The sequence below is a fragment of the Cyprinodon tularosa genome, unplaced genomic scaffold, assembly GCF_016077235.1.
Source record: "Cyprinodon tularosa strain WSP-4 unplaced genomic scaffold, ASM1607723v1 ctg1080, whole genome shotgun sequence".
In the NCBI taxonomy this organism is placed as follows: Eukaryota; Metazoa; Chordata; class Actinopteri; order Cyprinodontiformes; family Cyprinodontidae; genus Cyprinodon; species Cyprinodon tularosa.
In genome coordinates, this window is record NW_024037872.1 from 22,436 (window position 1) to 94,524 (window position 72,089).

The 72,089-nt window shown below is 41.2% G+C and overlaps 2 protein-coding genes across 2 annotated transcripts in view; one reads left to right on the top strand and one right to left on the bottom strand.

Moving 5' to 3' along the window:
* Positions 1 to 2,783: 2,783 nt before the first annotated feature.
* On the top strand, positions 2,784 to 30,691 carry tm9sf4 (transmembrane 9 superfamily protein member 4). Its single transcript, XM_038291578.1, has 18 exons — positions 2,784 to 2,835; positions 8,043 to 8,153; positions 8,699 to 8,798; positions 11,308 to 11,464; positions 11,753 to 11,897; positions 14,729 to 14,852; positions 14,948 to 15,069; positions 15,728 to 15,839; positions 17,436 to 17,506; positions 17,588 to 17,720; positions 20,772 to 20,853; positions 20,933 to 21,008; positions 22,411 to 22,494; positions 24,484 to 24,659; positions 24,733 to 24,796; positions 24,890 to 25,009; positions 25,107 to 25,196; positions 28,572 to 30,691. The coding sequence occupies exons 1-18, from the start codon at positions 2,818 to 2,820 to the stop codon at positions 28,719 to 28,721; spliced, it is 1,935 nt and encodes a 644-aa protein (XP_038147506.1). The 5' UTR covers positions 2,784 to 2,817; the 3' UTR covers positions 28,722 to 30,691.
* A 13,872-nt stretch (positions 30,692 to 44,563) lies between these two features.
* The window catches only part of plagl2 (pleiomorphic adenoma gene-like 2), a 69,780-nt gene continuing 42,254 nt past the window's right edge, over positions 44,564 to 72,089 (bottom strand). The window contains exons 2-4 of the mRNA XM_038291588.1: positions 50,165 to 50,301; positions 49,656 to 50,080; positions 44,564 to 46,038 (exon numbers count right to left, since the gene is read on the bottom strand). Coding sequence (XP_038147516.1) covers positions 44,580 to 46,038; positions 49,656 to 49,966 — 1,770 coding nt within the window. The 5' untranslated portion in view covers positions 49,967 to 50,080; positions 50,165 to 50,301 and the 3' untranslated portion in view covers positions 44,564 to 44,579. The remainder of the gene's footprint in view (positions 46,039 to 49,655; positions 50,081 to 50,164; positions 50,302 to 72,089) is intronic.

Genomic DNA, 72,089 nt, shown 5'->3' on the forward strand with positions numbered 1-72,089 from the left:
AATTTTTATCAACATGTGGACTGTGTGGAATGTGGGTGAAAACATTTTAGACCTGGTTTACTCTAACATCAAAGATGCATTCAGAGCAGCCCCCCGCCCCCACCTCGGGTCATCAGATCACCTCTCAGTCATGCTTAACACTGCATATAAGCCCCAGCTGATCATGGCTAAACCAACAGTTAAAGAGGTCAGAGTGTGGTCTGAGGGCGCCATGGAGAAACTCCAAGCCTGTTTTGAATGCTCTGACTGGAACATCTTCAAGGCTGCAGCAACATATGACACAACTTATAAAATATTGATGAGTATGCCATGACTGTGTCAGCCTACATTAACAAATGCATTGAGGACGTCAGCATAAAAAAAAAAAAAACATCACCACCCGGGCCAACCAACCACCCTGGATAAATGGAGAGGTTTGGAAATCGCTAAAACCACAGAACTCAGCTTTCTGAGTTCCATCTGTTGATAAAGAGGCACTGAGAACAGCGCGTGGCAACTTGAACCGTGCCATTCAATCAAGTCTGCCTCCATTATTAAATTAAATTCAATCAGTTTATTTCTATAGCGCCAATTCACAACACAAGTCATCTCAAGGCACTTTACAGTTCAACCAGATCATACAGTCAAATTGATTCAAAGTTTTTATTCCAGTCCCAAAGAAGCCTCAGGTCACCTCACTCAATGATTAGCGGCCTGTCGCACCGACTCCCATCATGATGAAGTGCTTCCAAAGGCTGGTTAAAGAACACATTGTCTCCAGTCTGCCGCAAACATTCGACTCGTTCCAGTTTGCCTACCGACGGAACCGCTCCACTGAGGACGCCATCTCTGCTGCCTCACAGTATATACATCATATACACTATATTGCCAAAAGTATTTGCTCACCTGCCTTGACTCACATATGAGCTTAAGTGACATCCCGTTCCTAATCCATAGGGTTCAATATGACGTCGGTCCACCCTTTGCAGCTAGAACAGCTTCAACTCTTCTGGGAAGGCTGTCCACAAGGTTTAGGAGTGTGTTTATGGGAATTTTTGACCATTCTTCCAGAAGCGCATTTGTGAGGTCGCACACTGATGTTGGACGAGAAGGCCTGGCTCTCAGTCTCCGCTCTAATTCATCCCAAAGGTGTTCTATCGGGTTGAGGTCAGGACTCTGTGCAGGCCAGTCAAGTTCATCCACACCAGACTCTGTCATCCATGTCTTTATGGACCTTGCTTTGTGCACTGGTGCACAGTCATGTTGGAAGAGGAAGGGGCCAGCTCCAAACTGTTCCCACAAAGTTGGGAGCATGGAATTGTCCAAAATGTCTTGGTATGCTGAAGCATTCAGAGTTCCTTTCACTGAAACTAAGGGGCCAAGCCCAGCTCCTGAAAAACAACCTCACACCATAATCCCCCCTCCACCAAACTTTACACTTGGCACAATGCAGTCAGACAAGTACCGTTCTCCTGGCAACCGCCAAACCCAGACCCGTCCATCAGATTGCCAGATGGAGAAGCGCGATTCGTCACTCCAGAGAACGCGTCTCCACTGCTCTAGAGTCCAGTGGCGGCGTGCTTTACACCACCGCATCCGACGCTTTGCATTGCACTTGGTGATGTATGGCTTGGATGCAGCTGCTCGACCATGGAAACCCATTCCATGAAGCTCTCTGCGCACTGTTCTTGAGCTAATCTGAAGGCCACATGAAGTTTGGAGGTCTGTAGTGATTGACTCTGCAGAAAGTTGGCGACCTCTTCGCACTATGCGCGTCAGCATCCGCTGACCCCGCTCCGTCAGTTTACGTGGCCTACCACTTCGTGGCTGAGTTGCTGTCGTTCCCAAACACTTCCATTTTCTTATAATACAGCTGACAGTTGACTGTGGAATATTTAGGAGCGAGGAAATTTCACGACTGGATTTGTTGCACAGGTGGCATCCTATCACAGTTCCACGCTGGAATTCACTGAGCTCCTGAGAGCGACCCATTCTTTCACAAATGTTTGTAAAAACAGTCTGCATGCCTAGGTGCTTGAATTTATACACCTGTGGCCATGGAAGTGATTGGAACACCTGATTCCAATAATTTGGATGGGTGAGCAAATACTTTTGGCAATATAGTGTATATATATATATATATATATATATATATATATATATATATATATATATATATATATATATATATATATATATATATATATATATATATATATATATATATATATAGTATATATGGTAGATACAGCACTGGGACTTGATCAACAGCCGATACAGCACCGTGACATCACAAACCAGTAGGTGGCAGTGGTGTTCTTTAAAAAACATGGATGACTAAAGCACATTAGAATCAAAATTAATCTGAATAAAAAACGCTGATCATTTATTGGACAGTATGTAATAATTTAATATTTAAAGTGAATGAATTTTAAATATGACCGGATTTTTCCTTGAAATTGGTGAGACAACTTGTCACAAAGTCCTTTTCTATCTACTGCTCTGCATTTGGAGGTTAGGTAAATTAAGAGTAAAGAGTAGATCATTGTACTCTACTCTATTTTAGCATATACTATATTCTTCAAGTATTGATATTTCTATGTTAATGCTGAAAAATATAGATTTACAAATATTTTTCACCTAAGTTGTGTTTTTGTAATTTATTTACTTTGACTATGTCGTCTTTTTAAATGTATGTCTCACATATGATGCCTTGTTAAAAAGAAAGACAGAACTAGAAATGCAAAGAACATTTACATAAACCATTCAAATTTGGAAAGAAAATAATGCAGTGGATAACTTCCGGAACCGGAACGTCACTAATGACACGTATTCAAAATGGCGGCCGGGGCTATGGTAAGTGGCAAAATGAACTCTTTCCTCTATCAGCACGTTGTCCTCTTTCTGTTTTTCAAACAATAAAGACACTTTAACATAATGGTGGCAGAGGAGAACATTAATCGAGCCGTCATATAGCATTTAAATCTAAAAATTCACCTGATATCATTGGTTGAATCTTTGCACTGTTGCTAACTGGGTTAGCCTGCTAACGCTAGCTAACTGCTGTGTCGCTGGGCTGTAGCTGCTGCGGGGTTTTTTCTGTGTTGCTTTTAAAGGTTAAACTGTGAGCGTTCATATATTAATGGTGTTGTTTTTCAGCAGTTAGCGGGCGGGCGGTCAGAGAAACAGCGGAGGGCTTCCTGTTAGCTTCCACCTGGAAGCGGCTGCTTTAGCCGCTGGGATTATTGTGACTGTTATCATGACGCAAAGTGTCATTTTCAACATTATATATATATATATATATATATATATATATATATATATATACACATAAACTAAAAGAAGACAACTAGCGTGATCTCAGTGATGATCATCAGGATGATTTAGCTGCTAATGAGAGTTTTAGACGTTAAACTAAAGCAAGGATCAGATAAATATAGAGAAAATGAGCTGCTGTCTTGGTTTTAATACAGTTTGATTGTTTTTAGTGATTGATTATAGCTAATGTAAATGATTTCAATCATATCCTGTCAGTGCTAAAAGATTATGCTTAAATAATGAGTCAAATAAGAAGACTGACAGTTGTATACACTGCAAAAACGATACAGAAATAAGTAAATATTTCTTAAATTAAGTGTATTTACCCTTAATTTGAGTAGGTGAACAAGATGATTTGACAATGGAATTAGTTTTTTTACTCTTAAAATAAGATAATTAGATAATATGCACTAGAAAAAGACAAAGTAATAGTTTTTTTCTTATTTTAAATGTAGATTGTCGTGTTCTGTTGGCAAAGTGGCTCACTTCCCTTATCAGTTTAATAGAAAATTCACTTATTTTAAGGGTAAATTCCGTATTTACATTTAGATTTTTTGCACTGTAGGTATTGGTGTTAATGAGTCATGTGACACTGGGTCCAGACAACTTTAAATGGTGGCCTCGAGTATCTTCTGATGCTTTTTCCTTATCAGGAAAGCTTTACTTGAACAAACATTTACTCCTGATGCCTTTTCTTAAATGTGCCGTGTCACATCACTATCTGTGTCTGGAGCAAGATTGACCTTTTTTTACTGGTCAAAAATGTCAGACTCCAATACTTTGATTCAGTGCTTTTCAGAGATAAGCTAATCTGCTGCCGCTGGTGAAGATTCTCAGTTTCTCCGTTTCTATTAGCATGTTTTCTAAACATAAACAAGGCTTTGTTGGGCTACTGGATAAAACCTGGAACTAAACACTGTTTCTGACATTTTGAATTGAAAAAGCTTCCTGGATGGGAAGAGAAACGTCTTCAAACTTGGAAACAAAGTCCAGTGGATTGTTTTTAACTTATTTGGAAATTACTAATCTACTGTCACATTTCAGGTGGAAACATTAAAGTCAGAGCTCATTCATCTACAGTCCAACTATTTTCAGTTCAGTTCAAGTTGGGTGAGTTCAGGGAAATATGGTATGATTAAATTCAGATATGTAGTTTGTTGATATCTGCTAGTGGATCTCTGGGACTTTTTTCTCCACTGGAGTTGTTAACATTTTAAATTAAACAATGGGGTTTTGATTTAGTTTGAGTTTTAAACTGACTTTACCTCTTTTTTTCCTTTTCATCAGTGGGGCATTACTGTTAGCTAGCGGAGAAATGGGGGTATTTCACTGGAACAACAACTGAAACTAGCACGTCACTGCCTCAAACATTTATTGCAGCTACAGAAGCCTCCGTGTGTCAAAAAACGTACCAACTTAGTGTCAGTGAAGTCTCTGCAAGCTGACACTTAATGTGACAAAAAGCCGGCATTCATCATGGCTTTAAAGCTTCTAAACCCGCATAAATCTGCAATTCACTACCATTAAAATCTGGATATTTTTACAGGATTTGCTGTTGTGCTACTAGTTGCTTCTGCTGCAAAAAGCAACTCTATATCAACCAAATGGGAAAAAGTTAGCTCTACTCTAAGGCCGTACAGTTCATTTGCTTGTCAAGGAGAAACATGGTCATTTCAGGCTCACTTTTGAAATCTTTCTCCTTCATTAGCTCCTCCCGTCTGCGGACAGCTAGCATGATGTTTCTCCTTGTTTTCTGATGTCTCTGATTTCATTGTCTCATAAGTTTTCTTTTTCTCTCTCTTGGGGATGTTGAACAGGCTTGTTTTGCTGCTGCTGTTTATGAATAGTCCTGTATGACCCTGCATTGTCCTGCAGTAGTGCAGACTTTCAGACGTTGGGTTAGCATCTCCAAATGATCTTCACTGCTCCCTCTCATTCACACTGAACTGCCAGCAGGGCGAAGGCGTTGTTCGTCCATGCGTTAGTACTATTCTAACCCTCACAGGCATCTGTACTTTCAAGATGGCAGACTGATGATGGTGCTTTGAAAACTGACGAGCTTTATGTATAAACTAACATTCTTTGCTTATCAAGGTGTATTTGATTGTTAGCGGAGGTAATAATACACCAACAATGACTAGGGCTTGGTAATAAATTGCTTTTGCAATATAATGACAATTTAGCAAAACACAATTTTGCAATTGTATAAGCTGTCAAATGTAAGCACATTACAAGAGTGAGATACTACATTTCTCCAGCCCTTTAGGTGGCAGTAATACACCTAAAGTGGGTTTTCTGTCACACAGGAGGGAAGGGAGAGTTGCAACTAACTCATGGATCCATGCATAATAATCAAAGTAAGAACCTTTGAAAGCGACGGTTACAGAAAAGTTCCTCAACAATGGAGTCTGGACCAGAAAGCTTTTAAAGTCATGAAGAAAATCCAACCCAGAGTGAAACATCTAAATATTTTTGTGGTTAGCGCAGAGGAAAACTGCCAGAGTGTGAATCTGTGAACACCTGGAACTAAACCCCCATGGTATGGATGCATGGTAAAGGATTTCCAAGGCTTCTTCAGAAGGAAATATGCTTAATAGCTGTAGTGGGGGGCCCCAGACTCACCCTTCAGGGTCCGTGATAGAAAAAGAGGCGATGCGAGGCTCCCCAGATCACTGGGACACAAGGGGGGCAGACAAAGGGAGGGCAGCACCCACCAAAGAAGGCCAGATGAGAGGACCCGGGTTATGAACCCCAAGGGGCCAGTCCCTGAGGGGCCCGAACCCAGAGGCCATAGTGCCGAAGTCCCCCAGGTTAAAACGTGTTCTTTGTGCTAAATGTTCTGTTTTCATTTAAGGGCAACGGTTTAGCTTTCATAAGAATGAGTGAAAGCCGTTAGCTTTAGCAGACGAAGGAGTAAGTTCCATCCATATTTTTTTCCTGTGGGTGTTAGCATGTTTTTCCTCTCTTACTTTGTTCTGAGTCATTATGAAATATGACTGGTTTAACATCAAATGGGAAAAAAAAACACTTTTTTTCTCCTCACTTTGGACTGTAAAAGTTGTTGGGAAGTTTAGTAAATAAAAAAAGGGATAAAACTGATCTGAATCACAGTAATTTCCCTTTTGGATTATTAAAGTATGTCTGAAACTGATCTGAATCACGTCAGGAAGATTAAATATTTCTCCCAGATCTAAACCAGTAAGACGATTAAACTGGTTACAGAGCGGAGCTCCAGCATGGCAACGAATTTGATCAAAAGACAATAGAATCTCCTTTTAATTTTAATAAACCAGGTTGTTTTCTTTACTTATAACTTATAAGGGTTGCAGCTGTCAGTTATTTCAGCAATTGATTAATCCAGCAACATTTTAATTAATGTAAAAAGAGATTCTCTCAGTGAATCAACATACTTAACGTTTGAACAGTAGAAAACATTTATTGCACATTTTAGATTAATTGCTGGTTACTAAAATATGTAAAAAAAAAAATAAGTATTTGTTTTGTTTTTTTTGGTTGTAATTGTTTGTATTCTGAGGTTAGCATTATTTCACTCCTGACTTAGTTGATTGTTTCAGTAATTAATTGATTAAAACTAAATAAGTTATGATACATTGCAACGATCCACACAGCCTGCCTTTCTTTCTACATCCTGGATCTTTTTCTGTTGCTCTGTCATGTCTAATGTGATTATAATGTGCTTTATTCAATATTGTAGATCTGAATCTGTTAGTTCAGTCTCTAACGTTCTGTATTACTATATTATTGCTAAGCTAAAGTTAAGTACTGAAGACAGAATAATCTAAACTCGTAATCTCTTAGGGTTCACTTAGGCTACGTTCACGCTGCAGGCCTTGATGCTCCATTCTGATTTGTACATGATCTCCGGTGTGAACTGCATTCTTACAGCTTAAGTGTCCCGCATGCGCAGTAGAGAACGCAATGGCGTCACAAGCCAGCGTGCTTCGTGGTTACGGAAGTGAACGTGGATGTAGTGCTGGAGCGCATTTAGCGATCTTTCAAAACCTTAAAACCTCAATCTTTTCAAGATGGTTAAAAAAAAAACTGCTCGCCGCATCATCTTCCGCCATGGTGTTTGTTTTTCTTGCTGCTTCTGTGTAGCAAGAAGCAGAATAGTGATCACTGTCGGTTATTAATGGCGTTCAGGTCGGATAAATACGACCTGGCTGTTTAGATGCAGGTCGTATTTGAAAAGATCAGATTCGTATCGGATTCAGGACCACAGAGCCAAGTGCTCTGGGTCGCATTGGAAAAAATCGGATCTCTGTCGTTCAGACTGACATGAAAAGATCCGATCCAGGTCGCATATGGGCCAAAAAATCGGATTTGGGTCACTTCAGGCTGCGGTGTGAACGTAGCCTTAGAGAGTCCCAAAAATCATGTTTTAAGGCTTTCAGGAATAAGAGGATATATTTCCAGTCTAGATATTTTTAAACATTTCAACTGAACATGACTGTTTTCTCTAATCATCATTAATTTAAACATTGATATAAAAATATAATTCTTTTTTTAGTTGTTGTTTTTACAATTTTCTGTATTTTTACATTTCTGGATAACTTATTATCATACTGTTGAAGAATGTGGAGAGGTCTGAATTTTAAAATATTTCTTTAAATCATTTCTTAGGATTAAAAACATAATTATAATCAGGCCTGTGAGCCTTCATAAACGCGGCAGTTTAAAGTATAACTCTTACAGTAAGTATGTGTGGCGTACGTGTTTTGCAGGAGACGTGGCGGGCCTTGCTGCTACTAGCCCTACTTCCTGTGGGCGGGGCCTTCTACGTTCCTGGAGTTGCTCCTCAGAACTTCCATGAAGGTGCTCAAGTAGAAATCAAGGTGAGCTTCAAACTCTGGTCAGAAATCTTTGAGGTTTTGACAGTAAGATAGTTTATATGGAGCTAAAAGAGTTTGAGAGAAAATAAATGTGAAGCAAGGATTCTTAAAGGGGAACGCCATTTTTTTTTTCCATTGGTCCCTTGATTTTCCGTTATTCCATCATGTTCTACTCACCCATATGAGTTTAGTGTCATTTGGAGCCGTTCTGAAGATATTCCGTTAGGTTATATCCAGTAACGTCTTCCTATGGGCAACGACTTGAAGGCACAAACTAAACTGTTTTATTCTTTATGGTACGCCAGCATTCAGAACATGACTCTCTTTATTCACGTTTTCTAAATATATTTTTAAAAGTCACCATATTAGGATGTTTTTTTGTCAAGTAATATTTATCGCAATATTTGACCTCGCTTTAGTCACAGCCAATCACATGAAGCCATTCACAGTAGGATTGATTTGATGTTTTCCTGCAAAAACCTTAGAGTTAAATGTAGCTTGGGGGGCGGGGCTATTTGCATGAGGCTTTATTCTGATTTGTTCTCCAGGCAGTGAAGCTGACCAGCTCCCGCACTCAGCTTCCATATGAATACTACTCTCTGCCTTTCTGCAAGCCTGAGTCTGTTTTATACAAGGCTGAAAACTTGGGTAAGTGGCTCCACACTGTGGCTCTGTTTCTATTTATTTATTTTTTTTAATGTCTTTAATTTTTAAAATAAATGTAGTTTGTTTATCATGGCTTAGATGAATCTAAAGCACTGAACTGTTCAACATTTGAATCAGAGATGTTTACCTTTTAGATCTACTGTTATCTACTGTTTTATGCCCAAATTCAAACTGAATTTATTGCAGTTGTTGTCAGAGAAGCTTTGCCTTTTTTCACAATTATAAATCAACCCTGAAAGGGTGAATGATCCAACATTGAGCCCAATTGGGGAAGCTTAAAGGCCGTAAAGAGGATTCTATGGTGGAAGATACGTCCAACGGCTGTTTGTGTATTTTTAAATTGTGCGCATGCATCAGTGCATCAGTTCTCTACGCTGAAAACTTCTCCGCTGGTCATTTTGATATAGAATGGTGTTGACAGCCAAAGTGGGAAAAGCTATCAAATGAGCAGACAATATATATCACTGGAAGGTTTTAACTTTGCTTTTCTATTTGGGTATGCAAAAAGGGGAGGATCACTTAAATTTAGGTGGATATTAGCTACTGAAATACTGCGATGTGTGAGGGATGTTTTCTTTATTCTAGCATCATTTAGAAAAATAAAGTTTGTGCTAGCTGTGCTAATCAGCTGCACGACTCCTAACGGCTTGAGATAACGCCCAGTCTTTGTTTCATAGAGCCTGTGATTGGTTTTCCAGCTAACAGCTGATCGGTTGCTCTCGCATTGTTAGCTTACTGTCATCTTTGTTTTGCGTCTAGAAGAGGGACAGACCTGCTGGTCCATCAGGCAGCGATCCGTCCAACTGCAACAGTTACAGAGAAAATAAAAATAGCTTAAAGTTTCTGCTAACATCCAGGCGGATCAGTGGAGGCTTTGCTCTGACTCTCTGCCTCCTCTCTGCCACGACTGCTGCCAGCGTTTGCTGCTGAGTCTGATCACCTGTCAGTGCTTTAGAAGTGGGCGGGGCTAACAGCAGCACTCACTGTTTGCTGAGAACCATAAACTCAGAGTGAAACAACTACTCAGCTTAATCGCGATTAATCAATTACAGAAATAATCTTCAACTAATGTAGTAATGGTTTAATCATTAACTGGAGTGTAGAGAATCTAAAACGTGCCTTTAGCTGACAGAACGACCAACTTAGAGCAGGAATTATATCAAAATGGTAAAGAAAATATTTAAACATTTCGCATTTAAGATTACAAATCGTTTTCTTCTGTCTATCTGCTCTATCCAGAACTCCTCAAGTGCAAAAGTTGTTGCAAATGATGTGTTAACATTTCAAAACCTGCTGTATTGTAAAACAGTCCTGATTAAATCTAACTGCAGCCTCACTGCTGTTTTTCTAGCATTAGCTGCATCCGCTGTCAACCAATCTTCCTCATTCAGGTCAAGTTGTTCCTTATTAAGTTATTTAGGTGACGCTAAATTCAGGCTAATCGTTGAGTGTAATATACTAGCAAAAACAACATGTTGAACTGCGATTTGGTTAGAAGAGTTTTACAAAATAATGAGTTTCTCAGTTTATTTAAATCCCTTTAACATTGTGATTCAGGGTGCTTGATGAAGCATTATTCAAAGTTTGGCTTCAGCAGGTAATTGAGGAGGATGGAGAGGCTGTTTGCAAAGTTCAATTTAGTTTATTTATATAACAGCAATTCATGACAAACGTCGTCTCAGGTCTCTTTACGGAGACGATTCAACCAGATCATCCAGTCAGATTGATTCAAAGTTTTCTATCTAAGGAAAACCAGCTGATTGCATCGACTCATTGACTCTTCAGCAATCCCTCACACTAAGCATGCTTGTAGCGACAGTGGAGAGGAAAAACTCCCTTTGAACAGGAAGAAACCTCCAGCAGAACCAGGCTCAGTGTGAGCGGCCATCTGCTGAGGCCCACTGGGGTTCAAGGAGACAGAAGCAGACATAGAAAAAGAAGCATAGATACAAAAGGCAACTGTCAACCAGCTCCACAGGCGGCCCCGTCCAGGAAACACACAGCCAGGCAGACGAGCTCCGAGCCAGCTCCCATGTCAGAGGATGAAGAGAGCACATTCAGTTAGTCACAGTCAGAGAAACAGGACTACACTGGAAAACAAGCCAAGCTCCAACATCTAGAAACAAAGGTGTTGATGGCAGCAGCACAGCTGATATTTCTCTCCAGGATGGAGTCACAGCCAAACAGGAACAGACCAGATGAAGCTACTATGAGAAAAAGCAGAGAGAGCAGAACGTTAGAGATTGAACTAACAGATTCTGCAGAGTGGGAGAATAGAGATAGAATGAAGCAGAATGATGAAAAAGGGGTCCCTATGTCCTCCAGCAGTCTAAGCCTATAGCAGCAGAACTATAGAGATAGCTCAGGATAACCTGAGCCACTCTAACTAGAAGCTTTATCAAACGTTTTAAGCCTAGCCTTAAAATAATTTTAATTTACTACTGATTTTAGTTTGATTTTTTCTTTCTATCTGCTCCTGTTCTTCATCTAGGCGAGGTCTTACGTGGAGACCGGATCGTGAATACACTGTATAATGTAAAGATGAACGAGGAAAAAAAATGTGAGCTGATGTGTGGCAAGAAGACGCTGAAAGTGGAGGAGAGCAAACTGGTGGCTGAACGCATCCAGGAGGAGTATTACGTTCATCTGTGAGCAGTTTAACATCTCTGATGAAGCAGAAATGGAAACCATTTTAAATTGTTCCTTACAGATTCCAGTTAGGGTCACAAGGTTTTAGTTTCTCACATCAGTCTACTCTGTTAATCTCTGCTGTGTTCAGAGTGGATATTTCACAACACATCGTCTGAAGGCACTTTACAATTCAACCAGATAATCCAATCAAACTGATTCAGCGTTTTATATTTAAGGAAAACTAACTGATTTAAAGGTTTAACTTTCAATCCGGAATGAACCGAGGCCTTGATGTGTCCTTTCAGGATTGCAGACAACCTTCCAGTGGCCTCCAGGTTGGAGTCTTACCCCAGCAGAGAAGCTGGAGGGGATGAGGGGCAGAAGAAGGTCGCAGACAGAGATGTTCTGTTTGAGCATGGCTACAGACTGGGCTTCGTCGACAACAACAAGGTTGATTTCACAGTCACTCTTTCCTCACAGAACTTCTCTGTTCTCTACTTTTCAGTCTTCCTCTGCTGAATCCACAAACAGTGAGCGATCCGGTTCATTCCAGACGGTTTAACCACTAAACCAACCATGACTGGGGCTTTGGCTACTGTCATCCTAAAATCCCTCATCCTGTGATGCTCAGTCTGATTACGACCAACTTTAGCTTCAGCACCGGAGCTGATGAGTAGAGTAGGCAGGACCAGGATCCCATCATACGACACAGGAAGATGATCAGATCTCCAGAGGATCACAGGCAGATCTGATCTGGTCCTGCTGACATTACGCTATATGATTGGCTGAACATTTCCACATGATGTAAAACATTTTGATATTAACCTCTTACACCCTCAGGGGGTATAAATAAATTTCTGCCTGACAAAAACACACAAAAGTAGATCACTTATAGCCTCACAGCTATTAGATTTAAGGAGAAACTTTTGGTACCTCTGTAAAGGTAAGATGTCATAGAATGGTTTTCTGGTGTCAGCACCATTGTAGCTTTGACCCTGCCTGAAATATTAGGGACAAAATAAACATTGCAAAACACTACCAAAATATTATTTATAGCACAAAAAAGTAGTACAGACTTTTAAATCTAAATGTTGTGTAAAAATATACCAAATTTGGACTCAATCAGATGAATCATATTTATTTTAGAGAGTATTAGTGAGAAACTTCTTAGGCGGAGAGGCCATTTTGGCACATTTATCCAAAAATGTCACCAAACTGTGCCAAATGTGTTTTTTACATCAATACTTGGGGTTTGTTAAAATTACGAGGTCACGTAGCAGCTGGACCCACCGGTGGGTCCGTAGGGTTCTAGGGGTTAACATCACGCAGCGTCCGGGATCTGTAGTTGTTCTCAGAGATGCTTTACCGTTTTTCAAAATAATAAATCAAACCCTGAAAGGGTGAAAGATCCAACATTGAGCCAAACTGGGGAAGCTTAAAGGGCATAGAGAGCGATCTGTAGCGTTAGCGTGGCTAATGATCGATTAAGTTTTACCTGATCTATTACAAAAGTAATAACCTATATTTGCTATTATTTTATATTATTTTTCATCTGCAATCTTAAGTAGCTGAAATTGGAAAATAATCATTCTCAGTTTTGAAGTAATACACTCCCTGTCTAACTGACTGAGCTAAAACAGGCTAACCTGTCATTGGTCACGCTAACACTACAGATGGTCCAGACTCTGCACACTGACACTGCGTGATGTTATTATCGCTGTCTGGGCAACACAATGTTTTACGTCATGTGGCAACATTCAACCAATCATATAGCGCAATGTCACTGGCATGCACAGGGCCTGGCCAGATCTGGTACGCCTACAATGAAAGCAGAGGTATCGCAGACTTTGAGAAGGGAATAAAACAAAGATCTTAAAATCAGTTCCATACTTGTTAAAATTAATTGTGTGTTTTTAGCTTTCTGCTTATATGTAAAGTTTTTCAAAAATGAAACATTTCTACTTGGCCAGAAAGGAATGGTTTATGTTTAAATAAACATCCGGGTAAATTTCAGGCAAGTTTTTCTTGTTTTTATTGTGAAGTTGGTCTTAACTTTTTATTTCAAGTGGCATTAAAAAGTCTTAAAAAACCTTGAATGAAACTTTCCTTATGCTGTAAGAAGCCTGTGAAAGTCATATTTCAAGATGTCCCATTTATCCTCCTCTGCCGTCAGATCTTAGGTCATATTTAAATGTCAAATCATTCTGGCTTAAACATGTATATAAATGTTCTCTTTATCAGAAAATTTCTATTTTCAAAAAATCCTGTATTTTTCCCGTTATCTTCTGCAGGCCAGTTAGTTCTACGTCAGCCTGAACACCTAAATTCGGCCAATCATATATCAACGGTCATCTGTCAATCAAATGTTTTCGGTCATAGCATCTTGATTCATCTGTCGCAGCTAATATACGCAACGGTTGAAACCAGAATCCTTTCCTTTCCCATTGAGTTGCGTCCCAGTGTTCACGGGGATGGACGTCTGTGTCTTCGGCAGGCGTAGAGCTAACAGAACTGGCAGCGTTGCGAGGCAAGGGCTCAAACATGTACGGCTGGAAGCCTTCTACACCAAACCAAGCTTCTGCCGCCCTGGCGTCCTCTTCCACAACATCTTCGTCCCCGCTTTCCTCCTCTAAATAAAAAATGGATGACGGAGGAGACTCATCCACGACCTCCGACACTAAACTCTCCTCCTCTTGCATGTTTCCGCTGTCCATAGCGTTCCTTGACAGCGTCGTTTCTAAGTCACCAATTTAGTGCTACTTGGTCCCAATGGAATTTCCCATTGGGAACCTGCTAGCACTAAGTTGCTAACTGGTTAGCAAGATATACAACCAATCACATTCACTTTATTCACTGGTGTAAAGTTATTATTCAGAAATGGAACGGCCGCTTCCCTACGACTTTAATAAAAAGAATAAAAATAAACTACGACTTTTTGTGTCACCTTGTTAAATGGCAGAGCTCAGTCTTAGAACGCAGTTCTTTCCTTCCAGACTGACAATGATTGTTTTCTACTTTTGGCTACTTTAGTTCACCAATGAAATGGTGAACTAAAGTTCACCATTTAGTTCACTACTTTAGTTCACCAATGAAATGGTGAACTAAAGTAGTAAAATAATAGCAAATATAGGTAATAATATTTTGAGACTCCAAAAGAAAGTTCAGTTTCCTGTTTGAAGACGGAATAGAAATCATCTTATTTGAGCCTCAGTGGGGCTGAAATGCATCAGAGACGTCGGTGATAGAAACTAACTGAACCTTTTCTTTTTTTTTTTTTACAGTTTTATCTGCACAACCACCTGTCCTTCATCCTGTACTTCCACAGTGAGAAAATGGAGGAGGGAGAGACCCACAACTACAGAGTGGTTCGCTTTGAGGTGATACCTCAGAGTGTCAAAGTGGAAGGTCGGTGTTCACTGGTTCTCCAGACGCTCTGGCTAACCTGAGCCTAATGCTAACAGCTCTGTGGAATTAGAACATTTATTTTTTTTCTTATTTAGATCTGAAGGCTGCTGAAACGAGTAAAACTTGCACTTTGCCCGAAGCCAGTGTCTCCGCCCCTCAGGAGATCGACCCAAGCAGAGATAATGAGGTTCTCTTCACCTATTCCGTCACCTGGAAGGTCAGCAGCAGGAAACGCTTCCCGATCACACATCAGTTTCACCCTTCAGTTCCCCGATTTACCTGATTTATCATGAACTATCAGAGATTTTTAAATGCCGGTGTTCTGTCAGATGAGCAAATCCGGTCAGATCAGCCAGTCAATATCCGTTTATTCCTTTAGTTTATGTACGAAGAATAAACAAATTGTTGTGCTTGCGTATTGACTATAGGTATGCCGGCCTGATGGGGTATGCTCATCTGACAGAACAGCTGCCAATAAAATGTAAAATTAGTTTAGTGGTTGATATCAAACCGATATCCAATACTGTTATCAGATCGGGACGTCCGTCCTGTAAAAACAGCTTAATGGATTTAACTTAACAAATCAGGGTAAAACGGTTTTTAAGTGTATTTAAATAAATTAAAAGGTAAAACTGATCTTTTTCTGCTGAATGCAGTGATGATAGAAACAGATTTATCTGAAAGTTCTTCAGTGGTCAGAGACTTTGCCTTAGATTAGTTCTTCATTAAGTCCAGACGTCACCTGACAGAGTCTTTAAGATCCCCCAGAACTTTACTTTATTTACTGGTCCTTTTTTTTATTGTTTTTGGTTGATTATTGTTTTTGTTTCTTCATCATTTTTAGTCTCTTTAGCATCTTTTCTCTTCTTGGGCAGGAGAGTGAGGTGAAGTGGGCGTCTCGCTGGGATACGTACCTGACCATGAGCGACGTCCAAATTCACTGGTTCTCCATCGTTAACTCTGTGGTGGTCGTCTTTTTCCTGTCTGGTACGATACGCAGAAACAAACATTCTCCTGCAGAACGTCTTCAGTGAACAGAACATCTAGTTATCCTTCAATGTGCTAATTTATTCCGATTTGAGACGCCTGCTGATCTTAGGCCCTTTTTTAATTTCCTTAAATCTGATAAAAATCTACTGGGAGCCGATGACAGGGTTGGAGGATGGAGTTCAGAGGCTTCTTAGCAGCCCTGACAGGGCGGGGCCATTACTGATAGTTGTTTCACAAGACATATGAGATCAAATCAATTATTCTTCAGCTCATTTCTCATGTTTCTCATGTTTATCTACAGCTGTCTGTTAAAGTGTGCCTGCAGGACTTTTGGGATGCAGCTTTGATTCTTTTATGACCTTATTAGAAATAAAACATTGAGATAAATATAAGTTTCCATTCAGCTTAAAACTGATCAACATGATGGCCGTTTCTCAATGTGAGTGTGAGACGTTATCAACCCCAGCAGTGTTCCAGTTCACTAAAGCTCAGAGTATTAAGATAAAAGTTCTCTTTTCTGTCGCTGTTGTTGAATAAAAGTACGTTTTAAGATCATTTGAGGCGAGAATATTATACTTAAACAGGTCATAGATGCAAAACAGAGCTTCCATTGTCATAAATGAATAACGATAGTTCAGTGGGTGAAATGCACGTACAGACAAGTTTATATATATATATATATATATATATATATATATATATATATAAAAAATAGGGATGCACGATATAATCGGCCCCCTATCGGTATCGGCCTTAAAACTGAATATCGGACATCGGCCCCCCCACAGATATTTAACCCGATATTTGATCAGCTTCTGAGTTTCTAAAGTCAAAAAAAAAAAAAAAATACTACTTCTTCTTCTTCCTCAAAAACTTCTTTTTTACAGACTTAAAAACTTCTAAAGACGAGGGAAAAAATATTGATACATTAAAATATCCCAATATCTTCATATGCTGATATATTGCCATTTAAAAACACCATATCAATCTCTTTTACTAATGAAATATTGCTATATGTCATCGTTATGCTACGAAATCCCCTGAAAATTCACCAAATGTTGCCATATTTTTATATGTTGATATATTGACGCGGTATCGATCTATTTTACTAACAAAATCTCACAAGAATTTGCAAAATATCACGAGAGTTTGTAACAGAACGATGAAATTTCACAAGATTTTGAAAGTAAAATAGATCGATACCGCGTTTTTAAAAATCTATTTGATATCAGCATATGAAAATATATTTGAGTATATTATTTTTCAAAGCGTCAGAAATGGATAACAAAACTGCTATTTTCAATGACTACTTATTTTTGTCCAGCTTTAACATCGGTATCGATATCGGTTATCGGCTACATGAGTTTTAAAATATCGGCATATCGGATATCGGCCAAAATCCCAATATCGTGCATCCCTAGTTTATTTATATATATATATATATATATATATATATATATATATATATATATATATATATATATATATAGTTACTCTAATATTAAATATGTTTATCACAAATATATTAAAAACTTCTGCCAGTATTCTTAATGGTCTATTTTGCCCCCCCCCCCTCTGCGTCTCGTCCTCCAGGCATTCTGAGCATGATCATCATCAGGACGCTGCGGAAGGACATCGCTAACTACAACAGAGAGGACGACATTGTAAGAAAACTCACGCCGCCAGAGAGGAGATGCTTTTTTTCCCCACATTCGGAACAATGATATTTTATTGGGCTCTAACAGGAGGACACCATGGAGGAGTCGGGGTGGAAGAACGTCCACGGCGATGTCTTCAGACCGCCTCAGTATCCCATGATCCTCAGCTCCCTGCTGGGCTCAGGCATCCAGCTCTTCTGCATGATCCTCATCGTCATCTGTGAGTCTGGCCTCCATTGCTGCAGGAAAACCGTCCCTAAGCACAGAAACCATCGAACTCGCCGGTTATTAATGTCACTGGTCCGTCCTCACAGAGGAACAGACAGGATAGGACCCTCATGTTGGTTCCCAGTATGACAGGAGAGCAGCCGCCAGCCTGGAAATAAGGCTGAACTTGACTGTTGCTGTTTTAGATCAACTCTGTTCCACCTTTAGAATCGCTTTTATTATAGGAAATTAAATAGAACGTCCTATAACTAAATAAGTATTAAATGGATCACATGTAGATCATAGTAATACATTTTATGCATAAAAATATGCAGAGATGATCGGCTCCCTGAGAGGTGCTGTTCGATTCACACACCAAGTCTATGGGGGGCGCGTCGGAGGGTTCGACGCTGTAGTTTAGAAGCTGATCCATGAGTTTTTTGGGGGAGACGGACATTACCTGAAAGCTGTCATCATTTCTGCAGATAAAAAATAAATAAATATCAAGGAGTTAAACTCCAAACGTTCAAATAAAAGCCGGTAGAATGGATTGTTATGTAGAAGGAACCGAGAGCAGCTCTGATCATTATTGCTGCACTAAAACATCTTTTATGAACTATGGAGAAACGATAAAAAAACCCCGAAATTAACTAGATTTTAAAACCTGCCGATGAACAATATTTGGTTGTATATTGATACAGTTTTTACCACAAGCCTTAAAAACTCTTTCTATTCACTTCCTGCTGCTACGAACGTTAGCAGAGAATCTATGGAGAGATATTTGTGCCATTGGTTTGAGCGCGAAGGAACGAAACCGGTCTGGCGCGCGCTCAACTCTGGAAAACCTTCTCAACACACTGTTCTCACGCTCAGTTTCAACTCTGCTCGCGCTCGACCTGCTCTTTCCTAGCTCAACACCAGCTGTGCGCTCGGCTGTTTCTCCGCTCGCTCGACTCTCTGCGCTCGCGACTTCAGCAATGTATGTAAATGAACCATACCATCAGCCAATCACGCTCAGCTTCTTTTACTATTGGAATATTTTGAAGCATCCATAAAAAATGTAACATATGCAAAATATTTTTTTATCTATATATTGTTTAATCATACTTGAACCTGAAATATCCTCCTTATTTTTCTTTTAAAACAGCAAATTTAAATCCATGTCAATAGCAGGTAAAAGAGATGGACGAGGCAATGATCTAATAACTGTTTTACTGAAGTTTATTTTAGACAATTCAAGATATTTTATAGTACTATCTTCTGTCCATCAAATGGTTAGGAGCGTTGACCAAATAACTGCAAGAGTTGTTTGATTTTCCTGATTGTATTTTTATTTTTTTTCCATTTAAAGGGACACTATGCAACATTTTTCAGTTAATTAATGTGTTCCATAACGTTTTGGATGATTAAATGAGTCATTTCAGGTTGAACAAAGGTATTCTCGGCCGCCCTGGTGGTCTGTGGGGGAAATACTGCACTTGCAACTGCAGGAGCACCGACCCGCACCCACAGGCTCAGAAGTCTCGTGAGAGTCAGTCTTGCTTTACGGCGAGAACTGCTACACCCCCCAGTTAAAAGCATTCTCGTTGCTAGCACAGTGGCGATATTTGTGCAGTTATGCTACGTTCACGCAGCAAAAGCAGCAAAATCACGTCTGCTGCTTCATTTTTGCTGCTTGTACCAGTTAGTTCTGACGCGCGGCTGAAGCAGCTTTGCTGCTCCGGCTGTGTCTGAGGCGCGTTGGGCGGAGCTTCACTATCCTTTCTCTGCCTTGCAGCTATATATGCTGTGATCAGTGGGAATAAAGTAGTTTTAATATGTGTTTAAGTGAGAAAATACACCTGAAAACGTAATCAGTGCAGTCAGTTCATTCAGATTATTATCCTGCCTTTAATATTTTTTCTGTCGGAGCCGCTCAGACCCCCACATACCAGCGGGGCGCCGACAGTATGGATCCCTTCATCAGCAGCGGTTCACCGCGGCAGCTGGTAGGTGTTTTTCATCTAAATAATCCAAACTGCATATTCTGCCGGCAGATTTCTGCATTTTAAGTTAATTTAGGCGTCAATAAACTGTTTAAGAGGAGAGATCATCAGCGCTGTGTCTCTCTCCCTGCGTTTAAACGCACCCGACGCGCTGCTTCAGCTGCTCAGACGTGCTGCGCCTGCTGCTCAAAACGCGCCGCTGGACCTTTTGCTGCGCCTTGACGCACGTCAACCATTGACTTTGCATGTAAACTCGCTGCTTCTGTCGCGCCAGCTACGTCCAGTGTGAACGCAGCGTTAGTCATTCGCTGCTAAGCTCAAAACAACCGCGCCTGGCTTGACGGAGAAACCAGGAGAACAGCTGTGCATATTTACGACAGTGCACTTTTACTTTCGCCCTCTGGAGGGAGCCTCACTGGAAAATCAACACCGGTTGCATAGTGTACCTTTAACCGGATGTAGTATTTGGAACGAATGCTTTCCAGCAGAGACGGATCCGAGCACGCGCAGAGATGAAACTGAGCGCGAGAACAGTGTGTTGAGAAGAGTCTTCCCAGAGTTGAGTGCGCAGCAGACCGGTTTTACGCGCGTGTGTTGTCTCACTGAGCGCTCGGATTGGTTACTGCTCGCTCAAACCGATGGCACAAATATCTCTCCATAGAAATCCCCCACAGGCTGGCTGCAGCAGAGAGATTTCAGCTGGGATTTCCAGCGCCGCCTCCCGGCGGTATGCTGGAGGTCTGGAGCTCCCAACAAGAAAAGCAGATTTTAGTGGGATTATAATCCTGATGAACAGAAGATGTTTGGAGGTGAACTTTCTCCCTTAAAAACATGTTAAAAGTATTTTTCAACTCATAAATTAAATAAACCTGCGCCGCTCTCTAGCTTGAAGCAGAACAGAGCAGATAAACGTCCAGAGCGTCGAATCCTCAAAGCAACTGGATCAGTTTGATCCAGAATTTATGCATTTTTGACACTTAAAGCGTTTTTATTGTGAACGCAGCTTTAATCCTGTTTTATCTCCATGTATTACAGCGAGTTGGACCTTCGCTCAGTGATCTCTTGTTTTCCTCTTGCAGTTGTTGCCATGTTGGGCATGTTGTCTCCATCCAGCAGAGGAGCCCTGATGACCACTTCCTGTTTCCTCTTCATGTTTATGGGGTAGGAGCCTCAGCAGAAGCTTTAAACCCTCACAGAATCCCAGGAAGAGTCGCTCTGACTGTTGATGCTTTTCCTTTAGTGTATTTGGGGGTTATTTTGCTGGCAGACTCTACCGCACCCTGAAGGGCCATCGCTGGAGGAAAGGAGCTTTTTGTGTGAGTCCTTCCCTGGTTCATTCACTGTGTTATTATGAAGCATAAGCTAACGGAGCGTAGCATCAGGTGATGACAGTAACATCTAAGAAACCTTTTAGTCCAGAAATATTGACTACTTGTAAAACACAAACCTCATCTGAAACCGTATTTTATTATATTCCTCCGTCTAATGCTGGCCTGCAACTAACTATTATTTTGCAAATCAACTAATCAGTCCATTTTTTTCTATTAACCCTCTCAGGCTCAAATTAAGTTGTAGTTGCAGGAAAAATCTGATATTTGGAGAAAATTATCATATGGGCTAGTAATATACAATTCAGACTTTTTTTTGAGAGAGACCTTCACATGCAATGAATTCTGGGATGTTGCAGATTTACAACAGTGGCCCTTAGTGGTAAATTAACACTGAAGACAGATCTGAACGGTAACTTTATTTGAGTGTCACAAACAAAAAATTAACAAAACAAGATTCGGAAAAAAAAATGTTCTCTCTCAAAATTAGAGACAACTTTTTCTCAAACATTTTAAGGCTGTTTCTGTTAAACAAAATATAAGCAAACTAGTAGATAAAGCATGTAGCATCCATTGGTACCTGTTTGGGCACACGTTGCAAATCCGCAACATTGAAATCGAGATGCCTCTGGTGAAAAACCCAGAGGAGATAAAATCTACTAATTGGCATGTGTCATATCTATACACATGCATGATTCATCTTATGTAGTATGGATTTCAAAATAATGGAAATTGGTAGTGATACTTACGTGAAATTGATGCTTAGAAAATCAGTTTTCAGTGATACTAAGGACTCAGCCATGTTGAAAGTGAGTCAGCAGCGCCATCTGGTGAGCTGTAGAGAAACTGTTTGTTGCAAATGCACAACTAAGTCCTTCTGTTGTACTTCTGAGTAACAAAAGCTCTTAAAATACGGATGTGGAGTAATTAGCTAAGTGGCATTTAGATGTTGCAAATCTGCAACATCTGCTTGGAGAGGGTTAATCCATTAATAATCAGAAAGCCAAAGGTTCCTTGAAGAAGATTTTTTTATTCAATTAAATCAGGTGAAACTAAAACTTTTCCCCTTGAGAAGTTTTGGATACGTCAGATTGACAGAAGAAAAACATGTTTATCTTAAATGCAAAATGATAAATATTATTTTACAATCCTGGTATAATTCCTGCTCTAAGTGCAGGTTTTACAGTATCTATTCTCCAGCTAATGACCGATTACTAAATTAGTTAATGATTATATCAGTAATGGATTAATCCGATAGTTTCAGCTGTAATCTTATCCATATCTAATAGTGACTGAAACACAGATTAGTGATCTTGTCACCAAGCTGTTTTTCTGAAGATAGAAGGGAGGAAAGTGGGAATGAAGTCTGTTTTATGTGTTTTTCCTCCAGACGGCGACTTTATATCCTGGGGTGGTGTTTGCAATATGCTTCGTCCTGAACTGCTTCATCTGGGGGGAGCACTCCTCTGGAGCGGTGAGTTCAGATCTTAACATACGACCAGGAAGGATACCTGTCTGAAGGTTCATGAATGAAAAACTGCCATCGGTGCAGAACAGGTCAGCTCAGGTTTGAATCAAGTCCAGCTTATATGTCGGGGTTCTGATCCAAGTCTTGTGACATGTAGTTACAGACCAAACATTCACTTTTATTAGTCAACGTCCTGGTGAACATCCTCAGTCTTACAGGTGATATTAATCCCAAAAAGGTTAAAAAAAACAATCCACTGAACTTTATTTCCAAGTTTGAAGACGTTTCTCTTCCATCCAGGAAGCTTTTAAATTCAGAATGTCAGAAATAGCGTTGAGGTTTATAGAGCGGACCAAACAAAAGCCTTATTATGGCTAAAAAAAACATGCAGATTGAAAAACATGGAGGAGGCGGAGATTCATGTTGGAGACCTTACCCCATTTATTCTACCCTTGAAAAACCGACCCATACCGAGACCGGGCCGAGCTCAGATCAGTTAACCGGGCCGAGCTTGGATCAGTTAACCGGGCCGATCTCGGATCAGTTAACCGGGCAGATCTCGGATCAGTTAACCGGGCCGATCTCGGATCAGTTAACCGGGCCGATCTCGGATCAGTAAACCGGGCCGAGCTCGGATCAGTTAACCGGGCCGATCTCGGATCAGTTAACCGGGCCGATCTCGGATCAGTTAACCGGGCCGATCTCGGATCAGTTAACCGGGCCGATCTCGGATCAGTTAACCGGGCCGATCTCGGATCAGTTAACCGGGCCGATCTCGGATCAGTTAACCGGGCAGATCTCGGATCAGTAAACCGGGCCGAGCTCGGATCAGTTAACCGGGCCGATCTCGGATCAGTAAACCGGGCCGAGCTCGGATCAGTTAACCGGGCCGTTCCCCGACTCCTCGCCTCCTAGTGACGATCTGTGGTATTACTGCCAGTATTGAAGGAGGAAATCAAGCAGGTGGTGGCGGTAATGCACCAAAAGTTGTTTGTCAACCGCCATAAAACACAAGAAGAAGAAGACGAAGAAGGAGGGAATCAAGCAAATCAAAATGGCGGCGCCCGTCACATTCAGAAAGTTATGCTTGATTATTATTGCTGTACTTCGGTGTTATTATTTAAAATGCTGCGTGGAGAAGATTTCGATTGTTGTTTATAGTTGTTCTTTTTCTTCTGTTTTGTGTTGGTTGGCAAGCAACTTCCAGAGAGGCATTACCGCCAACTACTGGAATGGAGCGTGAATCGCGATGTGCAGCCAGACGGAGATGACGCGTTCTGCTCATGCGCTCTTGTTATCAGAGAACCAAGCCAGGGAAAAACCGAGCCGAGCCCACCTCTGGAACTGGTCTGCAGTTAGCTCGGTTCGGTTGTGTCTAGCTCGGTTCAGTTCAGTTTGCTTTCCATTTACACACGATAAGTTATCTCAGTTACTGAGCTCGGACCGGTCTCAGCACGGTTTTTCAAGGGTAGTGTAAATGGGGCTTCTGTGGAACAAACTGGGAACATCTTCAGGAGCTGTCCACTGATTAAAGCTTTCTGATGTGTTCCCATCATCTAAACAACATCTTTACTGAAAGAATCCCATGTAAATATAAATCCTTATATTTAAGAAGAAACATTTCATTTCATAACTGGACTCTGGGGAACAAAATACTGCTGTTAATGCTTCTGGCAGAAAGCGAAACGACAATAAGTAGAAAAAGGTTAAAGCCTGAAGCTGCTGCAGTTAAGGACCGGCTCAATAAACAGGACATTAACTTTCTGGAGAAGATCTTTGTTCAAGGTCGACGGGAATCATCTTCAGGATCTGGTCTAAATGGACAAACTCTGTAAAATCACTAAATATGTCTCTCACATGTAAATACTAGCATGCTGTGTGTTTTACCTCGGCTCAGGAAGATGGTAAAATGTTGATCCTGATCGAGCTTTTCCCCTAAAATAAGAACAATCAGACCCGTACTAGTGACCCTTTCTCTGTCCTCGTGTGTTTCAGGTCCCCTTCACCACTATGCTGGCCCTGCTGTGCATGTGGTTCGGCATCTCCATGCCGCTGGTCTACCTGGGCTACTACTTCGGCTTCCGGAAGCAGCCTTACGATAACCCCGTACGCACCAATCAGATTCCCCGACAGGTCCCAGAGCAGCGCTGGTACATGAACAAGTTTGTAGGGTAGGTCCTGCTCTTCTCCTTCATGTTCTCTCATGGGTTCGAACTCTGGGAACTAAACGAATCCCCTCCCCAGGATCCTGATGGCGGGGATTTTACCGTTTGGCGCCATGTTCATCGAGCTCTTCTTCATCTTCAGTGTAAGTCGCAGCGGTTCTCAGCTGGATCCTTTCATCTGCTCTAAGGTATCACCGCCAACATCCTGGTCTGTGTTTGTGTGTCGCCACCTACAGGCCATCTGGGAGAATCAGTTTTATTACCTCTTTGGCTTCCTGTTCCTGGTGTTCATCATCCTGGTGGTGTCCTGCTCTCAGATCAGCATCGTGATGGTTTATTTCCAGCTGTGCGCAGAGGTGAGCTCGCCGTTTCCTGCTCCGTCACACGGAGCTCTGTGATTGGTCGGCTGTCTCTTGACAGGCAGGACGTGATGCGTGTCTCTGTCTTCCTCAGGACTATCGGTGGTGGTGGAGAACCTTCCTGGTGTCGGGAGGCTCCGCTTTCTACGTCCTCATTTACGCCATTTTCTACTTCGTCAACAAGGTAGAAACCAGAAGAAACTTTGAAGCTTTTTCTCCTGCAGCAGAGCTGCCTTTAAACCAGGGGGGGGGGGCGATATGAAGAAAATCTGATATCACCATATATGTGGGCTATTTCACCATAAAGGATGTATATCACTCTATGTTTAAATTACCTTCCAAAGCAAGAGAGTCCATAAAATTACACTGATACTCATTCAGACTTTTGGTTTCTAATTTTTTTAATTTTATTTTAACCATCTCAAAGCTTTTCTGCCCCACGATGTCTTTGGGTTTCAGTTTTAGATCTTTAACAAGATCCCAGCAACAAAACAGGAAATAAAGCAAAAACACACAATAAAAAATAAATAAAATGCAAAATAAAAAAAAGGGCTCTTTTGTGCATAATAACAAAAAAGCGGAATAAAAAAAGAAATTGACCTAAACTTACAAGAACACATGGAAATACCGTCCAAAAAACCCACCATTATCCCTCCATCTCTTCCTGTTTCTTTTATATGGGGTAAATTTTTTCGAACGCCATCGGCTTCACAGCTGATTGAACATTTAAACTGGCGTGCGAGGAGACGCTGACATGCAGCGTTTACAACATCCTTCATTTAGCTTTTTAGGTGCTGGAATAAATTAGCTCTCCTGCCTTTTGCCTTTAGTTTGACGTCCTCGGCGTGAAATCCAAACCGCTGTCGTAGATCGCTCAGCTGAAACACCTGCTGCCGCCATATTTAGTTTGCCGGTTGCTGTAGTGTGCTTTAAAAATGAACCTGTTTGGAGGAGGGGGTTTTGATGCGTTCAAAGTGTGTGGGTAAATTAAAACTCTCAGTGAAATAGATGCAGATGGCGGCATGTCATCATGCTAATTTGTATTCCATGGCTGTGATATTCATTTTAACTATCGTGTGTCAGGAAAACTCGAGATACATGGAGTATATTCGATTTATCGCCACGCCCTGGTTTAAAGCAGACGATGATCAGCTGTGATGCAGCGCCACGAGTCTTTAATGGTTGACGAGCGGCGTGCAAACGCGACTCTTCTACGTATAAGTGGGGCTGCTTGAGTTTAGTTAAACAAACGATCGTAATTCTATACCCAATATCAGCAACATTCATACATCTAGCCTCCATTTTTCGGACGGAACGTCTTCAGGATGTGAGGATTCTCCGTCATCCGAAAATGTCTGAACCAGTTTAAGGAACCAGGAACAACATGACTCTGTTATGTCAGATAGAAAAGCTTCTTCTTCAGAGCAGAGCAGTGAGGGAGGAGTTCATCCTGCAAACCGATTCACCTGCTGCAGCCTCGTCTGAACAGAGGACATTCTTCACATTGAGTCGGTTCAGAGTGAAGTCTAGTTTTAAACTCACAGGATGACGCAAAGAAGCACAACTTTCCCCTCAGGCTCCAACAAACCTTCAGCCAAAACAGTTTCTTCATCCAGTCAGTGAAGTCTGAAGGCGACGGGATCAAATCTATGACCAGAGTTTCTACCTACAGGAAGAACCATAAGGTCACAGTCAGTCTGGCTCAGCGGAGATGATCGCTGAGCAGCTGCGTCCGCTTTAGGCCTGATTCGCTGGCCGATTCCTTCGTAGCGCAGCGCCGAGGTCTGTTCGGATTCCATGACTCCTCGTTATGCAGCCAGAAATGCATCCTTCTTTTTGCTGGAAGGACGGGTCCGCTGTGTCCTCTGTAGCCTCGGGTATCCCATGATTCATTGCAGGTCCAAGCAAGCCGGCTCCTCCGTGATCAGAGGAAAAGGGGAAATGGCGCCCTCGTTAATTTCTCTCCTACAATATTAACTGGCCTCATGTTGCAACCAGCAAAATGTTTTCACACTTTGAGTCGATGGTGGTAGAAGCTCAGATTCTTTCTCTGCAGGGAGGAGACATAATTCTCCCCACCCTGCAAAGATACTCCACAACCTTCCTCCAACCTAATTGGAGGAAGGTTGTGGCGTATATGGGAGATAAAATCTGTGTGTGAATGACTGTAGTGTATAGCGCTTTGGTCAAGTCAGGAGACTTGACCAAAGCGCTATAGAAGTACATGCTATTTACCATTTACCAAAATGCTCCCATACATGCGACCTAAAGGGTGCAGCTGGTTTTTCAAGCTTCTCTCCTCTTGGATGGAACCGGTACTCTCAACGTGAAAATGCAGCTTTATTTATTTATTTTGTTGGGAACATGGAGAGTAATCGTAAGGATCACGGACTAGTAATGATCCGTCGCACCACTAACATAAACCGTTCATCAAACAAGATCTGAGCCAATTTCACCTTAAAAGGGATAAAAGTATCACTGTGAAAGTTGAGCCTTTTGACACGTTTCCCAGCGTGAACTATTGGGGGGTCACCATTTCCCATTGTCTCCACCTGCATTAAGCTCGGTTAGCAGGAACCAGCGTCTCCGAGTTTTCCCTGCAGCAACAGCTTAATACAGAACTAGAAGAACCAGATGCACCTCCTTGGTCTGGCCTCCTGTCTACCACCATCCACTCAAAGTGAAAATGTTTTGCTGGTTGCGACATGAGGCCATTTTGTCACATTATTCTCCCAAGTTAAGCTTGTAAGAGATAAATTACTGAACTGCCTTCTTTTATGGGAATATACCCGTTTTAGAGCCATGACTATCATCTGGAAATAAACGTTGACCTTATTCAACCGGATATAAGAACAATAATAATAAGCTTGGTGGTGGAAGTAAACTCGAAATGCCTGGGAAACCTGTATGAAGCTATGTGCAGAAGAGAAACCAGACTAAGCCCTGAAAAACAGGCCCAACACCATTATATATGAGGGAAGTTGTTGTTTGCAGTAGAACTAGGCCAGACGACGCAGGGAGAGCATAAAGTTTGGGGTTAAAAATAACAAACAATACAGAATTGGAGAATGATAAAAAGGGGTCCCTATGTCCTCCAGCAGTCTAAGCCTATAGCAGCAGAACTATAGAGATAGATCAGGATAACCTGAGTCACTCTAACTAGAAGCTTTATCAAAAATGAAAGTTTTAAGCCTAGCCTTAAAAGTAGACAGGGTGTCTGCCTCACGGACTAAAACTGGTAGTTGGTTCCACAGGAGAGGAGCCTGAGAACTAAAAGATCTGCCTCCCATTCTACTTTTAGAAATTCTAGGAACCACTAGTAAACCTGCAGATTGAGAGCGAAGTGCTCTGTTAGGAACATAAGGAACAATCAGATCTCTGATATCAGATGGAGCTTGGCCATTTAAGGCTTTATATGTGAGAAGGAGGATTTTAAATTCTATTCTGGATTTAACAGGAAGTTAATCTTCAGATAGTGATATAGATTATAGATTTACTGTAGAAATAAACCGATCTGAAGAGTGAAGAACCTGATTTGTTGTGTTTGGTGTCTCTGCAGCTGGATATCGTGGAGTTCATCCCCTCCCTGTTGTACTTCGGTTACACCACCCTGATGGTGCTGTCCTTCTGGCTCCTAACGGGAACCATCGGTTTTTATGCAGCCTACATGTTCATCAGGAAGATCTACGCTGCCGTGAAGATCGACTGAATCCTGCGCTGACGCTCTCCTCCCACTTCTGTTTTTTTTGTCACACTTTTTTTTTTAATGTTTTTAATATTTTTGTTGTTTTTGGTCCAACAAGCACTGACTGACAGAGCAGGGGTTGATCTTCATGATGCAACAGCCCCATCTGCTGGCCACATGGTGGAACAACAAAGAGACAGCAGAGTCAGGCCTGTTGTTTGCATCCCTCCCCCCTCCCCTCCCTGTGTGTGAGGACAGAGGACGTCCTCCTCTGCTGGGACAGCCGCCTCCTCCTGCACATAAACACATCGGGCCAAAGCTTGTTAGAAGATTTTCTTTCCTGTCTTGAAGTTTTCATTTTTTTCCACCTTCAGATCGACGCGGGACTCCGTTTTTCTGCTAATTATCTCCTGAGATGCGTTTTTTGCTGTGATTTCGTCACAGTGACGGTGTCTTGCTCTTTTCACTGATTGTGTTGTGGGGGGGGGTTGGTTTCCACCCAGAGACTTTGTGGGTCATGGTTGTGGTTTTTGTGTAACTGGTGGGGGCTGTTTAACATTGTACTACAGGAGAAGGTTCCATTAAATATATCTATTACTTTTTTACTTTGGTTCTGTGTCCAGTTGGAACCAGTATAACCCACAGCGATGGCGCTCATCTCCGCAGACCGCTCCGCTTCTTCTAAATGTGGGACACGAGCTCCCGGTTCGCCTGAAATGAAGCAAACTGTTTGGACGGAATGGGGAGCAATCATTGGCCGAGCAGCCGGGACGAGCGACTGCATTCAAACAGAACCTCCAGCAGTGTAGCCTTAGCAGCGCAGCGCCTGCAGAACTATGCAGTAATGGAAAACATTCAAAGCTAATATTAAAGGACTCAAAAGAAATCGCAGTAAATCTTAAAAGTTTTTGCACCTTTTTTTATTTTTATCTGTGCTGTATTTCTGGACGTTCCTCCAGTTGTTCTTTTAGCCATTTTCACACATCGATGCTGAGCCTTTTAAGCACATCAAACGATGTCGAAATCTGACCATGTTTCCCAGATCAGGCTTCAATCCTCTGACAGCAGATTTACACGCCGTCAAGATGGTGGTAGGTATGAGAAAAACCGGCTCCCAGCATCGTTTAAGCTGACCTGCAGTAACCCCAGGCTCCTAAAACACATCGGCAGTCCGAGTCGCTTCGTCATCTCGGATCTGTTGGCTTTTCCCCTCTGATGAAAAGACTTTAGGAGTTAAGGACCCCTAAGATGACCTGAAGGATTTTATAGACGTTTGCATCTTTGCTCAGAGGAGAAAGTCGACTGAAGTCGTGGTTTCACCCAGAAGTTATAAAAACGTAATTGTTGTTCCCTTCCTGAGGCTTTCTATGGGACAAACTCTGCCTTTCTGCACCTCACTATTTCCTGAATTTGGCGTAAAAGGAAAAGTTCAAGCCTTTAAACCAGAGTGGTTCCTAGAGGGCCCCTGCAAGGTTTTCCTGCTTCAGCTCAGAAGATTAACAACAATCCTCAGAATCAGCTGTGCTGAAGCTGAGAAACACCGATAACCAGTTAGGACATGCCCGTCCTAAAGAAATCAAAATGTTTGTCAAATTCTTCTTGTGATGTCAAATTAGTTCTATTTAAACCAAGGAAAATGAGCCTAAATCAGTCTGATAATGGAACCAGAATCTCTGTGCTCCGGCTGATCGAAGGCCGACGCCGCTCCTCTCCTGCGGCGGCGAACACGCCAGGAGAGCGTTTTTTCTAAAGGCTCCTGTTTACGGACATGAGCACGGATCAGGTTCTCAGTGTAAATAAGAGCTCTGTACGTGTTAGTTTGGCTGTTTGTGGCTCTGTAACGATTCCAGTCATTGTTTTAGCCAAAAGCATGACGCTCTCTATGAAGGAGCAATGATTTTGTTCTGTTTTTTACTTTTTTCTGTTTCTTTTACAGATTGTCTATAAACAAAATGTACAATGAGACAATAAAGTGATGGAAGATTGAATATGAAGACTGGCTCTGTTATTAACCAAGCAGCTGTAAAGCAGTATGTCGACTTAAAGGAATTATCAATGGATCATTATTGAAACCTAAAACTAATATGTTGGCGGTGATTTAAGGAATTTAGCGTTAATCAGTAAAAAAAATAAATTTTTGTCACGATCACTGAGTCTGGGAGCGGCCATTTTTTCCCAAATATAGTAGCCCCTCCCTCCTGCCATCTTCCAGCAGTGACGTCACGGTGCGGTAAGCCTAGCGCCATTCTCCCCGCTTTCCAAGCTAAATCAATGGGAACTACTAGACACATCTGCAATCAACAACAATTATTGAAGATTTCCAGAGGACTTCACCATTGAAATTCACCAGAGCTATAGTGAAACTGACAATGCCCACGTGCATGGCAGCTGGATGCTGGAATACATCGTGGAAAAGTGAGAAAAAAAAGAGTTATTCCACCTTTCTGATTCCTGATCCTCCACGGACGGGTTGGTCGTTGGATCGCCAACTTGAAGAGGGAGGATTTGCCATCGAACTTCTGGCCAGAGAAAAAACCCGTAATATGTAGCCAACATTTGGAAGAAGAATGTTTTCAAGATGACTTGGATAATAGCGCGTTGTGACAAACACCAGATACAGCACGGGGACTTGATCAACAGCCGATACCGCACCGTGACAATGTCACTAACCAGTAGGTGGCAGTAGTGTTCTTTGACAAACATGGATGCCTCCAGTAAAGCACATTCACATGAAAATTACTCTGAATTAAAAACACTGATCATTTATTGAACAGGATGGAATAATTTCAGATTTAAAGAACTTTTAGAAGTTTGAATAAATTAATTTCAGATCTCCATATTTTTAAAATTACTGGTCAACATTTTAATTATTTTAACAATGAAACTTTTTTTTCCTGATATAATTACACTCACCGGTCACTTTATTAGGTACACCTGTCCAACTGCTCGTTAACACTTAATTTCTAAGCAGCCAATCACATGGCAGCAACTCAGTGCATTTAGGCATGTAGACATGGTCAAGACAATCTCCTGCAGTTCAAACCGAGCATCAGTATGGGGAAGAAAGGTGATTTGAGTGACTTTGAACGTGGCATGATTGTTGGTGCCAGAAGGGCTGGTCTGAGTATTTCAGAAACTGCTGATCTACTGGGATTTTCACACACAACCATCTCTAGGGTTTACAGAGAATGGTCCGAAAAAGAAACAACATCCAGTGAGCGGCAGTTCTGTGGGCGGAAATGCCTTGTTGATGCCAGAGGTCAGAGGAGAATGGCCAGACTGGTTGGAGCTGATAGAAGGGCAACAGTGACTCAAATAACCACCCGTTACAACCAAGGTGGGCAGAAGAGCATCTCTGAACGCACAGTACGTGGAACTTTGAGGCAGATGGGCTACAGCAGCAGAAGACCACACCGGGTGCCACTCCTTTCAGCTAAGAACAGGAAACTGAGGCTACAATTTGCACAAGCTCATCGAAATTGGACAATAGAAGATTGGAAAAACGTTGCCTGGTCTGATGAGTCTCGATTTCTGCTGCGACATTCGGATGGTAGGGTCAGAATTTGGCGTCTTCAACATGAAAGCATGGATCCATCCTGCCTTGTATCAACGGTTCAGGCTGGTGGTGGTGGTGTCATGGTGTGGGGAATATTTTCTTGGCACTCTTTGGGCCCCTTGGTACCAATTGAGCATCGTTGCAAAGCCACAGCCTACCTGAGTATTGTTGCTGACCATGTCCATCCCTTTATGACCACAATGTACCCAACTTCTGATGGCTACTTTCAGCAGGATAATGCGCCATGTCATAAAGCTGGAATCATCTCAGACTGGTTTCTTGAACATGACAATGAGTTCACTGTACTCAAATGGCCTCCACAGTCACCAGATCTCAATCCAATAGAGCATCTTTGGGATGTGGTGGAACGGGAGATTCGCATCATGGATGTGCAGCCGACAAATCTGCGGCAACTGTGTGATGCCATCATGTCAATATGGACCAAACTCCCTGAGGAATGCTTCCAGCACCTTGTTGAATCTATGCCACCAAGAATTGAGGCAGTTCTGAAGGCAAAAGGGGGTCCAACCCGTTACTAGCATGGGGTAGCTAATAAAGTGGCCAGGGAGTGTACATTTTCAGTCAAGCTCATAGATGTCAAAACGGGTAATTAAAATGTGTAAAAATTTCTAGATATATAAAACTTAATTTGTACGAGTATAATGTATTTTTTTTTTACTTTCTAAAATTCAGTTTCTGCAACAAAAATGTGACCAAGCAGAGGAACAGACTGATGTAGAGAACAGCCTGTGATCAGCTGCTTTTCACATTGAGCTATCGGAGCTCATTAAAGCAGCTCAGCTATATGGATAAAAACATAAAACTATTAAAGCCAGTCTGAACTTTTTTTTTGTCGCCAATTCATCAAGTTTAAATGTATTTATATGCGAGTTACTCAGAGGAGCTCCAGTTTTATAAATAAAGTTTATATGATTCTATGTGAATCCCTTTATCCTGAGCTATCTCTATAGTTCTGCTGCTATAGGCTTAGACTGCTGGAGGACATAGGGACCCCTTTTTCATCATTCTGCTTCATTCTATCTCTATTCTCCCACTCTGCAGAATCTGTTAGTTCAATCTCTAACGTTCTGCTCTCTCTGCTTTTTCTCATAGTAGCTTCATCTGGTCTGTTCCTGTTTGGCTGTGACTCCATCCTGGAGAGAAATATCAGCTGTGCTGCTGCCATCAACACCTTTGTTTCTAGATGTTGGAGCTTGGCCTGTTTTCCAGTGTAGTCCTGTTTCTCTGATTGTGACTGGCTGGATATGTTCTCTTCATCCTCTGAGTCGTAGGTTAACACACCTCTTTGCAGTTTCTCTACTGTTACCCTCTCTTTACTCCATCCAGACAGTGTCTTGCCCACGACCAAAATCTAATAAATTAGCAAATATTCCCAAAGGAGTAAATCATGATAATCTAATTAAAATTAAAATAACTCAAATTGGGGAAAAAGTTAAAACAATTAAATGCGGTCTGTTTAACATAAGACCTCTTTCCTCTAAAAGTCTACTAGTTAATGACTTGATTTGTGATAATCACATTGACTTGTTTTGCCTTACAGAAACCTGGCTGCAGCAAGAGGATTATGTGAGCATAAATGAGGCAACTCCTTCAAGCTATTTAAATTTTCACATCCCCAGAAGTTCTGGGCGAGGAGGAGGAGTAGCAACAATCTTCCAGTCTGACTTACTGATTACTCCCAAAACAGTTAATACCTACAACTCTTTTGAACATTTAACCCTTAATTTCCCTCATCCAAATTGCAAAGCAAGAAAACCTCTTCTTTTTGTAACTTTGTGTCGTCCACCAGGTCCTTACTCTGAATTTTTAGATGAGTTTTCAGAGTTCCTTTCTGATTTGATATTAAATACTGACAGGGTCATCATAGTGGGAGATTTTAACATCCATGCTGACATTGAAGGCGATAGCTTAAGAGCAGCCTTTAATGCTATCTTAGACACTATTGGCTTTGTTCAAAATGTGAATAGTCCCACACATTCTCATCTTCATACTTTGGATCTTGTGCTGACATACGGCATAGAATGTGAAGAAATAACAGTATTTCCTCACAACCCTGTCCTCTCTGACCACTTTCCAATAACCTTCAGGATTACTTTAACAGAGTTCTCCTCCCCCAAAAGAAGGTTACATTTTAGTAGATCTTTATATAAATTTTAAAGAATCTGCTTCACTTTCTCTCTGCTCTGTGTCACTGAGCAGTGCTGCAGAGTGCAAAAGCTTAGCTTATTCCCCTTCACAGGTTGATGATTTTGTTGATGGGGTTGCTAGTTCTCTGCGTATTGCCTTAGACAACGCAGCTCCTTTGAAAATGAGAACCGTTAAAAATAGAGAGCTTGCTCCTTGGTTTAATGCAGAGCTGCGCACTTTGAAGCAAAATACTAGGAAACTGGAGAGAAAATATCGCTCCACAGGCCTGCGAGAGTCCTTCCTAGTCTGGAAAAATAGTTTACTGCTGTATAAGAGGACCCTTTGTAAAGTAAGAGCAGCATACTTCTCCTCATTAATAGAGGAAAATAAGAATAATCCTAGATTTCTTGTTAATCCAGTTGCCAAACTCACCCAGAGCCATAGCTCTGTTGAACCGTCCATTCCACCTGCTTTTAGCAGCAACGATTTTATGGGATTCTTTATAAATAAGATCATTAGCAGTCCTCTATCCGTGATTGGTTTGTCTCTGGAGGGTGGGGCAGCATTTGAGGTAGTCATGAAATCTAAACCGGGTTTAGACTGCTTTGATCCAGTTGAACTTTCAGAGTTAGCAAAACTATTGTCTTCATCTAAGCCTTCAACTTGTATGTTAGATCCATTTCCAACCAGGTTATTTAAGGAGGTATTCCCTTTGATCTCCTCCTCCATTTTAGATGTGATTAATCTAATCATATGTACCAAAGGTTGCTGTAATTAAACCTTTACATCTGCATCAGGTAATATTGAAATTATTGGTTGAGCATCAGAAGCTTCTTTCTGTTGTTTAATCCGAGCCTCAGGGACCCAAACAGCAACGAAGCAGAAAAACAGTGGATCAATAAGGAGTCAGTTTTGTTTTTCAAAGTCGGAGTTCTTAGGACTCAGAAGTTTTAGCTGCATAAAACTTTTATCTCTGAGGTATTAACTTACGTTTCAGATTTATTGGAATCCATGGTCACAGAGGCGTAACCAGAAAACATTAATAATGGCGTCCAGGAAATAACCAATGTAGACTGAGGGGTGGCCGAAAGCAGATCGGCTCCAGAACCTCGGTGAATCTCCACTGATCCAACAGGAAAATTAATGAACACAACATCCATATTTTCTAAATAAAGACAAACTATACTTTCCTACAGCCTTTGCTAACAAATAGACGCATATATTTAAACATCCGAGCTTTCTAGATAAGTTATTGTGGATAAAATTCTTTCAGGTTTGAGTTTTGGGGCGAACATCTTTCACTTTGTCATTACTTACCTACTTTTACCAATACTCATTCTGCATAAAACTCATATTTACAAGTACTAATATCTACATAAATTGATTATTTATCTATGACTTCACTGAAGACTCCTTGATGACTATTTTTTTCTTTACCACCTAAAACACAAAATCTAGTTCTGAAAAGAGCATAAATTCCTTATTTATCATCTTTAATGTCAGTATATTAATGTGCATCATTAACCACAGTGTTTCTGTAGCCAAGTAATTGTTGATATATTATGAAAAATTAAAATATTTTGAATATTCCACTTGAGAGTATTACTGCTGCCACCGTCTGTACTAGAGGGGGAAAAAATGGCAGGCCATGGCCGCCCCTGGGCCGCCATCTAGGTCCGCCCCTGCATAGTCAGAGAGTGGAGTTTGTGGAATTTTATCCAAAATCAATCTATTATCTCTTCATAACTTCTACCTGCTAATTCTAGCATGTTAAAGGATAAGATTCCTGTAATGAGCTCCACACACATCAAACCGTTCATTTGGACCCTTTCCAAAAAAAAGGTGAAGTTTTGTAGCTTGCTGAACGGCCCTAAAACCTACGGAAGAGGATTAGGGCCACTGAAAAAAAAAAAAAAGTTAACTGATTTTTTTTTTTTTTTTTCAGTATAGTATGGGAAAAAAGTCAGAATTCTGACTTTAATCTCAGAATTCTGACTTTAATCTCAGAATTCTGACTTTAATCTCAGAATTCGACAAAAAAGTCTGAATTCTGAGAAAAAAGTCAGAATTCTGAGAAAAAAAGTCAGAATTCTGACTTTTTTTCCCATGTTAAACTGAAATAAAATATAAAAATCAGTTAACTTTTTTTTTCCCCAGTGGCCCTAATCCTCTTCCGTAAAAACCAACCCTCCATCCAACTGCTTTAAAAATATCAAACAAACCCAGAAAAAAACTGAGTTAGAAACAGAAAAATCTAAATCAGTTTCCCTCAATGAACACAGGAGTGCAGGTCGGGTATGAAACCAGCGGCTTGTCTTTTAATTATTTCAACATAACACATGAGAAGTCAAAGATACACGGAGCTGTACAACAAGTCAATAGTTCTGCTGTTGTGTTCATCTCTTTGGATCAACCAATAATCATCTGTCACTAATGAACTGCAGGAACGGACTACATGAGCGATTGATGGTTTTCATTTGTTCTTCTGAAGTCTCCCTCCGTGCCAAACAACCCGGCAGGAGAGAAATCCTGTCCAGCCCGTTACTGTTCACCTGTTTACTCCTAAAGGTGGCTGTAGTAAAAAAATAAAAACGGGCTATGTCACCTAACAAGATCCACACAGAGGATGGAATGCACGACTCACATTTAGCTAGAAATATAGAAATCTACATACTGATGGCGTCTGCAGCAGACACAACCCAGATCCAAACTAAAACCAAAACAAAGGAGGGGCAGAAGGAGAAAAAAAAATCATTCAAATCAGCGTTTCTCAGGTTTACAACGATGGATACAATTCCCTTAAAATGTCTTTACTGCACCTACTAGTAAAGAGGAGGAGGGGAAGATAAGTGCATCCCTAGTAGGTGCAGGCTGAGGTATTGGAGCTGCAGCCGAGCGACGCGCCGCGTCTCTGTTCCTGATCGGCTGTTAGCCTGGAACAAAAACTGATCTTATCATTTCTTTTCTATTAAGATAGAAACGATGTTTTTGATGAATGATGACATTAAACAGTTTGGTTTAATTTGACTTTAAAGGTTCAGGAACTTTCTTCAAAGAACCAAAATGTGACTTTATTCATTCTTATAGAATATGAAATACAAACATCCTAAATGGTTCATTGCCTTTTTTCTTCAGTAATTATGACATTTTGATTTCCACCTAAACTAAGTTCAAATTCAAAACCATAATAGTAACAAAATAGATTTTCTGTCTAAATATTAAACCAACAGGATATTAGCAAAAAAGGTTTTTATTTATATGACTGTGTGAATAATTCAGTAATCATCAAAGTGGAAATAATTGTTTCTTAAAAGGCCTCTGGTTCAGTCTGGTTTTTAAAACTCAACAATGAGGATGATGATGATCCAGTTTGGAGTTAAACCGGATCAGAAAATTGGTCTTTTTGGAAAAACGGGATTAGAAAAATCTAATCCCAGCTCTGCAGACACTAAGTGCTTGATTGGGGGAAAACTTCCTGGCTGAGGCTTTTAGCGCTTAGGAACAGAAACGCTGCAGCTGTTTGCTTCACGTTCGGCTGCAGTTTGACTAGATACACTTCAGGAAGAAAAGCAAAATAAAAACAGGAGAGGAGAAGAAGAAGAAACACAGCTGGGGTCTCTTCTGTAGGTTATTAGTGAAAAATATATCAAAAATACTGTTATTCTTTCAGAGAGGAGAAATACACAAATCCTTATAAAGTTTGGACATTAACTAATGGCACATACATACAGGATCAATACAAAATTAAAAACATAAGAACAGCTGAAACATTAAAAGGAAAAAAAAATACTCTTTTTTTTTTAAGTTGAAAGTGCTAGAATTCAGATTAGCTCACAGAAACCCAGGGAGGACAAACTTAATTCACAATAAAAACTTTTCTCTCCTTTCGTTTAAGGATAAAATGAAAATTTGATCCAAAAGTCAAAATGCTCAATGGGAACTGCTACAGACTGGCCGAAAACCAGAAGAGTTTTTCTTTAAGAAGTCTTAAAACTCAACACAAAAAGGAACTAAAATCTCTTTTTTATTTGAATCCTGCTTTTGTTTAACAATAGAGCTTCTATGGAAGGTGCCGACAGCTTTTTATTCAGGATCCATAGAAAATTTGATCAGTTATAAAAATAAGGATTTAATTTTACAATGTGACGTTTTCAGATTGTAATTTGAATTTAAAAATTTTACTTTAACAACAAAGTGAAGCTTTGTAAAATTTTTTTCATCTGAATTATTTCCAATAATATGATGAGCCTTTCTCTCTTAGCCACCCGCTTAAATCCGCGGGACCGTTAGCCGCCCGTTAAAACGCGTGGGACTGTTAGCGGCCCGCTAAAACGCGTGGGACTGTTAGCTGCCCGCTAAAACGCGTGGGGCCGTTAGCCGCCCGCTAAAACGCGTGGGGCCGTTAGCCGCCCGCTAAAACGCGTGGGGCTGTTAGCCACTGGTTAGAATGCACAGGGCTGTTAACCGCCCAGCACAACAAGTTGGGCTGTTAGCCGCCCACAATGATGCACAGCGGTATTAGCCTGCCAGCATAATGCGCAGGGCCGTTAGCCGCCCAGCATAAAGAGCGAGGACGTTAGCTGCCCAGCACAACGAGAGGGGCTGTTAGCCACCCACAATGATGCACAGCGGCATTAGCTGGCCAGCATAATGCATGGGGCCATTAACCGCCCAGCATAAAGAGCGGGTCCATAGCCGCCCACACTGACACAGCCATAGCCGCCTGCTATCGGGTTCCTTTTAAAATGAAAAAATAAAATAAAATTTCGTAATACAATATTGTGCAAATATGTAGTTTCTTCTCCCAAGGTTTTGGTAAGAAAAAAAAAAAAAAATTAAAATGAGGTGATGTGTTGTGTTGTTTTTTTCAAACAGAAAATAATATACGACAAAAAACAAACAAAAAAAACCCAAATACATAACTATAAGCAATACCGCAAGTTATACAGTCAGTCTGTCAGCGTCTTCCTGTTGCTTTGAATGTCAAAGCCCAGGCGGTTGAACCACTGCGTTCTCCTGGAGGCGCCGTGTTTTCAGACGCTTTGACTCTACAGAGCAGCTAAAAAAGGAGGAGAGGAGTAACGACGTGGGGGGGCTGATCAACACTGTGGGTTTGGCTCACTGTCTATGTTACAGGAAATAAAAGGAACTACTGCTGAAATGTTTTAGTGGTCTACAGCTGTCGAACATCACCAGCCTGAAGCAGCAATGTGGGATTTAGCTTAAATGTTCCTGGTTCTGCTTTGGAGGTTCTTCCAGGTGGGAAATGTCGGATTCCCAGACGCTACGAAGCTTAAACATAGCGCCGCGCAAAAACTGTACGAATCTTTACGAAGGAAATAAACTACTAAACATGATCAAGATGAACGTTCAGAATCCGCGGTCGTTTCTGGAACCGAACAAAAAAACACAAGATTTTCTTTACTGCGACTCATTCCTTGATAGTGTGGTCACCGTGGGCAACGCCAACAATTATTGTATTTACAAAATGTGTTTCAGCTTTTAGTGTCACAAAAGTTCACTTCGCTCAAAATGGCGCAACTCAGATTGTGTTTAAAAAAAAGGTTTGTAGGGTAAGAAAACGTTGTTTATGGCAGCTTAAAGTTTCCTACCATAGAAAACTAAATAAAGAAAAACAAAACCCTGTAAGTTTGCAAGTTAAATTCAAAGCGGGCTGTTCTGGGTTCAGCGTGAAGTAACTGTCCTTCCGAAGGGACTGAAACGCCGCATGTCCACCTTAAAACATGGCGCATCAGCGTGAACAGGAGTGGGTGGAGTCTGATCTCAAAGGTGGGAAAACCCGGTCAGCAGAAACCGGTTAGAACCAGATAACGACAGATGTAACAATTAAACGGGTTTTTCCAGACCCTTATGCTGCGTTCACACCAAAGGCGTTATGAGCGTCCAAAACGCAGAAATCTGGACTCTGGTTCAAACTGGTCCAGTTGCTTTGATGCTTCGATGCTCTGGATGTTTATCTGCTCTTTTCTGTAGCTTCCAGCTAGTTGGAAAAATAGTTTTAACATGTTTTAAGCGATAAAGTCCACCCCCAAACATCCTCTGTTCATCAGTTCATCAGGATTATAATCCCACTAAAATCTGCAGTTCTTGTCCTACATAACAATCCATTCTTCCGACTTTATTTAAGCTTTAGAGTTTAACTCCATGATATTTATTTATTTTTCCTCTGCAGAAGCGACGACAGACTGCAGGTAGAGTCTGTCTCCTCCAAAAACTCCTGGATAATCTTTTCTGATTGGTTGAAGCTCCGGCGTCCAGCGGATAAATGATAATTTACTGAACTCCAGCATCGAACGCCCCGAGCCTACGCTGGACCCCTCGACGCCGTCCTCCATAGACCTTCCATTTATATCAGACGCTTTGACGCAGAATGGGCCTGTTGTGAACGCAGCGTTAGAGCAGCCATGTTTTAGAGATGAATTTCGCTGATTCCGTTTTAAAGAAAGTTGAAACCCAACAACCTTGAAAGTTTTTGTCAATATATTAGAAACAAAAATCATAGACTGTCATTCAAACTTGGCTCTGGGAGCTAGCATTCTGGACCTGCCTACTGCGCTGTGATTGGTCCGCTCAGTGAGGCGGAGCCTGACTTACGCCTTTCTGACCACGCTGGGTGGGAACAGCATGGAAAACAAAAAAATCTTTAAAAAAAAACTTCATGAAACACAGCGAATGAATTTAGATGATAAAAAGGAGGCGGTCTGTTATTGACGGTACGGTAATCAGCTGGGAAACCCGTTTCTGTTTTTTGTTTTTTAAATAAAGCGTCAATTTTAGCCACTGTGACCACACTATACCGGAAATACAACTGAACCTACGATTAAATCAAGCTTACTTTGGACTAAAGTTGTTCTTTTTAACAGAATTATTTGTTTAAAATCCTAACAGGCCGTCCAGGTAAACGTCCCTAGATTTGCGTCTACGGCTACGGCTAGCTCTAATCCTAGCTGCCCACTAAGCCGCTAATATTTCCCTTCCAGAGTTTGGATTCTCACACCAAGAGGTTCGGCTTCGACACAGAAAGCTTGAGGGACAAAGAAAATACTTCATCTTTTTCTTAGTCAGAAAATGCAAGATACATACAAATGTAAACCTGCAACACATCAAAAAAAAATAAAACGTCAGCACTTAGTTTTAATACATCTAACTAAAATACACATTTCCATATTTATTCTTGAGATATTTCGTACACTGCAATAACATTCTTAAACACCTGTTTTTACTCATCTGCCTCGAATTCCTTTGTTCTTTTTTTTCGTCCGTTCACATATCCCAGGGTTCATCATTTACCATGACGATACATCTTTTTAAAAGACCGCCTAAAAGATGAGTTTGGAGAATTCCCCCCCTCCTCAAAATAGAGAAATATTCATGTTTAAAAAATGATAAAGGCAGCCAGTAAACTGCTGCAGGGAACGATAACAGGAGGAGAGTCCTGCTGGGGGAGGGACGTCCCCATCGAAGGCGCCGACGCATCCAGAACGCTGAGGCCCGCTGCTGAGGACCTGTTCGTACTCCACAACATTCAGACATTTGCCCCGCCCCTTAAAGCCTGGTTTACGCTCAGAGATCAGGTGGTCTGCGTGTGTCGCAGTTAACGCAGATATGCCCCCATATCTGCGTTAACTGCACCTCTCCAACATTGTAGGTGACCGCAGACAGGAAAGAAAGGAGGCCTCTGATTGGTCAATTCTGCATCCGCTCTACACTTTGCGTATTTGCTGTTTGGTACCTAATTTTTTTTTTTTTTTTGAGTTTTTACAGCACCAGTGGCTCGTTTTTCTGACAGTAGGCTGATAGGAAAGGGGGGTGGTGGGAGACATGCGGGAAAAGACCACAGGCCGGATTCAAACCCGGGTTGGACTAAGGCCTCCGTTCATGGGTCGTACGCACTAACCACTGCTCCACCTGCACACCCAAATCGAAACCTAAATAAGTAATTTTTTCTTAATATAAGTGCATTTGTTCTTGAATTTAGGAGGTTAGTGAGACACTTTGCCAATGGAATAAGACAATTTACATTTAAAATAAGAAAGAACAATTGCATTGTCTGATTTAAAGTGCAAATTATCTAATTATCTTATTTTAAGAGTAAAAAATCTAATTCCAACGGCAAGTCATCTTATTTACCTGCACTAATTAGGGGTAAATACAGTTAATTTAAGAAATGCTGACTTATTTCTAGATAGTTTTTGCAGTGCAGGACGCTAGTTTATAGCTCTGTGCGACGATCTGTTGGTTTGCACCCGAAGCCAAAACACGCTAGCCTGGTGAGACCATCCTGATCTCGCGAGCTTTCAAGGTTTCACTCGCTAATCAGTCTGGAGACTCTCCGTTAAAGAAAATTTGGAGCCGTTCACCAAACGAACGTCCAATCAGCGTTGGCTTTGAGGCGGGTTGAGGTGTGACGCAACGAGAAGCGCGACAGTTCAGTCTAAAGAACATGGCGGCTTCAGCCGATGAAACTAGCGTTAGCGTGGCTGTCGAGCAAGTTTTATCTGAATTACAGAGTATTTCTTCACTGAAAGAAAAAGATGGAAAAGATGTTTTTGCTCTTCTCCCGACTGGTTTCAGCAAGAGTAGCCTGGCTGTTAGTACGTCATATGCTTCGTTGATCTGATTGGTTTATTTGGCCCGTCTATCACCAACATAGGCCAATCAGCTAACCAGTATTTTCGCCCCTTCCTAAAATTCCTTCAACGGAAGGTTTCCAGATGGATATGCGGAGCAAATCCATCTGCCGGAGTCAGGTAAAAAACACGCAGTGCCACGGCTAGTCTTTGGGGAACACTCACGGGTGAACTGCGTGTCGTCCGGCGTTGAATGAGGGGTTGTAGACGGCGAACAAGCTTGTCAAACGGACACCATCAAACCTAGCTAGTTCCTGATTGGCCCTCTGGCGTTGTGGCGTGGAATAACATAGCGCAGACCACGCTTCAATATTGGGCATAAATCAAAAATATCTGCGTCGTAGCTGCGACAAGCTAATTGCGACACACTGCTGTCGGATTATTATTATCAGTTCTTAAGGCTGACGCCAAATTTCTGAGTCATCCCCCTTCACTGCTGTCTGGGACAACGGAGGGATGAGTTAGCGACCCGAAGTAGGCGGTTTAAAGCAGAAAGAACGTCAGTTGGACGTCTTGTCGCTCCGCTCCCGGAATCCTGCAAAGAAGTTTCTCAACTGATTGGGAAGCGGCAGAAGTTATACGGACGGGCCTTAGAGCCGAGAGGAAAAATCCTTCCCCTGGTTTAAAGTTTACACTCGGTTTTGCAAACGTGTCAACTTGTGATTGAACAGAATCCCACGGAGGCTCTGGGATCTCCGGAGCCTTCGTTCGGATCCGTTCAAAGGAGCAGGCGAGAAGTGAAGTGCCTTCGGTTAAACCAAAAAGTGCTTTTCTTGAGAAACGCCGACAGAACGCTGTGGTACGGTTCCATTCGTGTTCGCCGCCCTAAGAGCGGAAAGCGGACGAGTTCGACTGACGGGACTTCTGAGGGAAATGTGATTTCTCCCATGATTAGAAGAGCACTTTGCTTTGGGAGGTGGCGGTTACGTCATCGGATGGACGTCTCTCTTCGTTCCCCCGCTGAGCTCCCTCCTCTCCAAATCGATCTGGATTATCGCGGCTCGTAAAAGATACGACACGTTCTATAAAGTTCTTACGTCGGGGGAAAAGGGAGAACAGAAAACAAGATTTTCACTTCAAACTATATTTTTTTCTGGGTCACAACAAGACAAATAATCTCCACTAAAAATGATGGTAGTTTTTTTTGTTTTTCCATTATTACTTTAAGTATGCAGTACCACGCCTTCAGGCCTACTGATCCTGCCCTCTACTCTACTAAAAAGGGGAAGAAAAAGGGGACGTAAATAAAAAAAACAAAAAAAAACAAGGGTTAATACGTTGTTATATCTATAGAAGGGAGAAAAAGCCCGAATAAAAGCTGCTTCAACTTCTTTTCTGAAATTTTCCTGTTCAAAGGGGTTTCACTTCCTTTTAAGGCTCAATCAGAAGCTATTGTGCGCTAACTTTCATTTAAGGCTTCCAAGTGTTCATTTTCCGATCTATTTTTCAGCTTAATTCTCCGACTTTTCTTTTTCTGTTCAAGATCCCAGCGGAGCGGCGGCGGTCGCCTCGGCCGGGCTGTTCGGGTCACTGAAAGGCCTGGTGGAAGCGAGGCAGCGTGGTGGTGCTACGGCTGGAGCTGAACACTGGTGGAAGTGGGTGCAGGGATCCCAGACCCCCACTGGAGCTCTGCTGCTCCTGAGGTTGAGGTTGCAAAGAGGTAAGAGGCGCCGCGGCGACGGCGGCGGCTGCTGCCGCGGCGGCGTGGGGCTCGGCGGCGTGCAGAGACGAGTTGGAAGAGGAAGAAGTGGAGGAGGTCACAGATGAGGTGTAGCCCATAACCAGTCCTCCTGTGCTCATGGGGGCGCTGTAAGGAGGGAGGTTTAAGGGCAGGAAGCCCAGCAGGTGGGAGAAGTCCATGTTAGCAGCACACAGAGACTCGGCTATCACGGCGGGGCTCTTGGACAGGAGGGGATCCCCGCAGAGTTCATCGGCTAGGCCAGAAGAGGGCTCCAGTCCATCCTTGGGGGGGGAGGCAGCAGCATGGGGCTCTGCAGAGGGAAGCGGGGCGGGCAGGCCGCTCTGCAGGTCCATGAGGAAACTCTCCATCTCCACCTTCAAGGGCTTGTCCAGCAGGTATGAGGTAGATCCCAGCTGGTATTTGGGCGCCGGCTGGGGGGGCTGGTGCTGCTGGGGAGCCACGGGCTGGTGTGGGGGGGAATGGTGGTGGTGGTGATGGTGGTGGTGATGGTGGTGGTGATGGGAGTGCGGATGAATGGATACGGGGGGTTCCATATGGCAGCCCATGCCCATGGCGGCAGACAGGGAATTGGGCATCAGTGGGGGGTGCGGGGGACCCACCCCAGGATTAGGCATGGTCTGCAGATGGTGGGGGTTATACATGCTCATGGGAAAGGCGGCCCCACCGGGGAAGGACTTCCCCATCATGGGCTCCTTGTTGGGCCCCATGCCGCATATCATGGGGCTGAGTTCCTCCTTGATGGAACACTGCGGCGATCCGGCCGTCAGGATGCCCAACATGTCCGGATGCTCCGTCTTTATCTTCAGCAGCTCCTGCGAGTGACTCTTCTTCACGTGCCGCGTCAGGTGGTCTTTCCTGCCGAAGCGCTGGGCGCAGTATTGGCACAGGAAGTCTTTCCGCCCCGTGTGGACCACCATGTGCCGTCTCACGTCCTTCCGCGTGTAGAAGCGGCGGTCGCAGTGGTCGCAGGGGTGTTTCTTCTCCTTGGCCCCGCCTGACGACTTCCCCGAGTGGCTCTTCAGGTGCTCCAGGAGAACGGGCGTGCTTTCGTAATTCTGCATGCACACTTTGCAGGTGAGATCCCCCGCCGTGGCAGAGTGCATGGCCACATGGCGCTTGTATCCCAGCTTGGTGTTGTAGTGCTTCCCACACTCCTCACACTTGAAGGCCTCTTTGTTGGGGTCATGGGTCTGCAGGTGGTTCTTCAGGTGGTCTTTGCGGTGGAACATTTTCTCACAAAACGAACACTGGTGGGTCTTCTGTGGAGAGTGCGTGGCCATATGCCTGTGAAAACAAGGCAAAGATGCTTCAGCGTCATTCGTTCTGCGACTATTAGCCGACAGCAAATAGAAACAAATGATCGGAATTTTTCTCCTTAAATCTACGTTTAACTTTTCTTTTCTAGATGTAAATAAGCAGACTGGATGATAACTCTGGTAAAATAAGAATGACTCGTATTAACTAGGTTTAACCAAATCATCCAATGCTCCCCATATGCATGATGCCACCTCCACCGTGCCTAACAGCTGGTAATAAACAGAACATATTTCATACAGTACAGATTAAAAGTCAATTTTCATAGACATGAATGAGAAGGCGTGTCCAAACTTTTGGTCTGTACTGTATTTCCTGATGGCGAGATGCTTAGAATTCACTTCCAAAACCTACAAACAAAGAGGTGGAAATTTTTAACACTGTTTTCTCTCTAAAACAGATCAATCATTCCTTAAGATGACATAAAAACATCACTTTCCATTTTCCTAACTTTCCTTTGCCGTTTACTGAAATTACTTGTTTCGGGTTTTTTTGGGGGTTTTCCTCTGTTTCAAATAGGGATGCACGATATAATGGGCCCCCTATCGGTATCGGCCTTAAAACTGAATATCGGACATCGGCCACCCCACCGATATTTAACCCGATATTTGATCAGCTTCTGAGTGTCTAAAGTCTAAAAAAAAAATAAAAATACTACTTCTTCTTCTTCCTCAAAAACTTATTTTTTACAGACTTAAAAACTTCTAAAGACGAGGGAAAAAATATTGATACATTAAAATATCCCAATATCTTCATATGCTGATATATTGCCATTTAAAAACACCATATCAATCTCTTTTACTAATGAAATATTGCTATATGTCATCGTTATGCTACGAAATCCCCCGAAAATTCACCAAATGTTGCCATATTTTTATATGTTGATATATTGACGCGGTATCGATCTATTTTACTAAAAAAATCTCACAAGAATTTGCAAAATATCACGAGAGTTTGTAACAGAACGATGAAATTTCACCAGATTTTGAAAGTAAAATAGATCGACACCGCGTTTTTAAAAATCAATTTGATATCAGCTTATGAAAATATATTTGAGTATATTATTTTTCAAAGTGTCAGAAATGGATAACAAAACTGCTATTTTCAATGACTACTTATTTTTGTCCTGCTTTAACATCGGTATCGATATCGGTTATCGGCTACATGAGTTTTAAAATATCGGCATATCGGATATCGGCCAAAATCCCAATATCCTGCATCCCTAGTTTCAACATAAATATATATATTTTTTTAATCTGATTAGAAAAAAGAAAAAAAAACAATTCAGAGAACAAAAATAATAATAAAAAAAAAATCAGTTTTTTCTCATTTGAATGGATAATATTTGCATCATTAGTATTTTGTTGGGTCACCATTTGGACCTTCAGGAACCAGAACTTCTAATGCTTTACTTTTTCCATGACAGACGTCCCACCATGTTCTTATTCAAAGGATGCTGCTCTGTTTCTGGTCTCTCAGGGTCATGGGCGGTTCTAGACAGGGGCCAATGGGGGCCGGTGCCCCTGTAAATCATGTCCTGGCCCCTGTACTGAAGAAATAATGCTTAAAAGAAATTCTAATGATGATCTGCGCTGGAACAGACTTGGTTAATAATAGGTCCTTTGGATCTATTTAATTTTTTTCCTTTACTAATTATTTAAAAACAGTAAGCTGATAGTTTCAGTCGTATTGAGATAGGATCCCATTTTTCATCTGCTAAATGTTTTTTTTTCTAAACAAATAAAAGAAGGTACTCTGATTTTTACAGATGAATTTATCAGTTCTAATTCAGATTTAATAGAAAATGGTCATTTTAACTTAAGTAAATAAATATATAAAATTCCTAAATTATGAAGGTATACTGACGTCATAAGAAATACAATTTTTATTGAACCTAATTGAAAAGAAATTTCCCATCATGCAGCTCTCTTAATATATTTAAATCCCTCGCCCTGTTTTTTATGTCCTGCTTTTCTGGGCCCCCATGAAAATACACTGGCCCCCTCCTGGCCCCCTGGTGCATTTGGTCTAGATCCGCCACTGCTCAGGGTTAAATCTAGAACAGATTTTAAAATCCTCCTTCTCAAATATATTTGAATGCAGCCACTTCCAGTGTGTTAAAGAATTACTGATGATCGCAGTCTTCCAGCTAAACAGCGGCTATACGGCGCTCTGACAGAAACCATCAGCCTCCGTATAACAGCTGCCATTTATTTTCCCAAAATTGTTTTAAATATTTTTGAACTTCGACCCTGATAATTATTCTAACAATAAAAATGGTTTAATTTATTTCTTGAAGTAAAACAAACATCTGAACTGATGTTATTTGATTGGTTATATTTCTGTTCTGCTAACCACCTGTTGGAGCAACGCAGCTATCAGTGAAAAACTGAAAACTACGGCTGGATTTAGGGATGCACGATATCGGGATTTTGGCCGATATCCGATATGCCGATATTTTAAAACTCATGTAGCCGATAACCGATATCGATACCGATGTTAAAGCTGGACAAAAATAAGTAGTCATTGAAAATAGCAGTTTTGTTATCCATTTCTGATGCTTTGAAAAATAATATAGTCAAATATATTTTCATATGCTGATATCAAATAGATTTTTAAAAACGCGGTATCGATCTATTTTACTTTCAAAATCTGGTGAAATTTCATCGTTCTGTTACAAACTCTCGTGATATTTTGCAAATCCTTGTGAGATTTTGTTAGTAAAATAGATCGATACCGCGTCAATATATCAACATATAAAAATATGGCAACATTTGGTGAATTTTCGGGGGATTTCGTAGCATAACGATGACATATAGCAATATTTCATTAGTAAAAGAGATTGATATGGTGTTTTTAAATGGCAATATATCAGCATATGAAGATATTGGGATATTTTAATGTATCAATATTTTTTCCCTCGTCTTTAGAAGTTTTTAAGTCTGTAAAAAATAAGTTTTTGAGGAAGAAGAAGAAGTAGTATTTTAATTTTTTTTTTAGACTTTAGACACTCAGAAGCTGATCAAATATCGGGTTAAATATCGGTGGGGTGGCCGATGTCGGATATTCCGTTTTAAGGCCGATACCGATAGGGGGCCCATTATATCGTGCATCCTTAGCTGGATTTAAACAGCTCAAAGATAAATTAAATCAAACGCGGAACTTTTTTTTCCTTTCAGCTCCTAGAAAATAAATCAAAACTGTTCTTTTCTTTTGAAACAGAAGGAAGAGAGAAGGAGCCACAGATGATTGTTGCATCCAGGCACCCTGAGGCGTCCCTTAAAGCTCTGCAGCTCCTCCAGAGTTCCCCTCAGGGCTCCTCCTGGCTGATGCTCTCTCTAACACCCATCAATAGTGAAACCTCCTCCTCAGTCTGTCATCTTTAGACCTCATTTGCTGAATGAGTTGCCTCTTTTCTTACTGGATCATATGGAGGCTCAGATGTTAACTCAGAAACACTTTTTAAAAGCTGTTTCCTTCTTTTATCAAATAAAACAGAAATGCGCGGCGCTGCAGGTCCATCTATACATGCAGGTCAGTCAGTTTCCTATTGGAGACTGGAGACGAAGGAGGAATTTGGTCCAAACCTGAAGAGTTTGTATTTGGAGCTGAAGGCCTTGGGGCAGTGCGGCTGTGAGCAGTGGAAGGGTTTCTCTCCGGCGTGACTCAAAGCGTGGAGGCGGAGCTTCTCCTGCGAGACGAACAGGGCCCCGCACACCAGACACTCGTTGCCGCTCGCTCTCCCTACTCTCCCTCCTTCCTCGTCCCTCTCTCGCTCTCTCTCCGTCCGTGGCAGCGGGGCGGCGCTCCCAAACAGCTTGGCGGCGGCGCGGCGTCCCTCTTCCTCCGGCGTCAGTGCAGTGATACAGTGTGAGGCATCGGCGGCAGCAGCTGCCATGGCAGCCCTAGAGTGCCGCTGCCATGAAAGTCACGCGCGGCTCCCCCTGCCTCGCAGTCTCAGCGTTGGAAGGTGTCTGGGAAAGGCGACTGGCAGGTCAAAGGTGACGAAACGCTGCATCAAACAAAGTCTGCTGTCAGATCCCAGTTTCTTCCTGAAACTCCACAGATTGGAGGTCAAACTGGAACCAAACTGTACCTGCTGGTCAGAATCCTCAGGTGTGAACCTCCCACCTTACAGCCGCCCGTCGCTCCGTCGTGCTCCGCGCTCCTCACCCCGTCCCAACAGCTGTGGCTGGTGGTGAGTGGGAAACACTGCTCTGCATCTTTACTGTCCTGTAAAAAAGGCAACAGACACAAGTGACGTAAAAATAAGAGAAAAGCATTTGTTTCCAAAAAAAACAAACTAAACACTCTTCACTCTTCATTGATTTATCAAAAGCGTTCGACACTGTCAACCACAATTTACTTGAAGAGAGATTGACCAATATTGGACTCTCTAAACAAGCTGCTGGATGGTTCAGTAATTATCTGACTGATCGATCCCAATGTGTCAAATCAGATCAAATTTGTTCTAGTACATTGTCACTAACTAAAGGAGTGCCCCAAGGCTCCGTTTTGGGGCTTCTACTATTTACTATCTATGTGAACAATGTTGGCCAGGATCTTATAGACACTAACTACCATTTTATGCTGATGATACGGTTTTTTACAGTTTTGGAAAAAACCCTAGTGCGTGTGTCTCTATTTTACAAATTGCTTTTAATTCGGTTCAGCACAGGCTTTTAAAACTAGATCTTTCTTTAAATTCAAATAACACTTAAATGATGTTATTTTCAAAAACAAAGACAAAATTGCAAAATAGCGATCCTCTTATCACCTTGGATGGGTCAGAGATAGAAAGGGTTCAATCTTTTAAATATTTAGGAATTTTAATTGATGAAAGTTTAAATGTCGAACAATTGATTAAGAAACTCAGACTGAAAATTGGCTTCTTCTTCAGGAATAGGCTTTGTTTCTCTTTTAATTAGAAGAAGAGACTGGTAGCTGCAACGTTTTACCCATTCTGGACTATGGTGACCCAATCTATATCAATGCCCCAGATCAAGTTCTAAAATGTTAGACCCAGTTTACTATGATTGATTGGTTTGATTGGTACTGATTGGTTGGTTTACAACGATTTGTAAACCAACCAAATGAGCGCAGCTCATCTAAATATTCATGATCATACCATAAAAGGAAGAAAACCTGTCGTTTGATTCTGGGGCTTTTAACCAGGCTGCATTAGGGCTCATAGAACAGCTACTATGACATTTTCAGCCCAACCAACATCTTTGTTTCTAGATGTTGGAGTTCTGGGTTTCACTACGGCTGCTATGATATTAGCTCAATTAACTCTAAGTAGAACCACACAGAGTTCTTAACAAGTATGAAAAATCCGTTATCAGTGGAGCCCCAATTCAATGAGTCAACATGACAACAGGCAAGAGGAAGAGCCTATTTCTCCCCATTCGAACCAGAGGTTTTAATGAAAAACAAAACAAAATGAGAATGTGTTTAAAAGACAGAGAAACGGCACTACAGCTGCAAAGGAGAGGCAGATGGAGAAGATTGTTGCTCGCGTTAATGCGTACATTTATAAGATGTGGCCTATGGCAGGCCGGTTTTTACATTTAATAAAGCACTCTCCTCTCTGTTGTTCCATTTGTAGATCACTAAAATATGATTCTTCCAGATCAAAATCACGCTCCTAGACTGAACTATCATAATATATATTCTAGATTACATTTTTGCAGACGATTATGAAATTCAGGAAATAAAAAAACAGAAATATACGAGTAAGAATTAAAGGAATAGTACACCCAAAACATGATTAGCCTTCATTTTCTACTCACCCCCATGCTGAACAACACTCTGGAGTACTTTTTTGATATCTCAAATGCATCTGGAGATCTGGGAGGCTTCTTGCTGTCTGCTGACATTCAAATAATGGAGGTCTATGGCGCCCGAGGCAGAAAGGTCCATAAAAGTCCACAAAAAACGTGTCAATATTCCTCCATACTGCTCGTCCAATGTATTCCAAGTGTCCTGAGTGGGTAGCGTCCAGAATTTACTCGAAACAAAGTCATTTAGAATGTTTTTACAGCATAAACAGTAGTGTATAGGATTTCCTGAAAGCGCGTTCACGAGTCTACGGAAACCGCGGCAGACCAAACCAGATGAAAGTGCGCATTCAGCTCGGCAGAGAACTCATGCTCTTCCTCAACACTGAAGTCCTCAGACATTTTTCTTTCGTTGTTTCTTTCTTTGCACAGGTAAACAGCACATTTCTTCTTCTACGCTTGCATTATCGGCAGAGCAGACGCTGAATGCGCACTTTCATCTGGTTTGGTCTGCCGGCTTCCGTAGCGTCGTGAACGCGCATGTGCGCGCTTTCAGGAAATCCTATACACTACTGTTTATGCTCTAAAAACATTCTAAATGACTTCGTTTCGAGTAAATTCTGGACGCTACCCACTCAGGACACTTGGAATACATTGGACGAGCAGTATGGAGGAATATTGACACGTTTTTTGTGGACTTTTATGGACCTTTCTGCCTCGGGCGCCATAGACCTCCATTATTTGAATGTCAGCAGACAGCAAGAAGCCTCCCAGATCTCCAGATGCATTTGAGATATCAAAAAAGTACTCCAGAGTGTTGTTCAGCATGGGGGTGAGTAGAAAATGAAGGCTAATCATGTTTTGGGTGTACTATTCCTTTAAGCTTGACAGACCTAGAAATATTTACACATTTTAAGTGGCCGTTCTGACGTTTATCAGCTTGACTGAATATTTATTAATTAGATCTGAAATACATTTCTTCATTTTCAAAATAATACAAATAGTCTGAAATTAATTCTAGACATCCAGAATGTTTATTCTAGATTTGAAGAATGTTGTTTTGTTTAAAATGGTCATTTTGAGAAGAAAAAAAATTTGTTTTTTCAGATATCAGGAATACACGTTTGTAAAAACATATAAATATCAAAACAGCTTCAGCTTTATAAAACTTTCAGTGAACCTGCTTCTTGAAACAAAGCCTGACTGAGGTTAGCGTCTCTATGTTGCCCTTCAGTCACTCTTAGCGAGCTGGAGCCTTAAGATCTGGTAAAAATAAATCACATAAATCTAGAGCAACATTACACAGATGCTAAATAAAACCACTCACAGAATTTTCTTTAAATATAAATATTTACACACATCTTATATAAAATTACAGTAAATTTTGTTTCCAGTTAAATAAAAAGGCCAATAAAACTTTTATTCTATATTCCATACATTTATTTAGAAATTCTAAATAACCAAAAGCATCTTTTTTTTTTAGATGAATTACCAAAAAAAAAAAACTTTCTGACTGATTACTAAAATAATTATTAGCTGCTGCCCTAAAAACTCTGATGTTTGTTTATTCATTTCTACATGTTTGATTCCAGGTTTTATCAATACATGTTTCCAAAAGCCATTATTACAAAAATACATGTAAATAATTTTAACGCTGCTCAAATTATCCTATTTTTTCCACCGATTACGGTTAAAAAAGAGGGACGAGGTCGATTCAGCTGCCTGGAAATCTAAACGCTGATTTACAGACTGAATCTGGACATTTAGGTCTGAGCTTAGACCAACTTTAGACCTGGAAGAGAGGATGAGATCACTACAGAAATTAAACATTTATGTTAAAGTGCTGCAAGATGCATCAGTTAAAAAGGAGAAAAGCAGCTGCTCTGGTTCTTCTTCCTGTTTCAAGTTGATTCAGTCGCGTTTAATTGAAGAGATGTTTGTAAACTCAGCCAATAGTTTGGATCTTAAGTCGACTCTGGTCCCAAATGTTTCACCTTCTGATCCACAGAGGGTGAAACGTTTGGGACCCTCTGCCTAAGAAAAAGCTCCAACTATGTGACTTAAATAGTTTAAATGTTCAGTTTAACCTACAGGTTACCTCTCTGTCCACTAGAGGGAGCTATTCTGCAAATCTGAAGATTCCTTTATCCTGTTTCCAAAATCCTCAGAGGAAACTTTTCCAGACATTTATGATCAGCTGTAAAGGCTGCTGATCTTTGGAGAGATGAAGAAGCGGCTCTGCAGGCTTCCTACAGCCGAGGCTGCCCTCAACGCCACGCTGCTGGTCATCTTAACAGTTTTAGAATCAAATAATCAAACACCCATTAGCTTGTAACAGAAGGAGCAAACATTGCAAAGAAAAAAGAAAGTAGATCTAGATAAGTCTTTTTTTCTTAAAATTACTGCTTTTGTTTTGATTTGAGGAGGTAATTTTTTTTTTAACTTTTACTGAATATTCACATTTAAAATAAGAAAAAAAAATGGATTTTCTATTCAAGTGCATATCCAATTATTTTAAGATTAAAGAACTAATGACATACCTAAAGATAACTGAAAATATTTTTACTTATTTCTAGATTGTTTTTGCAGTGTGGACGCTCCTCTGCCGGCGATAAGCTAACAGCCGCTAAGTCCAGCCCTGATCCACAGCCAGCAGCTCTGGACGTCTGTCTGCTGGACTCAGATGGCAGCGAGCTGCACCAACACAACATCAAAACCACGTCACCATCGTGTCGATGAGGGGCAGTAAATACTCTGGGATGTCCCCTGAACACATCTGCCTGCTGTCTGATTTCTGTTCAGTCTCAGGTCTCCGTGCACAGAGCATGAAGCATGCATGCAGGTTCACAGCGCAGGGGGCGACATAAATACCTGACCGCCGCCTCCGTCACACATCTACAGCCGGATCAGGAGAAAACGGTTCAAAGGCTGCATAGAGACACCAACAAAACACCCGTTTTATCTAGAGCTTCATTAAAAGGGGCAGAAATCATTGAAGTGATTAGTTTAGGGGTTCAGTAACACAAAGATACACTTCTATCTGCTGCTGCACACTGCCGGTCAGTGGACTGAAAGAAAGCCACTAGAACAGAGAAGGAAATGTGGACACAAACACAAACCAGCTGCTGTTTGATTCTATTCATTTTATTTCTATAGCTCCAATTCCCATCATGTCATCTCAGGTCACTTTCCAGTTCACCAGATCATCCAGTCAGATTGATTCAAAGTTTTCTATCTAAGGAAAACCAGCTGATTGCATCGACTCATTGACTCTTCAGCAATCCCTCACACTAAGCATGCTTGTAGCGACAGTGGAGAGGAAAAATCAGCAGAACCAGGCTCAGAGTGAGCGGCCATCTGCTGAGGCCCACTGGGGTTCAGACTCCAGCAATACTCTTCAGTTTAGAGAAGATTGGGAAAATTTATTGATTTTCTGTTTTTAAAAGAAATACTTAATTTTCTGTTTAGAAATACTGTGGAATTATTATGCTGCTGTGGTATTTCAGATGACAGACCTACAACTGATCTAAATGATGCAAAAAGAAAACTATAAGTTCTGTTTGATGGAACCAACACGTGAAGAACAAATACTAAGACTGTAACATCAGACTGGGATCAATATTTACGACGGAGTATCAGGGCAATTCAGGATGAATGAAAGAAAAAAATAATGTTTTAAATTCACACATTTTCTAGTAAAAAACTAGAAAAATCTCAGATGAGCTGCAAATTTGCAAAAATAAAAACAGCTCAGAAGTTCTCAGCATCTGAAATTTTATTTGAAATTTTTAAGTCAGAAATTTACACAGAAAAAAAACATTAATTTATTATGAAAAACTCAGAAGTTTGGTGAGAATTAAATAAGAAAAATAAAGATCAAGCTTCTCTTTTTGTCTCTAAGCTGTTTGGTATAAAAAATGCATAATTTTATCTGGAAATTAGGTTGGATTTATAGACATAAATCATGCAAAAAAAAACAACAAAAAACAATGAATTGTTCTGAGGGCCCCTAGTTGCCCTCGGGCCCTAAGAAGTGGCTTAGTGGCTTAGGCCGGCCCCAAAGTCACACATTTTCTTTGTCAAATATATTCAATTTAAAAATTTGTTTTTTTTTAACCAAAAATGAAATGCATGTATTTTTTACATATTGATAAATGTATTTAATTCAATAAAAAAAAAAATGAAATGTAATAATGTATATGTAAAAATTACATATTTAAATATAATTGAAACAGGCTGGAGTTGCTCATACAAGAGTCATTAAATTATAAAACGTTATTTCAGCCTTATTTCAACGTTATCAGTAATAATCTAAATAATGCGTTAAAAAAACACATTTAATTATTCAATGTCACTATTTAAAAGGTATATTTTACTATTTAACGGGACATAAATACACTTATTAAAAAAATGAAAGGAACACTTTGTAATCAGAGTATAGCTTTAAGTTAATTAACCTTCTGGGATATTGATTTGGTCAGGTCAGTAGCAGAGCGGGTTGTTAATCAGTTTCAGCTGCTTTGGTGTTAATGAAATTAATAACAGGTGAACCAGAGGGGCAACAATGTGACGACCATCATAGCAGGAATGGTTTCACAGGTGGTGGCCACTGACATTTTTTCCCCTCCTCATCGTTTCTGGCTCCTTTTCACCAGTTTAGCATTTGGCTAGGGTCACTGTCACTACTGTTAGCATGAGGCGCTACCTGGACCCTACAGAGGTTGCACATGCAGTCCAACTCCTCCAGGATGGCACATCAATACGGGCCATTGCCAGAAGGTTTGCTGTGTCTCCCAGCACAATCTCAAGAACATGGAGGAGATTCCAGGAGACAGGCAGTGACTCCAGGAGAGCTGGACAGGGCCGTAGAAGGTCTACAACCCATCAGCAGGACAGGTATCTGCTCCTTTGTGCAAGAAGGAGCAGGAGGAGCACTGCCAGAGCCCTACAGAATGACCTCCGGCAGGCCACTGGTTTGAATGTCTCTGACCAAACAATCAGAAACAGACTCCACGAGGGTGGCCTGAGGGCCCCACGTCCTCTAGTGGGCCCTGTGCTCACTGCCCGGCACCGTGGAGCTTGATTGGCATTTGCCACAGAACACCAGAATTGGCAAGTCGGCCACTGGCGCCCTGTGCTTTTCACAGATGAGAGCAGGTTCACCCTGAGCATGTGACAGACGTGAAAGGGTCTGCAGAAGCCGTGGAGAACGTTATGCTGCCAGTAACATCGTTCAGAATGACCGGTTTGGTGGTGGGTCAGTGATGGTCTGGGGAGGCATATCCATGGAGGGCACAGACCTATACAGGCTAGACAACACCACCCTGACTGCCATTAGGGATCGGGATGAAATCCTTGCACCCATTGTCAGACCCTATGCTGGTGCAGTGGGTCCTGGGTTCCTCCTGGTGCACGACGATGCCCGGCCTCATGTGGTGAGAGTCTGCAGGCAGTTCCTGGAGGATGAAGGAACTGATACCATTGATTGCCCCCCAACGCTCGTCTGACCTAAATCCAATAGAACACCTCTGGGACGTTATGTTTCCATCCATCCGAAGCCGCCAGGTTGCACCTCAGACTGTCCAGGAGCTCAGTGATGCCCTGGTCCAGATCTGGGAGGAGATACCCCAGGACGCCATCTGTCGTCTCATTAGGAGCATGCCCCGACGTTCTCAAGCATGCATACACGCAGGTGGGGGCCACACAAATGACTGAATACCATTTTGAGTTGCTGCAATTGTTAGGAATCCTGTTTATGTGTCTCCGTTTTCCACCACCAGGAGGTGCCCCGTCTTCGCTGTCCCTCCCTGCACACCTTCGGCTCGTTGGATCATTATCTGGAGGAGTATTTGAGCTGTGGACTGTCACTACCTCGACGCCAGAGTGTTTGCCAGTTTTGGGTACTCTAGCCAGGCTGAGTTAAGCTGAGTCTAACTTGTTTTTTGTCTTTGCTCCACGGCAGGAAGCTTTCCTGTTTTACTGGATACCTGGACCTTCTCTCCCCTGGAAGGATAAACCGAGTTACACTGAGCAGGAAAAAACCTCCACATGTTCCGTTTAAGTTCCCATCGGAAATCCGAGTGACAGTCCGCTCCTTTGCTCCTCCGGGTCCTAGGCTGATCAAACCTGTCCGCCCTCCAACGTGTGCACCGAACTCTGGATTCACCACACAGCCTGGATTCAAGGACTAACAAGGCCCCTCTCAAACTTGAGTTCCAAACCACGCTAGATATCAGAGCTTCCAAGATTCCCACAGAACCTGAACTGACCATTGAACTTCTCTTCTCACTTCCAGTTCTGAGTCACCAGCTCACTGAGTTCCAGATCCACTCCTGTAACTCCTTCAATAAACCTGTTAAACTTTTTCCGTGCTCTCTGAGTGGTTTCTCTGCATGTGGCTCAGATTCGTTAAACCAATCGTGACAGCAATGAAATTTTAGCAAATGGACTAGGTGTCTTTGAATGCAGCCCTCTGTAGGTTGATCATTTTCATTTCCATCAAATGATGTGGCATCCTTTGTTCCTAACACATCATCCAATCCATATCAGGATTAACAGCAGGATTTATTTTCCCCATTGAGATCTGATGTGTTTTCTAAGTGGTCATTTAATTATTTTGAGCAGTGTATATAGATATTTATATATATGAACACACACACATATATATAAATAAAGGATGCTGCACTGAACCCTTAAGCTCCCAGGGCTCTGGTGTAGGACCCGAGCTTGGAAAAGAAAAAGGGGCGGGGGACCACCCGCGATAAATGTGGATAGAAATGTGTTCATTTCCAGTCGGCTTCATGTTTTCAAGTTTCCATCAAGCGTTGCATGAAAGAATAAAAACGTTGATTTACTGCCGTAAACATGTCCTCCGTTTCTAATGGAGACGCTTGCTTTAATCGGACTGAACAGATAAATACCTGAATTAACAGTTTTTATGTTCATCAATAATTTACAGAAAGATGTTTAGAGTTTCATTCGTAATAACTTCTGTCAGCCCGGCCAATAAAATCAGGTTAGTTTGAAAAGCTCGTAGTTCCTTTAAGAAGCTCGACTCTGATTCATTCAGAAAGAAAAAAAAAACAAAAACAAAAAAACAAGATGTTCTACTTTCAAAGCTAATAGATTTAATTGGAGAGAAAAAAAAGAATCAGTAATTAGAAACCATGGAAACGGTTATTTGGTTTGGTTTGTAGCAAACTCTAGAACAAATGTAAGAGGTTAAAGGTCACAGAGGCTTTTTAGCTTCTGCTAGCAAACAAACAAACTGGTGCTGGTGTGGAGAGTTAGAGACACAGGGCGCCACTTTCCCCCATCACTACCAGCGCCACTTTCCAACCGTGTCTTTGCTTTCTGTCCTGGATGAAAGAGCTTCCACATTCCTTTCCTGGGGGGTCAGAGGTCAGCTCCTGCACTGCCTGCCTGCCTCGGCTCCCGCATGCTGAGCGCCTGCTGTTAACCCTTTCAATGCCGAACGGCGGCGGGAGCTCTGCAGAGGAGAGCTCTGGAAATCAGGGCAAGGCACGAGTTCCCCGCCGCAGCTACATCAACTACGCCGCTAAATATAGAAAGTGAGTTCTGCGTCCGCGGCTTAGGTGACAAGAGGCGCAGCGGTGGGGGAGGGGGGGTCTGCTGCACAAACATTTCAGCTAAAATATAGGAAATGATTCCTGGTGAACGAGGAAAACTCAGGAGAAGGAAACTGGAAATAAATAAAAAAAAAAAACACATTGTCTTTTTAAATCAACCGTTTCTCCTAAATTCTTTGGCTAGTTTTCCTGTTTTTATACGTGAAGGATTTAAAGAAGCGGTTTGGAGGATTTTAGCCTGAAATCCTTCATATGTTGCAGCAAACAGAAGCTTTTATTTTTTTTTCTCTTTATGCCAAATTTAACACTAATAACCAGAAACACACATTTTTATTTTCTACGTGTTTTTTTTCCTAATAGATAAAACCTCCACTGATGGGAATTCAAACCAAAAGAAGTGGATCTACATTTACCCGAGTGTAAAAAGTTCAGAAAAACATATTTTGATGAATTAATTCATTAATGATCGGGTAGGAAAAGTTTTAAATGATCGTTTTAAGAGGATATAAAGCTAAAACTGCTCCAGATGATTCCTATTTACTGACAAAGGTTCATTTTTAATAAAAAATACAATTTTTATTTCAGCAAATGTTGTTTTTTTAAAGTCTGTGTGCTCCATTAACCAATAAATCAGTCACTAAATTAGGAACTGATTATTTTAATGGTCCAAAAACTACGGAAGAAGATTAGGGCGACTGAAAACAGAAAAAAAAAGTTAACAGATTTTTACATTTTATTTCAGTGTGAGAAAAAAAAGTGACAATTCTGACTTTTTTTTCAGAATTCTGACTTTATTCTTTATTTATACGGCATCAAGCCGTAGCCATGTCTGTTTTATAGAGTAGTTCTCTTGTTTTAATCACCTTCTGCTCTTCCAATAATCAAACAGCATCGGCAGGGACGGAAAAAGTCGCCTAATTCCATCATTTTCCACCAATGTGTTCCTGTTTCTCCCAAACATCTCACATCTATGTCAGTGAAGCTGAGCGCTCCACATCTCTGCCTTCATGGAGCCCATCTACATTAAGATCCACAATTCTGAGTAGGGTTGTACCGCTACTAACATTTTCAACTCGATACCGATACTTAGGAAACTATTTGATACTCTATACCATTTTCGATACCACAAGGATAAAAACAAAGAGCTCAAAATTTAACAGAAATATTTTTACTAATAAAATAAATACAATAAACAATGAGAAGAATATTTTGAAGTTGTATGCTGTGCACAATATCAAGCAAGCTCGATAAAAAAAAAAAAAAAAAAACAGCAAACAAAAATAAATGCTGTGTTCTAAGCAGCTGCATCTATTCCCAAAAAATCTGAAATTGAAAAGAATGTCTAGATGAATGAATGTTTAGGTGCCACTGGTAGTATTACTGGCCTGAATTTTGCTTTTATTTTTATAGCTGTTTATTCTGTTTATTTTCATAGCTTCCGGGGATTTGGCATCATATTTCCGTTGTTGGTCAAACATAGATGTGTTTGATGGTGTTTGGACACAGTTCTACTTCTCTCTGCTTCATGCTGTGACTTCAAGAGCCCTTTTCAGTCACCAACATTTATGTAAATTTATTAATTTTCAATTAACGTAAACTGAAATAATATTCAAAAATCAGTAAACGTTTTATTTTTTCAGTGGCCCTAATCCTGTTCCATAAAAATCCTTCTGAAGGATGGAAGTAAATTAAGTAACTAATGGATGATATAATGATTGTGGGGGGGGTCCACATCAACACATTGACCTGGATCTGAAGCAAGGAAGTTAAGGTTAGCGGGGGCAGCGGGGGGGGGGCCTCCATCAGCTCACTCAGTGCAATAAAACAAAAATCTAATTCAGTTCAAATTCCCAGAAAATTCCTTCAACCAAGAATTATTTTGATGCTTTTGGAACAAAGAAAGAGTTCCCTAACCCATGTTATGTTACTACAGCATTATAACTACACCTTTTCTCACTCTCCACCCCCCCCCCTCAGTTTCATTTCCTCTCCTGATGGGGGGGTCATATGGTGTAAGGACAGCCAGAGGAAGAGTCTCTGCTGCACTAAATGCTCCCCCATCCCGACGGTAACCACGGGCTACATCAGGCCGGGATGTGGCCAGAAGCACTGCCCCGGTGTCCTGCCTAAAAATAGCTGCGGTTGGGATGGGGGGGGGGGGGGTGCAGGGTTCAACTGCCATCAAGAAACACCTTCACTGCAGCACCAGTGGTGGAAAGAAAAAAAAAAGCCTTTCCTACAACTGTCACTCTGTTTTCAGAGCGTCGACTGAGATCCTTTTAAATAGAAACTAAATGAGGAATGTGGCCTTTTGCAGGTTTGTTAACGTTTCCCAGCCCAACTGAACGTCCAGGAGCTTCGCATGCGAGGCTGACCGGACCTGCCGCTCCTAACAAAGACCTTCACTGGCTCCAAAAACAGAAAAAAGAGCTCAGAGGAGGAAGTTTCCTCAGTTTTTTATACTTCCAGATTGCTGCAAAAACAAAAAACTCTGAATAAACTTTCCATGTCAGGAAAAATCTGAAACGCTGTAGAAATTAAAAGGAAAGTCGCAATATTGGTTTAAAATAGTCGCAATTGTCTTTATTAGCAAAATTGTTCCGCCCTAGTTTAGATCGAATCGTCACCTAAATAATATAGATATAAAACAAAACCTCCAGAGTTATCAGGTCTGAAAGCAAACTAAAAAACATAAAATGCTGTTTAGTGGTTTGTAAAGAGCTTCAGATAAATACAGCTGATTTTTAAAATCGCAATTAAATTAAATGAGGGAATAAATTATTGTTTTTGCAGATAATAAAAATAAATCAAACTGTGATTCCTAATTTATGGCCAATTATTACCCGTCTTTAACCTTGATAGATGCATCGTATTCTTGAACTGATTTATGTTGTAATTAAAAGAAGCCAGAGAAACAAAACAGAGATTCTGTGGAGAAATTCCAGATGTTTGTCCATAAATTCAAAGCTTATGAGATGAATTTAAATGGAATCATCTTCCCAATCCTTTCCAGTCGTCCCAACAGGCGAGCAAATAGCTGCTGAAAGGTCGACCTGAAAAGTCGAAAGGTTTTTATTAGATTGGACTAGGGATGGGACGATTTATGAAAACCGTCCGAACCGTTCGGTTCGCGTGTGTTGCGTTCGGTTCATGCCCTGCTCCTTTTTCTCATAGGCGAAGCGTTTACACTCCAGAGCAGAAGGTGGCGGTACTGCGACCAAAGCCAACCACCAGTAGTAAACAAGAAGAAGAAGAAGCGAAGCAGCGTAGCCGGGTGTAGCAGAAAAAAATCAGTTGTTGTGGAGAATTGTGTGGGTATGGCGAGTGGGAAAGAACAGGAGCTGGAAGACGCGCCAGCAGCACTTTATAGGTCTGCTGTATGGGACCACTTTGCATTTAGAGTGACCTACGATGACGGCGGAAAGAAAGTGGTGGATAAAAGTGCAACAGTGTGCAAGCATTGTGCAACACGCTTTGTTTATGCTAACGGCAACATGACCAACATGTCATGCTAACCCCGAAATCCCTCATACTCCGTCAGCGCTCCGCCCCGCTGCGCTCCAGACCGGCTGCTCAAAGCAAAGCCTACAGCCTCCACTGTGGCTCCCGTCCGCTCCGCTCTGAGTTCCTTGGAGATGGTAGAGGGCATGCGCCAGATGATTAAATTCAAAGCAGCAAAACATGAAATGAAATGATCCAGGGTTTCTGCGGATCATTAAAAATAATTACAATTCATTCATTTTTATTAATTTTTTTATTTTTCGGTGTAAGAATCAACATATACCGAACCAAACCGAAAACCATGACTACCAAACCGTGAACCGAAGCGTGGATTTTGTGAACCATTTCACCCCTAATCTGGACCAAAAATGCTGCAAAAAGTGACAAAAACTGGAAAAAGAATCAGAAGCTTCAATAAATCTCTATTTTAGAAAGGCAGCTCCGATAAATGGAAAGTTAATTGAAATCAAATGGATAAAACATGTTTTATCTATAAAATTATATCAGAAACCTTGAATAGATTAGTTTTCTGTAAAGTTTCTGAATTCGACCCTGAACGCATCGTTACATGGTCGTAGTTACCGTACTGCCCTGATCCGATGCTGGACGTGGAGATCGCTCCGACATCAAACTCTGATCTTATCATGTCGGTCTGGAGCTGATTCATCCCAGCAGCACCTGCATTCAATCACCTGCGCCTCTGCTCCAGTCAATCACCATAAAGTCATCATTCCTCTTCAGCCAATCACCTTCATGCCTCCTGCCGGGGCCTGAGCGCCAAAGAGCTGTTAGATCATCAATCTCCCTAACTGCCACTTTTCCTGTGTGTGTGCACTTGTATAGACCATATTTCCAAATTCACCATCACAATGAGGACCAGTTATTTTAAAGTGAGGTAATTATTTCTGGTCCTCACAAGCTATTTTGCTAATGGTTGGGTTTAGAGCTAAGATGTCAGCTGGGTTAGGGTGAGGTATGCATCGGTAATGGTAAGTTTTAGGGTTAGAGCACAGAAAGGGTTTAAAAATGACTGAAAATCAATGGAAGTAAACACATGGTCCTCACTACATATAGCAGAACAAACGTGTGTGTGTGTGTGTGGGGGGGATAATACTTATACTCTGCTGCTAATAATAATACTCTGCTGGAGGTTCCTTCCTGTTTAAAGGGAGTTCTTCCTCTCCACTGTCGCTACAAGCATGCTTAGTGTGAGGGATTGCTGAAGAGTCAATGAGTCGATGCAATCAGCTGGTTTTCCTTAGATAGAAAACTTTGAATCAATCTGTCTGGATGATCTGGTTGAATCGTCTCTATAAAGTGACCTGAGATGACATGATGTGAATTGGAGCTATAGAAATAAACTGAATAGAACTGAAAGTTGTGGTTCCTCCAGTCAGACGGCCATGTTTCCATTATCTGTTCTAGGTTGTGTCCCTCTCTTCTTGTCCCTTTTCTTCTTGTTTTCCTCTCTATGTTTTGTACTCAGCTGACTTTTCATGCTGTCTCTAAAGGAATGAAAGATTTTTTCCAAGCACTAAGCTCACTTAGCTGATTGCTCCTTCCTGTGTTTCCAAAAAGGCCAAAGTAAATAACCCAGTCCTTCTTTTCACTGTAGACAAGCCATGATCTGCTTATCTGTTCTCCATTTTTCATTTGGATGAAATAATAGCTGCATGAATCATGACAGCAGACAAGATAGAGGAGAGCAGGAGGCGGGGTTACCAATCTACTCGCTCTGGAGAGCAGAGTTCGCTGCTTTTAGATGTTGTCTCCAAAGTCTCCAGTAGCAGAAAAAAGTCTCTAGATTTGGCGCTAGGAGCTTTTTAGAAATCAAAGTGCTAGAGGGGTCTGAAAAGTGGCTAAATATAGCGACTAAAGCGCTAAGTTGGCAACACTGTTCTTTGCATGGTTTGTTTTCAAATGGTTTGCTGCTGTCTGTTTGGACCTTTCTGAACATGTGCAGCAAATGGACTGATCCAATATGGTGGACACTGAAGGGGGGGCTCTGAACAGAGTTTTATGGGCCCCCAGGATGCCATCTTTGTTCTAATAGATTTTCTTCTGGTTTTACTCTTATCAAACTATATTTGATAATTTTTTTATGGTTTGATATATTTTGAAGTGAAAAATATTGATGGGAGAAATGTTTAAGGGAGCAAATCCTGTTTCCATGTCTAGTTGCATCCTGTGTGTCTGTTAATGTAATTCCCTGTCAACTTTATGAAGGTTTTAGATTCAATTTGCTCCCACTAGAACAAACTAATTCCTTTATAGTTCATTAAAAGATTTGACTTTGATTAATCAGGAGAAAGTGTTCATCTGTGAACAAAAACAGTCATCTGATTGTTCTAGACGGATGATTTGCAGATCGGTGCTGATCCCAGAGTGATAGTTATTCATTTATAGGCCTGGAACTAATGAATATTTTGCAAAATGATTCATTTTTCGATTATATTCCGATTAATCAACTGATAATCGGATAGCCAAAGGTTCCTTAAAGAAGATGTTTTACGAAATCAAATCAGGAGAAACTAAAACTCTTCAACTTCAGGCGTTCTGGATTAATAACTAAACCTGAAGTTTAGGACCTTAAATAAAATATTATAGCATTATAAAAACTACCTGACCTGATTCCCACAGCGGGGTTCATATCTTAGAATAAGTCAGAATTACGATCAAACTTATGAAAAACAACTTCAGATTACAGCCAGAGGCGTAAAGTTACAAAGTACAAAAAATACTTGGCTACCTTACCTATCTATACTTTACTATAGTTCGGAAAACTTTTTCCTTCTAATCCTCACATTTAAAAAATAGACTCGTTAGGTTTGTTTCATTTAAGCTCGTTTTCATTCTGGCCTGTTGGTGTTTAAAAAACATAAAAACCATCATTAGTTTCATCCGGACAATTAATTTCTTAATGGTTGGACTCGGTGCTGCCCCAACTTATTGCTCACCACAAACCAAAATACACAGTTTTTCCAGATGATGCAAAGTTAAATGTGACGCTGTTACCATTAGTTATAAAACTAAGAAAATAAAGTCTAAGGAAGTTATCATTTGTAGAAAAATGTTCCTTTAATACAGTAGAGCAGTAAAGCTTCTGGCATTAACAGTTTATCCTGCATTACTTTTATTTTTATAAAATGTAAAATTTAAAAAAATGTAATGTAAAACGTAATATAAAAATGGTATTTTTACTGGAGTAAAAATTTGAAGTTGATCCTCTAACTTGAATAAAATGTTTTAAACAGCAGGATTTAAACTGGAGTAATAAACATTAGACACCTCTGGCCAAATCAACAGATATACAACCAACTAATTGAAACAAATGAAAATCATAAACTTGCATCAAGCAATCAGCTCATTTTTTAGCTTGATCTGTTCCAACAGCGGTCAGTGAGTCAGAAAGGGAAAAATTAACTCCTACTAGTAAAATCTTACTCAGCTCTACGGCGCTGCTTTGACATGAACAAAGTTTAGAGTTTAAGAGTCAAACGTTGGTATTTTAGCATCAGTGGACACACAGCCAGTTTTTCCTCTCCACTGTCGCTACAAGCATGCTTGGTGTGATGATCTGGTTGAATTTCAAAGTGCCTTCAGATCACATGTGTTGTAAATTGGTGCTATAGAAATAAACTGAATTGAATTATTGTAGCACACATACTTCCCATCACCAGGACTTCCACCTCAACATGCAGGAAAAATCATTTCAGAGTCTAAATTCCTACATTTTCCAGGTGAGGATCCCCCTAGACTCCCCCTTACGCCGCATAAAGCCTAAAGATGTGATCCACCAAGGTGGACACCCTATGAAATATTCCTACCTAAAAGCCTCCAATCACTCCTCCCACTTTGAGCCGACGAAGCTCCAGCTGAGTCCAATCAGAAGCAGGAAGAGCTTTGTCCCTCAGCAGCATTTAAAACGTACAAAGAATCGTACAAAGAATCGTACAAAGAATCGAGAAACAGAGATGAATACATCTGGAAACAGGAATATGGAATAAACCAAAACAATTGGTACAAATAGCTGCATCCACCTTTAATGGCGGATCTACCCTTTAATCTTATTTATATTGGTGAAATACGTCAATGTGAAGTTTTATTTTTCTCAAGTTAGGCCAAACTCTCCCTCCTTCCTCTCCCTCTGCCTCCTGCTGCGGTTACCGCAGACGACAAACACTCGGGCGGCACCTGCCAAAATAAGCGCCGCATGCGTGCATGTTAATCCAACCCGGCGTTACGCCGCAGCTCTCCCCGACACAAACCACATCCCCACCCTGCGCCATGTTCGAGATCCGAAGCGTCACCGTCACAATCAGAGCGACTCATAATTAGCTTCAGTCTCTGCTCAGACAGACATCTGGAAAACACACATCTGTCTGGAAGAGACCAATTAGAAAATCAAACCAGGATCGTCTCCCTCTCAGATAATTGGCTGACAAAACCAGAGGTTGGTTGTAATAAAAGCGTCTTTCCAGGTGACTGTCTATTGGCATCATCAACAGTTTCCTAAAAAAAAGGCCCCAAAGTGGCCCCAGAAAAATCTAAACTTCAGGAGATAGTAGGTGAATAAATCCTGGATTTATATATTTAGTTTAGCTAAATAGACGGAAAACTGTCAAGAACTTTAGTGCATTTTGCGTTAAGTGCTTTAAATGCAAAGATTTTGATTATTACATAATTCTAAGGTTTAGGACTAAAACAATCAATTGAATTAATAACTGAATTAATGCAGGGTTCCTACAGCATAAGGCAAGTTAAATTCAAGACTTTTTAAGACTTTTTAATGCCACTCGAAATAAAAATTGAAGACCAAATTCACAAGAAACACAAGAAAAACCTGCTTGCGACAACTTAACCCAAAGGTTTATTTTAACATAAACCACTGCACTAATGTTTCACATTTTGAAAAGCTTCCCATACAGGAAGAAAGCTAAAAACACACAGATGACGGATATATTTGAACAATTATTCAACTGAATTCACAAACTTTGTTTTAGCAGGGAACAAAACAAATCAGTTTTAAAGCCCCAACATAACCAGTGCTAAGTCTTTTTTGCAGCTATTTTTCTTTGTATGGTTTTCTTAGTATGTTTGATTTGGTGATAAGTGGAGGCGTTGCAGAGACAAGGGTGGAACTAAACTGACTCCATTTAGACGCTTTGTGTTTCGTGCTTCGCATGTGCGACTCCACTGCCTTAATTCCCATCGTTCTGAGCTTGAATGACTTCTTGCATAAATCCACTGAGCCTCATGTACACTATATTGCCAAAAGTATTTGCTCACCCATCCAAATTATTGGAATCAGGTGTTCCAATCACTTCCATGGCCACAGGTGTATAAATTCAAGCACCTAGGCATGCAGACTGTTTTTACAAACATTTGTGAAAGAATGGGTCGCTCTCAGGAGCTCAGTGAATTCCAGCGTGGAACTGTGATAGGATGCCACCTGTGCAACAAATCCAGTCGTGAAATTTCCTCGCTCCTAAATATTCCACAGTCAACTGTCAGCTGTATTATAAGAAAATGGAAGTGTTTGGGAACGACAGCAACTCAGCCACGAAGTGGTAGGCCACGTAAACTGACGGAGCGGGGTCAGCGGATGCTGACGCGCATAGTGCGAAGAGGTCGCCAACTTTCTGCAGAGTCAATCACTACAGACCTCCAAACTTCATGTGGCCTTCAGATTAGCTCAAGAACAGTGCGCAGAGAGCTTCATGGAATGGGTTTCCATGGTCGAGCAGCTGCATCCAAGCCATACATCACCAAGTGCAATGCAAAGCGTCGGATGCGGTGGTGTAAAGCACGCCGCCACTGGACTCTAGAGCAGTGGAGACGCGTTCTCTGGAGTGACGAATCGCGCTTCTCCATCTGGCAATCTGATGGACGGGTCTGGGTTTGGCGGTTGCCAGGAGAACGGTACTTGTCTGACTGCATTGTGCCAAGTGTAAAGTTTGGTGGAGGGGGGATTATGGTGTGGGGTTGTTTTTCAGGAGCTGGGCTTGGCCCCTTAGTTCCAGTGAAAGGAACTCTGAATGCTTCAGCATACCAAGACATTTTGGACAATTCCATGCTCCCAACTTTGTGGGAACAGTTTGGAGCTGGCCCCTTCCTCTTCCAACATGACTGTGCACCAGTGCACAAAGCAAGGTCCATAAAGACATGGATGACAGAGTCTGGTGTGGATGAACTTGACTGGCCTGCACAGAGTCCTGACCTCAACCCGATAGAACACCTTTGGGATGAATTAGAGCGGAGACTGAGAGCCAGGCCTTCTCGTCCAACATCAGTGTGCGACCTCACAAATGCGCTTCTGGAAGAATGGTCAAAAATTCCCATAAACACACTCCTAAACCTTGTGGACAGCCTTCCCAGAAGAGTTGAAGCTGTTCTAGCTGCAAAGGGTGGACCGACGTCATATTGAACCCTATGGATTAGGAACGGGATGTCACTTAAGCTCATATGTGAGTCAAGGCAGGTGAGCAAATACTTTTGGCAATATAGTGTATGTTCCCTGGTTTTAGCCATGGAGGAAACTCTTGGCTGGAGACAATTTTGGTTACATTTACACTTGATCATATTTTCCAGACAAAAAGTTAATGGAGCATCTCCCAAATGTCCGGGCAGCAACAACGCTTTTATTGGTTCCGCTATCGGGAAAAAAAAATAATCCTATTTATGTTTTAAAAATTAAGACCTACGAAAGACTGATTTAAGACATTTTAATACCAATTAAGGCCTTAGTTTTATTTTGAAGAATTCAATGCCTTTTAAGACTTTTTAAGGACCCGCGGGAACCCTGTAATGGTCAATTGATTTGGTAAACTACAGGTGCTGGTCATAAAATTAGAATATCATGAAAAAGTAGATTGATTTCAGTAATTCCATTTAAAAAGTGAAACTTGTATATTATATTCATACATTACATACAAACTCATATATTTCAGATGTTTATTTTGTTTAATTTTGATGATTACAAATGACAACAAATGAAAATCTCAAATTCATCATATCAGAAAATTAGAATATTACTGAAGACCAATAAAAACAAAGGATTTATAGAAATGTTGGCCAACTGAAAAGTATGAACATGAAAAGTATGAGCATGTACAGCACTCAGTATTTAGTTGGGCCTCCTTTGGCCTGTATTACTGCAGCAATGCGGCGTGGCATGGAGTCGATCAGTCTGTGGCACTGCTCAGGTGTTATGATAGCCCAGGTTGCTCTAATAGTGGCTTTTAGCTCTTCTGAATTGTTGGGTCTGGTGTATTGCATCTTCTTCTTCACAATACCCCATAGATTTTCTATGGGGTTAAGGTCAGGAGAGTTTGCTGGCCAATTAAGAACAGGAATACCATGGTCCTTCAACCAGGTACTGGTAGCTTTGGCACTGTGTGCAGGTGCCAAGTCCTGTTGGAAAATGAAATCTGCATCTCCAAAAAGTTGGTCAGCTGCAGGAAGCATGAAGTGCTCTAAAACTTCCTGGTATGTGGCTGCGTTGACCCTGGACCTCAGAAAACACAATGGACCAACACCAGCAGATGACATGGCACCCCAAACCATCACTGACTGTGGAAACTTTACACTGGACTTCAAGCAACGTGGATGAAGTGCCTCTCTTCTTTTCCTCCAGACTCTGGGACCTTGATTTCCAAAGGAAATGCAAAATTTACTTTCATCAGAGAACATGACTTTGGACCACTCACCAGCAGTCCAGTCCTGTTTCTCTTTAGCCCAGGCAAGACGCTTCTGACGCTGTCTGTGGTTCAAGAGTGGCTTGACACAAGGAATGCGACAGCAGAAACCCATGTCTTTCATACGTCTGTGTGTGGTGGTTCTTAAAGCACTCACTCCAGCTGCAGTCCACTCTTTGTGAATCTCCCCCACATTTTTGAATGGGTTTTGTTTCACAATCCTCTCCAGGGTGCGGTTATCTCTCTTGCTTGTACACTTTTTTCGACCACATCTTTTCCTTCCCTTCGCCTCTCTATTAATGTGCTTGGACACTGAGCTCTGTGAACAGCCAGCCTCTTTAGCGATGACCTTTTGTGTCTTGCCCTCCTTGTGCAAGGTGTCGATGGTCATCTTTTGGACAACTGTCAAGTCAGCAGTCTTCCCCATGATTGTGTAGCCTATAGAACTAGACTGAAAGACCATTTAAAGGCTTTTGCAGGTGGTTTGAGTTAATTAGCTGATTAGAGTGTGGCACCAGGGGCCATCAATTTTGAACCTTTTCACAATATTCTAATTTTCTGATATGATGAATTTGAGATTTTCATTTGTTGTCATTTGTAATCATCAAAATTAAACAAAATAAACATCTGAAATATATGAGTTTGTATGTAATGTATGAATATAATATACAAGTTTCACTTTTTAAATGGAATTACTGAAATCAATCTACTTTTTCATGATATTCTAATTTTATGACCAGCACCTGTAATCAATAACTACTATACAGAAAAATTTTATCTGTCTATAAATATTATTTACCAGATCCTCCTCAGGCGGCAGTTTGAAAACAAATAAAAATGGCAAATTATTTATCTCGTAACCCTAATCGAGATTTATCAATTAGCAAAATCATATTATATTAGGGCTGCAACTAACGATTATTCTGCAAATTGATTAATCTGTTGATTATTGTTTTGATTAATCGATTAATAATCGGATAATCAAAGGTTCCTTTAGGAAGATTTTTTTAATCTTATATCTAATAAAACAGGTAAAACTAAAACTTTTCTATCTGAGTAGTTTTGAATTATAGAGCAGAATGACTGATTTTTTTTTTAATCCCAAATGCAAAATGTTTTTTTTTTATATAATCTTGGTATAATTCCTGTTCTAAGTGTGTTAATGATTAATGAATGAGTGGATCCATCCATCCATGGCGGAGTTGCTCTGTAGCTCCAGCAGTCTATGGCCTCCTCCACCCTGGACAGGTCGCCAGTCTGTTGCAGCAATCTCACAATATTAACAATAAAAAATCTGTTGCTGCAGGACTTTAAAACCAACTGTTTTAGGTAAAAAAAAAAAAGGGAAATAAACTAAAAATAAAGGTTAGGGTGAGGACGATAAAACAAGGCCTAGAAACAAAATGGTGCAGTAATACTGGTCATACAGCTATTCCTGCTGATCCAGCTTCAGC

Bases quoted from the DNA above. Each gene is read 5' to 3' on its own strand.
- tm9sf4 (XM_038291578.1), top strand. The intron at 11,898-14,728 runs GTTGATTTCACA...TTTTTTTTACAG, and splicing joins GCTTCGTCGACAACAACAAG to TTTTATCTGCACAACCACCT. The intron at 25,197-28,571 runs GTAGAAACCAGA...GTGTCTCTGCAG, and splicing joins TTTTCTACTTCGTCAACAAG to CTGGATATCGTGGAGTTCAT.